The 50,953-nt window shown below is 52.7% G+C and overlaps 1 protein-coding gene and 1 long non-coding RNA gene across 2 annotated transcripts in view; one reads left to right on the top strand and one right to left on the bottom strand.

Annotated features, from left to right (window-relative positions):
- Positions 1-14,669: 14,669 nt before the first annotated feature.
- On the top strand, positions 14,670-43,110 carry LRRC38 (leucine rich repeat containing 38). Its single transcript, XM_082685406.1, has 2 exons — positions 14,670-16,146; positions 42,065-43,110. The coding sequence occupies exons 1-2, from the start codon at positions 15,489-15,491 to the stop codon at positions 42,316-42,318; spliced, it is 912 nt and encodes a 303-aa protein (XP_082541532.1). The 5' UTR covers positions 14,670-15,488; the 3' UTR covers positions 42,319-43,110.
- Positions 43,111-46,659: 3,549 nt separating this feature from the next.
- The window catches only part of LOC309841877, a 6,611-nt gene continuing 2,317 nt past the window's right edge, over positions 46,660-50,953 (bottom strand). The window contains exon 3 of the long non-coding RNA XR_014299374.1: positions 46,660-46,857. This is a non-coding gene — a long non-coding RNA (uncharacterized lncRNA). The remainder of the gene's footprint in view (positions 46,858-50,953) is intronic.

Below are 50,953 nucleotides of genomic sequence, written 5' to 3'. Positions count from 1 at the left end.
AGAAAGGAAGGAAGGGTCGCAGTGTGTCCTGGTCAAGGTTGGAGGAGGCATGAGCAGGAGATAATGGGGTTCGCAGAGGTCAGAAAAATACCTTCCTGCACCCCAACCAGGGTTCTGAATCACCTGAGGATAAGAGATCCATCAGTAGCCAGAGGAATGGAACATTCTTTCTCTTTATTGCTAAGAAAGCTGATTTAAGAGAAAGACGCTTAAATTGAGCGCACACCCTGTGATGGAAACAGGAAGGTGAGCGTGCCCCTTTCTAAACCAGTGCTGAATCTGTGTTTAACTCATAGCTTGTAATGTGCTCTCCGGGGAGCCAGAGTCCCTCCCCCACCACGGCCCCGTGAGCTAAGGAACACTCTGTCTTCCCCTGTTCACCTTCTCCCTCTTCTTCGCCTTCTTGGGAGCGAGCTGTCATTTCTCAGCTCTTGAGATACCAGACGGGGACGAGGAGTGGCGGAAACAGGCAACAGGACAGGGGAGGACAGAGGAGGGAAGTGGGCGAGGGGGTGTTCTGGAATAGCTGTGCAGATTCGAGAGAACTGGCCAGAAGGGAACCAGAGACGGAGTTGTCAAGGGTCGCCTTGGCTCGTTACCTGCATCCCCTGTAATGTTATTTGAGAAGGACCAGCAGAGGCTGAATGTGTCATACAATTACTGCAGTTTACAGGACGGCACTTCTTTGCCTCTGACACCACGGAACCCTTGACATGTAGTCCTGGCTTCTAACTGGGGCGCCCTACATAGCAAAACAATGGGCCTTTCCTGAGCGCCACGGTGATCACGGGGACCCAGGATCTCTCTCTGTACAGGTTTCAAGTGGGAGACAGACCGGCAAGCCAATACTCGTTACTCAGTGAGGCTTGAGTTGCATTCACAGAGCAGGCGAGGGAAAGGTTCGCTGTGGCCCCGGGGAGCCGTGGTGTGCGGGGAACCCCGGAAGGGGGCGACAGATCAGGGAGAGGAGGAGGTCCCAGCAGAGTCATATGTTGGAATCCTTATCCCCAAGCAGATGGCAGCTAAGAGGTGGGACCTTTGGGAGCGAATTAGGTCATGAGAGTGCAGCCCTCACGCATGGGGTTGGCGCCTTATCAAAGAGACCCCGCGCACACAGCAGGAAGATGGCCATTCACGAACCAGAAGGCAAGGGCTCACCAGATACCAACTGACCGCCGACTTCTCGCCTCCCAAACTGGGAGAAATAAACTTCTGTTTTCTGTAAAACATAAGCAATTTGTTTATAGCAGTTTGAATGGACGAAGACAATATTTCTGGTTGTGTTTTTGTCTTTGCTTTGCTTTTCCTTCCTTCCTTCCTTCCTTTCTCTCTCTTTTTTTTTTTTTTTTCAATTATAAATAACGTGGTGAACATCCTTGTGCACATTTCTGGTCATTAGAAGGCGTTAGGCAAAGATCAGATCTCTCCTTGGAAGATCATGGGGGTCAGAGCGCTGGGTGAGATTTAGGTGGAGGCAAAGACTGGAGACAGGAAACCGGCTAGAAGAAACGTCTTGTCACCGCCAGGACCATGAGGCACGTGCTCCCAGACCACGGCTGCGGTCAGCTGAGGAAGGCGATCGGGACACAAGAAACACGGCGAAGGAGCGCGGGGTCTCGGTGTCAGAGAATGTGGGACAAGCGGCAGCAGTCAGAGACGCAATGATGGTAATGGTGAAGAATGATTATAACATTAGAACTCAGACTTCCCAAGTGCGGTTCGAAGCTTGTATGATTTTTTTCTCATCCCCACACAACCCTTGGAGGGGGTACTACGGCTCCCAATTTATGGAGGAGGAGAATGAAGCCCAGACCCTTTAAATAATTTGCCTCAAGTTCATGTAACTGGCAGGTGACAGAGAGGGGAGAGAGCTGGGGGCTCACAGGCCCCGCCTGCCCTCGCAGCCTGGACCACAGCATGGGCGCTGATGGTCCTGCTTGCACGAGTGGGGAGACATGGGCAGAGCAGATCTATGACCATTTTATCTCTGAATGGAACACGAAGTCTCTGGGGCCCCAAAGAGCCCCGTGGGAGACCCGTTTGTGCTCGCAGAGCGCTGCTTAGCACCTGGAGGTTTGCACAATAGGTAGGAAGTAAAGATTTGCCCAATGAATACAGGGCCCTGTGATCCAGGAGAGGAGGCTCTGCCTGGAAGCTGGGCGCTGCTGGAGGTGACTGGGACCAACTGGGCTGCTTACTTGGTTTGTGGGGTCTGAACGCAGCTGCAGAGCCCCATCCGCTGAGTCCCGCTGGACCGGCAGCCCCCATTGGGCTGACCAGGGTCGTGGCTCTCACCCTAATGGCAGCCCGAATGGGACACCACAGGTAGAAAATGCCACCAACTGGCTGTTAACAAGTAACTTCAATGTCTCCTTGAATGTCTGCCTTCCTTTGCCATCCCTACCCTCTGCCAGGGAAGGCCTCAGCCATAGACAGGAGGGAGTAGGCAGTCATTGGAAGTGCAGGGACCTCGAGGGACACCCAGAAGCCCCCAGCCCCAAATCTGCCCTGCCAGCCCCATGGCTGCTCAGTCTCCATCCCCCACTGGCTTAAATCCTCCACTGTGTCCACGACCATGCTGCTTCCCACGCTCACGCTGCTCCTCGCCACCGTCAGGAGTGGCCATCCCCATAGACTTCTGCTTTGTGGTAAGCAGGAAGAGCTTACCACGCCGTGTGGCTGTCCTGCAGACCCCCGGGTTGGTTCTGCAGGGGATCAGCTGGTGCCAGGACACACCGTCTGGTCAGCATCTCCATAAACACATCTGTGGCAAAGGCATTTCCTGCTAAGGGAAGCTTATTAATTCAATTTTACCCAGTAGCAGGATTCAAAAATGAGTGGATCCTCCGAAAAAGCAGGGACTGGTATATTCCGTAGGTGGGAATGGAGGGTGGCCGTGGCGAGAAACTGGAGAACGGGAGCCACGCTGGGCACTCCCAGAGCTTCCACGGCTGCCAGCAGACCTAGGAAAGCCAGCACCTCTGAAGTCTCTGGTGACCCATGAAGACAGATGGCTGTGGGGGGGGATGGTGGCTGTTGCTAAGAGTAGCCGGAAAATGAGAAGTCCAAATGTGGCACCTCCTGAGAATTTAGTCCTTACAACAGTCCTATGAGGGAGGGATGTTGGCCCATTTCGTGGATGAGAAGACAAAGGCTCGCGGTCTCAGCTAGTCTGCAGCTAGTAAATGGCCCCAGGGTACAAACTCCAGTACCGTGTGGTCTCCTGGGAAGAGGTGGGGACTGTGGATGGTCCACATGACAGGGTCTCAGGGTCTCTTCTCAGCCCGGAGCTGCGCACTAGCCCAAAGTCCATTTGAGGTTAAGGCCAAGTCCCTAGAAATATACCTCCCTCTTCTCTACAGCCCTCTTGGCTGCATGACGTCCCCCAGCACTAACTCCTGCTCGTTTCATCCAAGGCTCCCATCTGAAGATGAGGCATTGAGCAGTGAGGATAAGAAAAGGCAGGACAGTGGGGTTTGGGGTCCCAAAGGCAGGTCAGTGGGACCCAGGGTGGGCAAGTCCTCCACTCCAACCCTGTCTCTCACATCGGCTCCTTGAGAGATTTCCAGCTTCTCATGCCCCACTGTCCAGACCCCACCATCACCGAACCCCGTCATCCGCCTTGTTTTAAATAATGTTATTCAAATATAATTCCCATGCCACAAAATTCATTCATGGTAAATGTACAACTCAGTGATTTCTAATGAATTTATAGAGCCGTGCCACCATCACCATGGTCCAGCTTCAGAACACTGCATCACAAAAAGCACCCTCCTGGCTGTGTGTTAGTCCCCACCATTGTTTTCTGTGGGCAGATGTTTTTTTTTGTTTCTGTAGATTTTCTTATTCTGGACATGTCATGTAGTCCTATAGTATAGATGGTCTTTCCTGTCTGGCTTCTTTCACTGAGCATAATGTTTCTAACATTGTTCATGTTATGCTATAGATCAGTAGTTCCTTCTTTTTTTTATTGCTAAGTAGTATTCATTTTTATTGCTAATTAGTTGAATGGACATGCCACCTTTGTTGATCAGTCTCCCGTTGGTGGACATTTGGGTTGTTTTCAGTTTAGGGCACTTGTGTATAATGCTGCTGGGACCATGAGGCTAGATGGTTTGGGGTGGACCTCCATTGTCTTGGGTAGATTATTAGGAGTGCTGGTGACATCACCTCCCCCTTGAATTTTTGTGACATTCTTCTAGAACCCTCTCTTCTGACTCCACACTTGCCTCCCTCCAATTCAAGCCCTACACTGTCCCCGTAGTCATGTCTCTGAAAGGCACACCCGGTTATGGCTTTCATCAGCATAAAACCTTGCAAGAGCTCAGAATTAAGTCCAGACTCCTGACCTCAGAATATGCAATGGTCTCCCTGGTGTAGCCTGCCAGCGCCTCTCCAGTCATCATCTCACACTGGGGATCAGGCCAGCCCAGGAATGTCATCGTATCCCCAGCGCCCAAGTCCATTTAGAAGACACTTGATTACTGTTATTGGATAAAAGCATGGGACTGGTAGCCCTGTGATCAGAGCTTTTCAAATACTTATTCAACCTCCAGGCATTGGACCACCAGACCCTGGGACATATGCTAGAAAAGGTGAAACAGTAGTGTAGGACTAGGAACCAGGAGCATTGCTTTCACAATTTCAGTGAGCCCTTTCCCAAACATTGATGGCTAAATTCTGAAGCATTTGGTAATAATTCTGTGCCTTTATTTATATGGTTCTTCTCTCTAGAACAACAGATTCACCATCTGCTTGAAGAACTCCTACTCATCCTTCAAAACTTTGTCAGCCATCACCTCTTCTATGATACCTTGCCCGATGCCTCCCATTGGTGCAGAATTATTTCCTCTTATCGTCATACCTATCTCTTTGATGTCACTGTATTTTGTACACACTTGGATCACAGCACGTTTTATATATTATTTGCTTACATGTCTTATACCACACCAAACCCCCTCCCTGGCATCTTGGGGGGGATTATACCCCACTTGCCTTCTTATCCCAGTTCTTGGCACACAGGAGCTGGATACAGTTTTTGTTTTGAAGGTTTTATTTATTTATTTGTGAGAGAGAATGAGAGAGAGAGAGAGAGGATGAGAAGTGGGAGGGTCAGAGGGAGAAGCAGACTCCCTGCCAAGCAGGGAGCCTGATGCAGAACTCGATCCCAGGACTCCAGGATCATGAACTGAGCTGAAGGCAGTCGCTTAACCCACTGAGCCACCCAGGCGCCCACAGTTTATTTTTATTTATTTATTTATTTATTTTCTCAAAGATTTTATTTATTTATTTGACAGAGAGAAATTACAAGTACACTGAGAGGCAGGCAGAGAGAGAGAGAGAAGGAAGCAGGCTCCCTGCTGAGCAGAGAGCCCTGATGCGGAACTCGATCCCAGGACCCTGAGATCATGACCTGAGCCGAAGGCAGCGGCTTAACCCACTGAGCCACCCAGGCGCCCCCCACAGTTTATCTTTTAACTGAACTAAACACGCTCAAGCTTCAAGTTCCCCCAACGTCAAGGGGAATGACAATACGTGCCTAGCCACCGTAAGCAATTTTTAAAAATGAGAATAACATGTCTAATAAACAAAAACACCTTGAAAAAAGGCACGAGAGACTCCATGAAGGTCAAGTCCAGTAACCTGTGGCTTGGCCAGAGTCTCTGGTTACTCAGCGGGACATGACTTGGCCCTATTTGGTTCAGGAAGTGCCTGGGGCTCTCCTAAGCTTGCACCAGGACTGTGAACCTGGTTGTGGTTGGAGGTCTGTTCAGCACCGTGATAAGGAGCCCGTGACTGTCGACAAATCCCGCCCCATCTCCCTCTGGTCCCTTCTCCTGTTTCATCTTTCCTCACTGCCCTTATCGCTATGTGATGTCATGCAATAGAGTTATCTGCGTGGTGATTGTCGTGCTGCTGGTTGCCTACCCGGGTCCACTCTCCAATCCTCCTTGGTCCCCCACGGGACCCCATTCCCCAGCCCCTCATGAAGTTGGAGGTGGCCATGGGGCTAAGTTTCACTCACAGCAAAGAAACAGAAATGATTGTTGCCTCTGCCCCCAGGCCTAGGCTTTAGCACACCGAGCTAGCCCCTCCGTGCCCCCCCCCATCTTCTTGCTAGCGACACAGTGTGACAGCGCCATGCTCCACCCAACCAGGTGGAAGGAGCCTGGGTTCTCCCCCAGGGACCAGGCGGAGCAGGGCAACCCACCGACCTGTGAAACACACCTTGAGTTACTACTCAAGAGAGAACTTCCCTTCTTTGTTCTTTGAGTTAATAAATTTTAGGGTCTCTTTGTTACAGCAACCCAACCTCGCCCTAACTAATGCACCCTAATGCTTTGTGACAGCTGGGACTTTCTTTTTTTGTTGTTCGCCGAAGTGTTTCCAGTGCCTGGAATTATGCCTGGCTCCTAGTAGGGGCTTGAGCTAGAATTTGCTGTATAAATGAATGAAGCTGGATGCCCGTGTTTGAATCAGTGACAAGCATGTCACCCTAACCCCGTGGACCTCAGTTTTCTCACCTGTAGCATAGGGACAGTGATGGGACTCACCATTTGGATTACTGAGAAGATTATAGTTACGAAACCAAAAAGATAATATAGTTACAACTCACAGAGCAATGCTTAACATGTAGCAAGAGCTCCCTGTTAGGAGCCATTATTATTAATTATTATTATTATATAAATGTCATGTTTTCTGCACCCTTGAGGTCTTCAGTAATACTGAAAATGATTTCTTTTCTTTTTTTTTTTAAGATTTTATTTATTTGAGAGGGGGAGATAGCTAGAGAGAGAAGAGGGGCAGGTGGGAGAGGCAGGGGGAGAGGGAGAAGCATGTTCCCCACCGGGCTGGGGGTCTGACATGGGGCTTGATCCCACGTGGGATCATGACCCAAGCCGAAGGCAGGTGCCCGATGGACTGAGCCACCCAGGCAACCCCTGAAAATGATTTCATGCTAAATTAAGAAATTTCAGGGGGGAAAAATAGCCAGGGCAGCTAAGACAGCGGACGAATCAACTTCTGCCATCGGCTGGCATGAATGAAGGGGATTCACCCCTTAACGGTTTGCTTCACGAGCTCAGTGTGCCCGTTTGGGGAGAGACATGCAGATTTATGCAAATCACATACAAATCCACATAAAAATAGCCTCCCCTGTGCCTCCGCATTTACTAGAAAGAATTCTGGAGGCTTTATACCATTTGTCTCAGAAAGACACACCTGGAAAGAGGGAAGTGCGCACAGGCACGCGGAGGTGGGCACGTGGGGCACGCTCAGGGCTGTGTGCGCCCTGGTGCGGGGAGGCCTGGGGAGGCTCGGGAAGGCTCACGCGGACGGCTTAAACACCGCTGTGCGATCAGAGATGTGGGGCTGGTCCAAAATAAACGTTGAAACGCCAGGCTCTGAGGGCCTGCATCCCATCAATGCCTCCACTCGACAGCCTCGGACTCGTGTCGCATTATTAGAGAACCACACTGGAGGACACAGGAGGCACAAAGGGAACCCGGGAAGCCTGTTCCTGGTTTGAAAGAGCTCACCGGCTGTGAACAGCGGAGTCACCGGAGTCTTGATTTCTGTAAAACGGACACAAGGACCCCCGGCCTGCGCACCTGACCGTTGCTTTAAGGGCCCACTAAGATCATGGGTGCAAGGGGCTGTTTTGCAGTCTTATAAATGGTTAATGTGTGTGCTTGGATTCTTGGATTGGCCGTGATTATGCTTGTGAGGAAGGGTGTGAGCAAGGAGCGGAAGCTATGGGGCCATGGGCACGCTGCAGGATTTGCGGGGTTCAACAAATAGTTTGGTAGCATGATTACAGAGACCCCTACCTCTTGAGCTTTCCAAAGCAGCTCAGGCTTCAGATACTTTGTCCGACGATCGTTCCATCCGGCAGAATCATCATTCATCCCCGTCTGCCCTCATTCACTCTTTCAGCAAAGACACTGAGCTGGGTGTAGTGTCCCAGGGAGGGTCCTACCCTATGCTGAGTCCCAAGATTTAAAAAAATGGAACAGACACGATCTTTGCTCACAAGGACCTTTTTCTGCTGTCCTTGCTCACAAGGACCTCTTTTCTTCTCACACCCGAGCTCACTAACCATCCGGCAGGAGAGACAAGCGTGTATCATCAATAAATGTCACATTGCATGCAAGGAACAATAACAGAAGCCCGGAGAGCAAGAGACGCAGAGAAGGAAATACTTGGCAGCACCTGGGAAGGTCAAGGCCACTTGGAAAAATGCATGGTGTCTTCAAGGGTGAGCAGGAGCCTGCCAGGTGGGCTGGCAGAGGGAAGGCTGTGTGCCTGGGTACAGAAGCATGAAGCCACATGGCCATGTGCTCCATGGTCTGATTTGGAAAATACGGCCAACAGTGTCCAGACGTACCTTTCCCCACTCATGCATCCCTGACTCCTCTGTGACATTTATGAACCCATGAGATTTTCTTGGCGGTTACCCTAGACAGCGAGTCCTTGAACTGTTTGCTGTCCGCTGTTGCTGCATCCCGACTCTTCAAGGAGATTGTGAGTCATCTGAGAACGGACACTGTCTACTCCTTCTTTGTCTCTCTGGGACCCAGGTCGGTGTCTTTCTTGTGAATATCAGGCAAGCGACAGACGTTTGTTACAGGAAGTGTCTGATGACAGTGTCGGAACACTGTCACTTTTGAGATGTTGTGTCCCGTGCTGATTTCTACACTATCTCATTTAATCTTCTCAATAACCCTGGTGGGGGGGATACCATGAATCCCCATTTTACAGATGAAGCCGTTGAGGTTTTGCGAGATCACTTGCAGAAGAGAAACAGTCTAGAAATGGTGAATGAGGATCTGAATGCAGCTGACCGGCCCAGGGGCCAATGCTTTTAGCTCTGATTCTACCCAACTTTACTGACCCCATGTGGTGTGCTTAATAAAACAGTATGACTTAGAGTTTTCTAGACTTACATGTCAGTATAAGTCCTGAGCTCTAACCAAACTGAGGTTATTTCTTCTCACGGCTGCTTCCTAAGCCATGGGCCCCTTAAGCATAAGGCTGTGCCTGCTCTGTCTTTGTATCCCCATACCCAGCACGGCACTGTTCTCCCAGGATGGAGAATAAGGACCAGGGAATTGTCCAGGGCAATCCTGGAAGGACTCCCGAGAGGAGGCCAAGTTTCTTTGAGCCAAACTTGAGATCCGAGGCAGAAAGAGGGTATTGTGAAGGCTAGAAAGTAGATGTGATAAATCCATAAATCCGTTTGTGGGTTGCTGCAGGCTTTGGATGGAGTGGAGAGGAACTAGTAATGCGGTTGGAGGAGTCCCAAACTCCCAGGCTACTGTAGAGGTGTCGCTGGAACTTTTGTGCCCCTGACACAGACGCCTTTCCCTCCATGAGACCAGAGTCGAGGCCAGCTTTGGAGGGATGAAGGCCCTTCCTGCCCAGAAGAGCTGCATGGACATCTTCAGGTGAGACGCCATCGGAAGCTATTGAGAAACTGGTAGGTTGGTTGAGAAGCGTCACTTGCATGTAGCAATTAACATAATTAAACATTTTTGAGTGCCTCCCATGTTCTGGGGCTGATTCTAGGAACTGGATGAACATTATGGCCCTCATAGGAGCTCCATTTGGTGGCAGAAGGTAGAGTGGATAAGTAAACTAACTATCAAGCTAGGTAGAAAAGAAAACAAAAGGGTAGCATAGAGAGCAACTGGGGAGAGAGGGACGTCAGTGAAGGCCAGTCTAAGTAGGTGACATTTGGACTGAGTAAATCTAATGACCAGGATGCCCGGGTGACTCAGTCCGTTCAGGGTCCAACTCTTGATTTGGGCTGTCATGATGTCAGGGTCATGGGATCAAGCCCCGAGTCTGGCTCCATGCTTGTGATTCTCTCTCTCCCTCTCCCTTGCCCCTCCCCAATGCTCAGGTTCATGCACATGAGCTCTCTCTCTCTCTAAAAAAAAAAACAGAAAAGAAAACCTGAGGACCACATGGCACCAACCATGCTAAGAACAGAGGGAAGAGTTCCAGCCAGAGTGCACAGAACGTGCAAAGTTCAGGGGTGGAAATGAACATGATGAATTAGAGGTACAAAGGACCAGAGTGGCTGGAGGGTGGTGAGCCAAGGTGAGAGAGGTCCCAAATGGGTCAGAAGAGGCACCTGGGACGAAGACTGCACAGGGTCTGGTAGGATTTTATTTTAAGCGCTATAGTGCATTAGCTAGATATTGCTGTGTAACAAATTACCGCAAAATGTAATGTTTTAAAACAGAACACATTTTTTTATCTCACCGTTTCCGTGGGTCAGGAATCTGGGTTTGCCTTCACTGTGTCCTCTACTTCAGGGCTCTCCTAGACTGCCATCAAGCTGTTGGCCGGGCTCAAGAGCTGGCTTGAAGCTCACGTGGTTATTGGGGAGATATGGTTCTTCACGGGCTACTGATCAGAGGTTATCCTCACTTCCCGACCATACGGGCCATTCCAGTGCAGCAGCTTGCTTCATCGGAGCGCCCAAGCCAAAGAAGGAACAGAGAGGGTCTGGTAGCAAGACAGAAGTCACTGTCTCTTGTAATAGAACCTTAGAAATGACCTCTATCACCTTGGCTGTATTCTATTCATTAGATGTAGGTCACAGGTCTTGTCCCAAGTCAAAAAATACCTAGGTGGGTGGGGGGAGGTCACAGACTAGGGGGTGTGTGTCATTTTAAAAGTCTGTTGAACACACACAGAAAGCCATCGAGGTGTCTAAACAGAGAGTGAGATGGTCTAAGGCATAACTTCAAAGGACCCCTTTGGCTTCCTCAAGTATTGGGAGTGTGGGTGGGGGTTGTGAAAGGAAAGCAGGAAGGCTGGTGGGGACTTCTGTACCAGATGATGCTGGTTTGGGCTAAGGAGGTAACATTGGAGAGGCAGAGGAGGACAGCCAAGGTGGCCTTGCCAATGGATAGGAGGGGGTGGGGACAAGTGAAGAGGAACCGGGGATGACTGCTCTGAGTCGGCTGTGACATCAGGGCATGAGGGTGCCTTTGACTCTTGGGACATGTGCTCTGCATTTTTTTCCTCCTGGCAAAGACCATCGCAACGTCCTCTGGCTCTACCCAAGGTCACCCATTTGCTGGATGGCTAGCTAGAATTAGGAGCGCCAGCCACGAGCAGAGAACAGATGTCTCCTTGCGCAGGACTGAGGGACTGTCCCCACATCCTTCCTCTTATTAAGCTGCCCACGCTCAGACCAATCAAGCCAGTGAACCGGGGGTGTGGTTGGGGAGCCACTCACCCATACCCATGCTCGCAAAGTCAGCCAGAGCTAGAGAGAGTGAAGGTAGGCATGCATGCGTGCATACGTGTATGCGCGTGTGCATACATGTTTCTCTGTCCCTCAGATGATCTACGGTTGGAGTGGAGAATATGGTTCAGGGAAGGAAGACTTCTGAAAACTGACCCTAGAATTTTAGGGCATTCTGAACAAATAAATTCCAGACAAACAAGCACTTTAGGACTTTGCCTGAAGAACACCTGGGTGAAAAGTAAAGAAGTTAGGTAACTATGGGGCTGCCGTTTGCTGTGACAGTCTCACCACCAAGCTCTTGATGGATGCCTCATTTAATCCTCCTAACAACCCCATGCACTAGGATTATCCCATTTCACAGATGGGAAAACTGAGGCTTTGAGAAGGTAAGCAACTTGCCCAAGGTGACAGAGCTCATGAATGGGAGAGCCAGGGTTTGATCCTGTTCTGTCTGACTCCAAACCCATGTTCCTAACCGTTACGCTCTCACTGCCTCTCATTTAAGCTGGTTGAAGATTCGTTTCCTGGCTCCAGGGATGAAGCTAGAAGCAGGAGCTTTTCTTCTAAGTGGGTCCAGGCTTGCCAGAGACCTAGTGGTTAGGAGAGATGGAGCTAGGTTTGGCTCTCCCCCGTGCAGGCGGCAGATAGTGCCCCTGGTGGTGAAGATGAGAAAGGGCCGTGGATGAGAACAGAGGAGCTTGGAGTTGGCCCGTTAATTGGGGGACAGACTCACAGCAGTGCCCACGGAGCAGAGAGCCGGCTCCATGAACTCAGGCTGTCCCAAGCAAAGGGCCGGAGCATGTCTCCTTTCCTAGGGCTCTTGGGTGTCCTCCTGCCTCCTACCCAACCAGTTTTGCTCATCAGAGGCAATACACACCCATAACCCAAATGACATCACCAACACCAGCCACGTTCATCATTCAAACCCAGCATCGGCTCCTAAGTGCAGACTTCTGCACAGCCCATACTGAAACAATCTTGTGTACAACGTAGGGCCTAGGATTTTGGCTAATTTAGTGGTCAGTCTGCCAACCAAAGGGGGAAAACCTCCTGACTAAGGACTATTTCTGCATGCAGGAAGCAGGGCCCACAGAGGGGATTTTCTGGGGGCCACTGTCCACGTAGCTTCCCAAAACCCAACTTCGCAGGGAGACAGACATGCCACTTATGAAACAAGACGAGAAGGGCCACGTAGTTGTAGCTCAGGGAACACTGGGGGAGTGGGGAGCTCTGCTTGGCCAGTTGGGGAAGGCGTGACCCTGGGTTTTGAAAACATCAGAATACCTTGGGTATTTGCCACTTTGGGTTCTGAGCCTCTTGAATAGGAATCACAAAGAAGGTGCTGACACACGATCTCTGAAAGTCTGTCCCTGTCACCTGCGACATTTTCCCATCCGGCTGTAAGAGGCCCCCTTCCTGGGGGGTGGGGGGGAGCAGGGTGATTGGAGCAGCTGGGGAGTCAGGATGCCTGTGTTCTATTTCCAGCAGCTATCACTGACTCATGGTGTGACCTTGCTGAGGTCAGAGCTATGTTTTCCTTGCCTGGGGAAAATCAGAGGTGACAAAGTTTGCATTTTCCCAAGGGCTAGGAGTCCTGGAACATGGGGGGGGGGCCCTCCCTGCTCGCCGTGAACCCCAACTGAGTCTTCTCCTGCTGATATTAATGAAAAATGCTTAAATTTGTATTTGAGGGACTTTGGGGGACACTCAAAGCAAGAAACAAGGCATTCTTGTCATAACAGGACGGAGAGCCACTTTTATAAGCAGTTTCTCTAAATTCTCTTCAGATCACCTTTCCTACCAGTATTTCCCCATGTGGGCCTTACGGAGTCTGTGGAAGAGAGGAGAGCCAGTATTTCCTCCCAAGTTTCAAGATGAGAAAGATCCAGGCCAGGAGTGGTATTTCTCAACAGTTTCATTAGCAGAAGCCCCTTTCCTTACTCTACCACCAAGCACCCCCGTTTTGAAAGCCCTTGCTAAATCTTTTGCATTTATTACGTAGAAACGCATCTCCGTTTTCATTAATCAAAGTCATCCGTGAATGCCAGCTTCTGCACAGCACAAAAGAATCAGGGCTACCATCAAGTCCATTACCAAAAATTGCAGCATTTACTCTGGGTGGCCTCCTTGCAGATCAAGGCCCGGTTTCACCTGATTTTTTTTTTTTTTTTTTTAAATTCAGAAAAGTGTTCATCGCCAAGGGGTCCAGGGACCCCAGGCTAAGAAATGTTTCCCAGGGGAGATCAGGTAGCCCGTGAACGTTTCTGTGACTAGCAGTGGGGCCAGGACCAGGTTCAGGAGCCCGACTCCCAGGCCAGGGCCACAGCCAGCCAGACTCCTTGGCAGGCACACAGGGGCACGGGTCCGCACGTGTGAGCTGGGAGCCCAGTCAAACACAGATGCCATGAAGCTGTGATCCGGAGGGCCCAAGCCAGGGATAAAGAGGCTCTCCTCAGTACCGGAGTGAGCAGCCGAAACCAAGCCTGAGACTGGAAAGGTGGAGAGTGTCACACATGGGTGCGGGGCACTCCTGGAGAGTTGCAACAGGGGGACCTTTTTATTCTGCCACCTGCTCGTGCTTTGTCTGAGACTGAAGTAACACATCATGTATGCAGCCTGGGGCATGCTCCCCCACTCTAGGAGGATTGAGATGATCCCCCCCACCCCCGCATCTGCCACTTCAAGGGGATGATGCCAGAGTCGGGGGGGGGGGATCCTCTGCACCTGGGGATGATAAAGGCAAGCGGAGGACCCTGGGAAAGTAGGGGCACAGACAGAGGATTCCGAAGGTCTGGCATGGTGGCTCAGAGTAGAAGCAGGAAATGGGCTGGAGGACCCCAGGAGCTGTTCCCTGGAACTCTCCACCTACCCTCCTCCCCACCCCCCACCCCGGTCTTCTGCAAACACCTGTCATCTATTGAGCGGTTGGCTCGGTCCCAGAGGCTCAGGTTTTTGATCCATCGGAAGGCATCGAGACTGCATGTACCTTTGGAAAAAGGCTGAGGCTTAGCTCTTATGGTTTTAGAATCTGAGCCTTTACCCATCTGTGTGGGGGCTAGGGACCAGGGCAGGGTCTCTGGGGGCCCGCTGCCCCAACAGCTGTTCCTTGGGTTATTTTGGTTCCGTGGGAGCTTATCAATTCCACGGTATTTGGACCAAAATAGCCAGCAGCAGGGCAAACTCTTGGTGGCTCTGTGGGGACCTCTCAACCATTTCTAAAGGAGCTGGGGGGTGGGGGGGGGGAGTTTGGCTTGAGAGTAGTGTTCCCTGGAGGGAAATCTCCTGCCAGTATCATACTTATTACCCTTTCCCATTCCACAGATGGGACACTGGAAGAGGCCTCACCACTGGGAGCCAGACCCCTGTGTCCCCCCCCCCCCCACCACCACCGCCGCAGTGCCTCTCCCTTGGGCCTCTGGTAGACCAGCAGCCAGGTCTAATCCTGCCAGGGGGGATTCCGGTTCCTGACAGGCTCCAGCCAGCATGGAAAGTGCTGACAAGCCCTGGCTTCCTTCAGGCCACAGCTGCCTGCCTCACTTGACCCCTAGTGCCTCCCTGAGATGGGTCAAGTGCGGGTGGGCGGAGTGAGGAGGGAAAAATGAGCCACTCAGGAGCTCCGCCCAACCCTAGGTCAGCGGCTCTAGAGCCCGCCGGGATTGCCCCGGGCACAGAGCCAGAGGGACCTAGGCTCCCTTTGGCAATGGGGTTGGCGCACGGGGGCGCTCTTTGGCACCAGGAGGGCGCTGGGGTGCGGGGCAAGGCCCCCAACACGCCCTCTGGGAAATCGCTGGCGTGGGGGGCGCTCGGTAACCGAACTTAGTCGTCGAGCCCTCCTGGCCAAGTCCACGCGACAGGTCTTATTACCCGGTCTCAGAAAAAAGCTGCCCGGGTGGGGCCGCTTTGGCGCTGGCCACTCGGCCACCTCTATCGCTCCCCGCCTCTCCCTGGGATTTTCCAGCGGGTTAATTTCCTGTCCCGGTAAGTCCTTCGCGAGTCCTCCCCCCTCCCTCCCCGACTCTCCCGTCTCGGTCCCTGCTGCCCCGGACTCCCCGAGTCCGTGCGCCTTGCGCTCGGTCGCCCCCGCGCGCCCGGGCGCACGCCGTCCCCGGCCGCCCTCCAGCTCCCAGCGCCTGGCAGCCGGGACCCCGCGCGCCGCCCCGCGCCAGGGTTCGCTCCGAGAGCCCGGTCCGAGTCGCCGCGGCTCGCTCAGGTTCCCCCGGCCATGCGCCCCCGCGCCGCCCCCCGCTCCCCCGCCGGCCGCGCCGCCGCCGCCGCCACGCTGGAGCTCTGCAGCCTCCTGCTGCTGCTGCTGCTCCGACCCGGACACGGGTGCCCCGCGGGCTGCGCCTGCACCGACCCGCACACCGTGGACTGCCGCGATCGCGGGCTGCCCAGCGTGCCCGACCCTTTCCCCCTGGACGTGCGCAAGCTGCTGGTGGCCGGCAACCGCATCCAGCACATCCCCGAGGATTTCTTCATTTTCTACGGCGACCTGGTGTACCTGGACTTCAGGAATAACTCGCTGCGCTCGCTGGAGGAGGGCACGTTCAGCGGCTCCGCCAAGCTGGCTTTCCTGGACCTCAGCTACAACAACCTGACCCAGCTGGGCGCTGGCGCCTTCCGCTCGGCGGGGAGGCTGGTCAAGCTGAGCCTGGCCAACAACAAGCTGGCGGGCGTGCACGAGGACGCCTTCGAGACCCTGGAGTCGCTGCAGGTGCTGGAACTCAACGACAACAATCTGCGCAGCCTCAACGTGGCCGCCCTGGCCGCGCTGCCCGCGCTGCGCACCCTGCGCCTAGACGGGAACCCCTGGCTCTGCGACTGCGACTTTGCCCACCTCTTCTCTTGGATCCAGGACAACGCGTCCAAGCTGCCGAAAGGTGAGCCTGCAGGCAGGCTGGGCTACACACCAGGCTGGGGATGGGAGGGTAGGGGGATCAGGGAGCATGGGGGGGGGGCAGGGGTCTTGGGTCAGGTCTGGAAGGCCAGCCCGGGTGCATGGGAGAAACTGCCCCAGGACGGTTGCTCAGGTATAAGCCTGGCAGATTTCCAGCCTGAACTTTGCCTGGGAGTCCTCCGGGGAAAGTGGGTGGGGAGGCTCACATCTGGATTCTCTGGAGTTTCTGAGCCCTGATGCCATGCTTCTCCACCTGTTTCTCCAGCAGCTCAGTTTCCGAAGTTAGGGACCTCCCTTTTCCTGTTACCCATGTCTGAGACCAACTCACTGGGCTTTGGGTCCCAGGACTGGTGGGTGCAGGTTATTTATGGGCCCCTCCTAAGTGGAAGACACCCTCCTGTGTTTGAAAGGCTGAGCGCTATTCTTGCTACATGGAACATCGAAAGATCCAGCCAATTCTAGGGGCTCTCCAGTAGCTTCCAGAGCGCGAGCAGGTCTGTTTCTGAGCTCCCAGGTTTGTTCTTCCATCCAAAAGTGATGAGAAATATTCCTGGTGAAGAATACTGGCAGCCCGCTAAAAGCCGGTGATGCAGTAAAGATTTGCAGCTCTGTGGTTTTTCAGCCCAGATGTGAAAAGCTGGAACGCGAAAACCTTAGCAGGCTGGTGCACCCTTGGCTTTCCTGGTTGCTTTTCCAGTGGTGACACGGATGGACATACACATCCCTTTGGCAGATGGAAACACAGAGGGCACATCTGTCAAGGGGCCGTGGAAAGCCCAGCGGAGGGAAGCAGAGGCAGAGCCGAGAAGAGGGTACCCCAGCATCCATAGAGATGAGCCCAGGACGGGGAGCAGGCAGAATGTCCGTACTGTCCCGTGGATCCCAGGCTTCCAGGGGGTAGGCATGTGGACCTCAGTCCCAAGTAATCTTGCCCCCAAGGGTTTGACAGAATAGGACCCAGAGCTGTAAGGCACATGTTATAAAAAGTGACATAGATGTGGACTAAACTTTGCTCTCTTTTTTTCACTTCCTGGATCTTGAGGATGCCCTGAATTCCTCTGGTCCCTTCTTCACTCCGCACTTTACTAAGCACGAACCCCAGGCATCGGGGCCATCACGCCCCCTGAACTGGTATCTTCAGCCCGGGCTGCCTCTGTCAGGGGAGCAAGTCCTAAAAAGGTCCGACCTGCCCTCATTCACCTTCCCTGCCCCAGTAGAAGACTGTTCTGGAGACAAGAATGTCCAGATAAACACCTCACCGTGGAAGGGAGTGTGCCTTGGTTCTGATCTCTCCTGTCTTTGCTTTTGGGTGGAATGGGCATCATTAACCTCTGTCGTGAGTTGACTGGGTCTCATTAGTTCCATGTGTTCTCGCTTGAGGGCAAGGTGCTATAGGGTTCAAAGCTGCAGACTTCATTCTCTGTTCTGCCACGGATGGATGGCTATGACCTTGAACAGGCCATATGTCCTGTCTGGGTTTCTGACTTCTCATTTCTAAAACGCTTTGGTTGACTTCTGAGATCCCTACACAGTCCTGGTCGTAGAGTCGGAAGACAGAGGTTTGTGTCCTGGTGGAAAGACTGGGTGAGTCTGGCCAGGACCCTTAACTTTTCTGAGCCCCATCTTCTTCCTGTATGAAAATAGGACATGGGTAACACCAGGTGGTCGGTCTGACCTGGTGGTTGTCAGGATCAAAACCAGCCAACCCGGGTGAATGCTAAGACCAGTGAGACTGTACGATGTTATTCCTCAGACGGCCGGCCCATGATACAGGGAAGAAGAGGGGGCACCAGGTGGGGATGTGTGGCTGGGGGAAAGAATGGACAGGCTCAGAGCAAGGACCAGTGTCCTGGCCCTGGTTGAGGGTTGGTCCGGTTCCGTGGGGAGAGACGGAGGCAGCAAGAAGGGAGCACGAGGACTTCAGGCACCTCGAGGGTGGTTGGAGTCTGTGTGTGCCAAGAGCAGCTTTGGCCTCACTGCGGGCGGCCACGTGTGCGGCCAGAGCAGTGTCCAGAGAACCATGAACCAGAGCCAGGTGGGCAGCGAGGGGACGAGCACGGGCCTTGACGCAAGACAGTTGAGTTCTGATTTCTGCTTACGTTTCTCTTGGAGCCTCAGTTTCCCTCCGACTTCAGCATGCCGGAACAGGATCCCACACCTTGTTTGCGGTGAGGTGTGAGTGAGATCAGCTCGGTCGGGGGCGCGGGATTGCTTAGCACAGCCTCGGTGCTTGCTGGACACCCGCCCCCGCCGCCCCTTCCCTCCTCCTCCTCCTGCCTTGCGCTCCTTCTATCTTCCGAGAGGCGCCGGGCAAAGTGGGTGAGGGCCCAGCCTTGGTTCAAATCCTGCCTCGGCCTCTTGCTAGCTGTGTGACCCTCTCCGCACCCCCATTTCCTCTTCTGTGAAATGGAGAGGATGCTGGTGCCCCCCTCCTAGGGTTGCTGGGAGGGTTAAAAAGGTATTCTTTATGAAGTTCTTAGAACAGTGCCTGACACGCCGCAGCACGGTCTAAGTGTTAGTGCTGCTCTTACTGTCCTCTAACCGGCAGGCACAGAGTTAACAACAGCTGGGGGACACAGGTTCCTCCCCCTACCATGTGGCCACCCGCTTCCTGCCAAGGAACATGGGGCTCCATGAGGCCTAAGCTCCGGGGTTTTCTAGGCAAGGGCCCTGCCTCTCCCAGGAGAGAGGGGACTCAAAGGCAGAAGCAAAGGGATCCCGTCCTGGTGGCCTTGTTCTCGCCTCCCCGTCCCCCCCCCCCCCCGAGAAGCAGAACGGAGCAGAGCAAGTGACCTTGACTGGCTCGGACAGTTACAGATATGCCTTCGTCTGCCAGGCGAGCCTCCTGTGCGGTCTCCACGCTGCTGGGAGCACTCCGTCCCGGAACACACCCCGGCGGGGAGGAGGGGATGCCTTGGAGGCAACAGACCCCCTCCATCCAGGCTCGTTCGGGGGTTAAGCAGGGCCGGGTCTGGGGACTCGGGAGCATCTGTCCCCCTGGCGCTGGGGCTGAAGGAAGAGGGCAAGGGGACGCCTGCCCAAATGCCCCTCGGCCGACTTAGCACCGAACAAAGCAGACAGACCTAGAATAAGAAAACAAACTAGAAACACCCCCCACCCCCCCAGGATGCCCAGTTAACTCTGAATTTCAGATAAACATCAAATCCTATTTTAGTATAAGTATGTCCCATGCAACATTTGGGATATACTTACCCACAAAATTATTTGCCGTTTTCTGAGATTCAGCATAAAATATGCCATCCTATATTTGACCTGGTGGCCTGACCTTGTGATGGATGTCACTTGGTAATGGACAGGTGCCATCCCCTCTCATTCAGCTGTGCCTGGCAGGTAACATAACCCACTGGCAGGCAACTTAACCCACCGTTTATCCACCAAGGTGCCAAGAAGGGAAGTGGTTTGCACAAGGTCACGGTGTCATGCAGTCCCTGGCTGAGACGAGTGCACTCAGCAGTGTCTGACCCTACACCTAATTCTTTCTGATAGATCAGGAGGGGGGGGGAGGCTGTCCCCAACCCTGCCCCCTCCCAATCTCCAATTGCCCCAGGTCACAGCTGGCCGACCTCCTCCCAGCCCCAGATCCTTCACCTGGGCTGGTGGTTCTCCCGTGAGATAGTGGATTCCAGGCAATTTGCAACAGCGACCATCTCTCTTTAAGTAGTTAGGACTCCAGACTTGGAAGCAAGGGTCCTTGGAAATCACTCAGGTGAGCCGTGGAGTAGAGGGGGAGAGGGTGGGGAGTGTTTGGGGGAGATGGGGAGCAGCTGGCTAACACCCTTGGGCTTTAAAGCTTTTCCCTGCAGGCCTAGTACCCAGTTTCCTTATAGGAGCCCCGGGGGGTGGGGGTTGGGGAATGAAGACACACAGGAACTAGGTTGAAATGCAGATTCTTGTGCTCCCCCCAGGACTACTGAATGGGTGCTTGGGGGTGAGGCCCAAGGTCTGCATATTTAATCCCGCCCCCGGTCCCCACCCCGGGCTTGCAGTATACCCTGAAGCTTGAGAACCGCTTGGAGGCGAGAGGGCCTTTTGGTTCATCTCTAGAAACCCAAGGTCTTGTCTTGGTTCAGAAGCTGAACCAAGAGAAACATCTCTGAGATTGTTTTATTTTGGCAAGCAAAGGAGTGTGGGTAGGAGGATTTCAAGGCTCCTTCTAACTCTAAAATTGTCTGGTTTCAAGGGAAGGGAATATTGTCATCATATTAAGGATTGGGAAGTTGAGGGCCTGGGGAGACCAGGTCCCCCTAGAGACCCCTCTGCAGGAATGTAGGGGACTGTGTCTCGGTACAGCAGAGTGAGGGCAGAGTGCCCAAACCATTCGGGACTCTGGGCTCACGGGACATCTCACCCATCCCCAGTGTCGCTCCGGGAGCTACAAGAAGGCATGGCTACTGGGTTTGAGAAACCATAGCAACAGGCAAGGTGGGGCTGCCTCTGTGATGGGCTTCAGAGGTGCACAGAGTGAGTAGATGACCCAGGTGACAGTCTGCACCACGCCCCAGAGTGGGTCACAGGGGAGGCGTGTGCCGGTCCCAGAGTGAGAGGCCCAACTGCCCAGGCACCTTCCTTCCCTTCTCTCTAGCCACGATGCACGTGGCCTGCACGTCATAGCCTGCGGTACCACCGAAGAGACCTGACCTCATCTTGCACCCCAAGATCTCGACACATGTAGCTATGGGGAGGGATGAGCTGGGGGCCAGGAAGGAGGGCCCGGAGGCCACAGCTCATGCTTTGGGTCTGTAGCCCTGGCCCCTTAGGAGACACCTCCTGGAGAAGGTCCCCTAGAGGGCCTGGAGCATTCAAGCATTTGAAGGCTCAACCCCTGTGAGTTCCTAAGCCCCTCAATAAGAAGGGGTGTCCTGGCAGCGAGGTCCTGAAAGGGTTCCATGATGAACCCCCGACTGACCGCTCCCTGGGGGAGCTGCCCCCCCCCCCGCCAGTAACCCCACTTCCTTTTCTCATGTCCATCACCATGAGAGCCTGGCTTAGTCAGACAAGTGGGGTCGTCTTGTCATACCGCCAAGTAACCAGTATTTCAGCCGAAGGGACCAGTGCTGATGCTTGCTGGAGGTAACATGGGTCCTTTCTCCCAGGTGACTCCAAGGTGACTCTATTTCTTTCCCTTTAGAAATCAAAGCAGTGGGTACCTGGGTGGCTCAGTGGGTAAGCCTCTGCATTCGGCTCAGGTCATGATCTCAGGGTCCTGGGATCGAGTCCCGCATCGGGCTCTTTGCTTGGCAGGGAGCCTGCTTCCTCCCCTCTTTCTCTCTCTCTGCCTGCCTCTCTGCCTGCTTGGTCTCTCTCTGTCAAATAAATAAATAAATCTTTAAAAAAAAAAAAAGAAATCAAAGCAGTTTTACTTCCCTAACTACAACATAACAGTCTCCTTGTATATGTGGGAAATGTAGAGAAGTATCGTGAAGGAAACAGAAGCCACCCCGAATCCCACCGCTATTAAACCTTTGCTGTATTTTATTCCGGTTTTATTCTTACGTGCATATACATTTTTAAACAAATTGCTGTGGTACTACAGATCTTATTACTGTTTTTTTTTTTTTTCTCTTATTGAGCCGCAAGAACTTCCTGCCATTACAGTTCTTTGAAAACGTAACCTTTCATGGCCACGTAATACGTCATTTTATGGGTCTCTTCGTTGAACCCCTCCTGTTGTCAGAAATGAGGCTTGTTTTCCTTTATTTATTTATTTTTGTACATAAACAACGCTACACCAAACCTCCCATATGCGTAAAGCTTGGGGGTGCCTCTTGGTATTTTATTTCCCGGGCAGCTGGTGCCGTTGGCGAATGGGGAAGACCTGTCTCGCCATCTCTTTCACGGTGTGGTGTGCTATTACTTGGAAACATGTTTTCTATTTGGGAGGCAAAGCAGCGACATCGTATTGCTTTAATCTGACCAGTCAGGTGGATGTTTAGGGTGTGTTTATACGCCTGAGAAAATCATGTTCGCAGCAGAGGCGGACAGGGGTCTTACACCCTCTTGCGCGTGACCTTTCTCGTGCCTTTGACAGGTCTGTACCTGTCCTGCGTGCACAAGCTAATGCGTTTTTAACACGTCTCTTAATTAGAGTGGAGTCACGGGTGTCACCTTTCCCATCATTACCGGTGTCCGGGTCGAGTGTCGGCTTTGGCGGGCCCCAGGCTCTGGAGTCCCGGTGGAAAGTCAGCCGTGAACGTGACCTAAGGCAACCTCGCCTTGTCTTGTTGGCTCCCGGGGAGCCCAGCCGAGTCCTGCGATTCCGCCCCAAACACTGGATCTCTCTGAAAATGTCACATGCTTGAGCCGTACTGTCAGTTAACCCAAAGGGCGGCCTCGTTGCTGGGTGACGGGGGCCAGTGGACTCACTTTCCTGCCCATCCAGGGCAGCCCCGGGGGGACGCAGCCGGGGACCTGTTTTGGAGAGGCCCGTGTCACTGCTGGCTGAGGTTGACGGGTGCCTGCGTGACTCAGCCCCAGAGCAGGAGGCCCCACAGCCAGGGGTCGACCAGTTTCCGTTCTCCCAGAATCCTGCGGTATTCCGTGTGGTGTGGAAGGCTGGGCTGGGCAGGCCTGGTCACCTCCAGGCTGGCAGTGTCGATGACCTGGCAGCAGGAGCCGTGGGTACATCTGTCGTGAGGACCTGGATCGGGTGCCTTTGCGGGGTACCGCGTCTGTCCCGGGGGCATGATGCGGTCCTGGGGCTCTGTCCTGGGCTCCTGCTCTCAGGCCTCTGCCCCGGCTGTCACAGGTGCCCGGATTCTTGCCTCCCGCTCTCCCTCCCCGTCCCTACTTTTACTTCTTTACCTTCCTGATTTCTACTTAGCCTTCCAGCCTCCAAACCTCTGGGCCTCCAAGGCCAGGTGGGGAGCCTATTCTGAGTGACCTTACTGGATCCCATAATATCGCTGTGACTGCGGCATGACGTGGCCAGGTCCCGGGTCTGTCAAGCCTGTGTGGAGGGCACAGAATGTGTCTTTTTCATCCTTCAATGCCCAGAGGCTGGTACGGTATATGGCAAGTTTGGAAACCTTCTGATGGCTTCCGCAGCTCCCGCTCATGCCCCACAAGCCCTCCCCCACTTCCCTGTCCATCCCTGCTCCACACCCTCCCCTGGCCACACGGACCCCCGTCTGTCCCTGCAACATGCCAAGGTCCAGTGTCCAAGCAGGACCTCCGAACCTGCAGCTCCCTCTCCCACTAGGACATTTCCTTCTCCAGTGGACAGCCACACAGTCTTCCTCAGGCCTCCACTCAGATGTCCCCACCTCCGAGAAGCCTTCCCTGACCACCCTGCCTGGGCCGTCCCACACCACCCCCAACACATCTTGGTGGAATGTATGTCACAGCAATCCCTGAGGGCCACATTCCCTTGTCCACAAGATATCTGTGTCCCTGCGGAAACACACGCTCCCAGAGATCAGTCTGCTCGCGGCTGTGTCCCCAGCCCCTGGGGCCACACCTAGTGTGGAAGGAGCTCGGTGAGGCTGCGGGCGCACCCCTCTCTCGTGCTTTCCTCTCTGCCTCTCACACCTCTTCGTTCTCTTCTCCACACGTTGATGGACTTTCTCTACGTTCTCACGCACATGCCAAACCACGCTGCTCCAACCGGGAGACCCACTGAGGCCCGGAGCTCTGTTGGTCCCAGGAGGAGGCTGCATCTGGCTCGGCTGCACCCCTCTTGGTGCCGGCAGGGGAGGGGATGGCTGCGGTGACACGTATACAGGGACCGGGTCATGGGGCAGAGTTTAGGGAGGGGGCTGGGCAGGCCACTGCGAGCCATCCGTGACCATGGCTTTGCTTCCAGTGCACTGTCTGATGGCAGATACGTCCCCTAACGTTCCCGGGCCCCTGGGAACATCCCAGCGATGCTCACAGCCTCACAGGTCCCACTGGGTTTCAGCACTGACGGTCAGACCCCAAGTGTCCGAAGATCCACATAGATGGGGACTGTGTGCTCGCTGTTGGCTCGCAGCCTGGTCTCTGTGCTTCAGAGGCTGCTGATCAGGGACTTCCTGGGGCCCCATCTCCCCCATCCTTGGGGCTGGTTATGGGATAAGTGCCCAGGGCATGAGTCAGGACCTTGAGGGAGCTGGGGGCCCCTTGAGATTAAAGGGAAGGTTCTCAGAGGTGAACCTAAACCAAAGAGGCAGGAATCGGGTTCCTCGTCCTGACTCTGTCCATAGCTAGCAGTGGGTCCTGCGGGTCTCGTCCCTCTGTCAGTTGCTCTAGATCACCCCAGATGCCCCTTGGGGCAACAGGTAGGAGTCATGGGAGAAAGGTGGGTGGGAACGGAACCGACAGCATGTTTTTATGCTCCTCTCTCTCGCTGTGTCACTCTCTGTTAAATCAATCAATCAATCAATCAATCAATCTTTTTTAAAAAGAAAAAAAAAAAAGAAAAATGGCTGGAAAGGGTAGGCAGTCAAGTGCCACTGATGATTTTCTCTGGCTGAAAAAGTGGTTTTATTTTATTAAAAAAAAAATAGGCTACTTTTTAGAGCAGTGTTAGGTTTCTGGAAAATAAAGCAGACAATGCAGAGAGTGCCCATAAGCCCCCTCACCCTCAGTTTCCCTGTTAGTGACCCTTGCCTTAGTGTGGTCCATTTGTTACAATTGAGGAGCTAGGATTGATAGTATTACGTTAGTATTAGTGGAAGCCCACAGTTTATGCAAGTGTTTCCTCTTGGTGATGTACAGATAGGTTTGGACAGGTGGTTAGTGTTGGGCATCCACCACCATGGTATCATACAGGTAATCTTACTGTTCTAAGAATGTCCTGCGCTCCACCTGTCTATTCCCCTCCCATCCCTCCTAAACCCCCTCTTTTGGAAAGTCTAACCTTTTTACTGTCTCCATGGTTGGCCTTTTCCAGAATGGCATAGAGTTTTTCACTTCTTCCTTTTCTTCCATGTGCTCTTCTGTGTTGGTACAATGCCCAAGTATTATGTTCCCCCTCCCTGATCTTACCTCTATTAATATGACCCGCGACAGACAAACAGGTGCACACATCTACATTAGCCACACCTCTGTCTTCCTGCTTCTCCAGGTTCGGATAACCACCCACTCCACTTATACCTTCAGGGAAGGCTGCCCCTCCCCAGTGGGAGAGCTCTGGGGACTGCACGGACTTTGTTGACTTCTGAAGGCCAGTCCACGCCTTTGTAAATAGCCCCTTTGTTGGATTCCCTTCAAATAACTGGGTTTGGGTGGGCTTGGGTGGGCCGTGCTCACCGGCTGGGATCCAGACTTGAGGAGTTCTTAAAGACTCTTGAGCAAGGAATGACGGCAGGGGGATGCTACGGGTTAAATGATGTCTCCCCAAAATCATATGTACTCAGATCTGATTACTTCATATCTCAAGCCCTCGTATTTCAGATTACGACCTTATTTGGCGATAGGGTTATTTTAAATGTAGCTGGGGCTTGTTTTAATCAGATGTGGTGAGACATGCAGACACAGAAATGACTGTATGAAGGAAGATGTTTAATACAGATCTCTAGAAACAGGAAGTGTGCAAGCCAAGCAGGGAGACACCAAGGACCGTCAGGGGACAGAGGGACCGACGGGAAAGTGCAATCAAGAATCTTTATTGTGGGTTTTGCAGGAGGAAGGGGCAGGGTTGGCTAGTTTGAATAATTTGGGCAGGCTGTGGGTTGGGGTGGGGGGTCCCCTAGTGTCTAGTCCCTGGCCCTGGTGAGAATTCCAGACTGCAAGAATCTGACAAAAAAATGTGGATGGGTGTGTGGACTGGGACTGGATGGATTGCTTAGCAAAAATGTGCTTTCAAGCTGGTTGATTACTGTCTCTAGGAAGTGGCGGACCCTGGGAAGGGCCCCAAGAGATCAATGCTAAATAAAACACAGAAACTCAAAAACATGATTCAGACAAAGGTCACTGCAGATGTAATTACTTAGGATACGGGCCCAAGGGTGGGCCCTAAACCAGTAGGACTGATGTCCTTATAAATAGGGCCAATTGGGGCACACGCCAACAGGGAGAAGGCGGAGGTCACGGCGATGTGTCCACAGGTCAAGGAACACCAAGGATGGCCAGCAAACCCCCAGGAGCTAGGGTTCAGTAGCCTCCAAAATGGTGTCCAGCCGTCAGTCAGATTTTATGATGTCAAAGCAAATCCCTCCGCTGCGTTTGATTAAAGGGGAATAAGCACTAAAGGTAAAATCAGGCTCTTGTTTATTTGATCGGGTGTTCTCTGCTCCCTGCCTCGAGCAGGCTATTCCCATAGCTCATTAACAGAGGGTCTGACCATGTTCCAGGCCCTGAGCTAAGCAGCCCAGGGCAGCCCCACCCATTGGAAAGACAAAGTGAGCCGCAAATGAACAGATGAAATCAATTTTAATATTTTATTGAACCAGCAGATCCGGAAGGTTAATTTTTTTCAACCTGTCGTCAGGGGAAAAGTCATTCATGAGATCTTTTCCCATTGTGTTTGCACACGGAGTTTTTACAGTCTGGGGTGTATTTGACACCTGCAGCACAACTCAGTCCGGACTGGACACATGTGACCTTGTCAGCATGTGACCAGGGGCTACCCCAGGGGACGGCAGAGCTCTAGGTATGTTGGTGTTGTCCAAGGAGTACATTTCCAGCCAATATCTCCCCTTCGGACAGGTGAGAAAGCCAAGGCACAGACAGGTTAATGTAGTTCTGCCCGGGTCACTGGCCAGAGTGGAGGTGTGACCCGGAGAGATTGGCTCCAGGATCTCCGTCCGTCATAGGCCCCTGTGCAGCTTCTCAACTGCGGTGAGCCCAACCTCTCGGGTCCAGAGCCTCTGCTTTGGGCTCAGAACCAGACTTGGTCATGGAGCTTTCCAGATTCGGAAGCTGGCCTGAATCACCTGATCACCCGAGTGTCTCCGCAGAAACCGGAACAGACGAAACACGTATGAAAACGAGTTCGGCTGCAAGCGGGAAGGCCGTGGCAGTGATCCGGACGAAAACTCCGCTCTCTTGGAGGGTGCGCTCCAGAAAACTCAAGCTCAGCTTATGGGGTGATCTAGTTTATCTTTCTTCATTTTCAGGTAGGAAACTGACTCAGAGATCGAGTGACTTGTCCAAAGTCACACAGTGAACTAGTGAAACGCAGACAAAGGTCTAGCCCAGCCCCCCTCCCCAGTTCCAGGCTGCCGTACCCTCATATTGTTCACCAGTCACCAGATGGGCATGTGGCACAGTGTCTGAGAACTCAGGCTTTGCATTTAGAGACCCCACTCCTTGAACCCTGCTCTTCTATATACTAGCTGTGTGAGCCAGGGCAGATAACTAACCTCTCTGTGCTTCAGTTGTCCTGTGTGTAAAATATGGACAATAATATTCATAGCTTGGCACAGCGTCTGGCACACCGAAAGCCCCTAATGAGCACCAGCTGTTATTATTATCAGCCGTAAATCTATGCCCGTGTCGCCTCCCCGAGGACCCCAGTTCCAGAGGCTCACGCTGAGCATCCAATATGTCTCAGTGTGATACTGCTGTGGGTCCTGGGAACTGAGGGTCCATTCCCAGGCGGGGCTCTGCCTCTGACAAGATTACTGTGTGATCTTGGGGGCTGTGTTATAGGAAACTATTCCTGTACCAGATTCCCACAAAATTAAGGCCTTAAGGTCATACAGATCTATGATCTTACAGTTCTGTGGGCCAGAAGTTCAAAACAAGTCTTGCAGGCTGAAATCGAGGTGTCTGGGTTCCTTTGGCCTTTCCTGGTTTCCTGTTTCCCCACATGTGAAAACAGAGCCTTAGGTAAAGGTGAGGACCTCTCTGCCTGCCCAGGTTGTTTCTAATGACACCCCTGTCCCTCCCTCCACCCCCTGACCTATGGTCACTTTCAAACATCCCACAACTCAGGGCAGGTGGAGGACATCATGATGAAGATGATGGAACCAGGACAGGTAGTGGACATCATGGTGGAGATGGTGGAACCAGGACAGGTTGGGGACATCATGGTGGAGAGGGTGGGCATGGGACAGGTGGGGGACATCATGGTGGAGACGGTGGAACCAGGACAGGTTGGGGACATCATGGTGGAAAGGGTGGACTGGGACAGGTGGGGGACATCATGGTGGAGATGGTGGAACCAGAACAGGTGGGGGACATTGTGGTGGAGATGGTACACATGGCAGAGATGGGGGATATCATGGTGGAGATGGTGGAACCTGGACAGATGGAAGACATTATGGTGGAGATGATGGAACTAGGATGGTTGGGGGACATCATGGTGGAGATGGTGGACATGGGACAGGTGGGGGACATCATGGTGGAGATGATGGAACCAGGACAGATGGAAGACATTTTGGTGGAGATGATGGAACTAGGATGGTTGGGGGACATCATGGTGGAGTTGATAGAACCAGGCCAGGTGGTGGACATCATGGTGGAGATGGTGCACATGGGACAGATGGTGGAAGTAATAATGGTGGTGATGGTCAAGGTGATGGCAGTGACAGTGATGCTGGTGGTGGTAGTGGAGATGCATGCATGCCTTTGCAGAGAAAGATTTTCAGCCCTCAGTGATCATCCCTGCTCATTTCTTACCAGGAGGAGGACAGGCTGGGGAAACGGCACTGTGAGTCTGTCGACGTTCTATCCTCGTGCAGTGACTAATGTGGGTGTCCTGAGGTCCGGGGCTGCCAGTCAGGCTGGAGGGTAGCATAGCAGAGTCCCAACCCTGGCATAGGACTGACTGCTCTCTGCTGCCCATTCTACAGAACCTGGTCTGTGGAGACAGTCCCAAGCAGGAGCCCTTGACCTGATGCTGCGATGTCCCTTCCTCTGGTGGACGCCAGCTGATTACTTAATCAGACAAAGTGTCTGCGGCTGAGACAGGGGGACCATTGGGAATTTCCCTGATGCCGCAGCCCATATTTAATGAAAGTTATGGTGGAGAACAAGGGCCAGCACTATAGAAAATTAGAGCTGGTGTTCCCAGCACCCCGCCCCCCCTGCAGTCCATGCAGGGGTGCCTCCCTGCAAAATCTTCTTCTGTGACACCAAGAGGCTGTAGCAAGGAGCCATGGGACCTGCACCTTCAGGTCCGATAAAAGGGAGATGTGGGGTGGGGTGACAGGTGCAGATACCTTTGGATCTAACCTTCTACAGGGCTGCGAAATCGGGAAGCCGTGTCTGGAAGTCTGACCCGGCCTGTGAAAGAACGCGCTGCTTCTTTCTGTCTCCTGCTTCTTTGGATTTGGAGTTCTGGAAGCCAGCCCCTGGCCCACAGGGAGCCCTCTGACCCCAGAGTGTTGGAGAGGAGAGTGCTAGGAGGGTGAGCTCTGGTCACAAGCAGTGGGACGAATGCCCAGGGGTCCCCAGAGGGCCTTCATGCTGGTCCTTTTTCCAGAGATGGGAGGGGAGGCTCCTTCCCTGGGAGCTGTTGCTCTGGCTAGTTTGGCTGGAGAGAATCAGCCACACTCTCTCCCCAACGCTCCTTGACACTGGGGCCTTCTCACACCTGGAAGCATTATTGTAGGTTTTGGGCAGGCCGTTTGCAGAAGAACCACTCCGAATGGCCCATGAGTCCATGATACAACATTGAGTTCTACTCGTCGTCAGGGAAATGCAGATTACATCAGCAGCTATGCTCTTTTATGGCTTACGAGATCAGCCAAGACGAACAAGTAACAAAATCCATTGTCACCACAAGGGCAGGGACAGTCCTCGGCTTGTGGGAATGCATCGTGGGGAGATAATTAAGAATGTGTATACAGATGCCCATAGCGGCCTTGCTTCTAGTAAGGAAAAAACGGGAAGGGCCCTGGGATTGCAGAAGGAAATCATGGCTCAGCTACACAGTACAGTGCCTGCAGCCATTTAAAATAATATTTGGGGGCGGGAGCGCCTGGGTGGCTCAGTTGGTTAAGCGTCTGACTCTTGATCTCAGCTCAGGTCTCGATCTCAGGGTCGTGAATTCAAGCCGTGCCTGGGGCTCTGCACTGGGTGTGGAGTCTGCTTAAAAATCAATCAATCAATCAATCAATCAGTAAGACATTTGGTAATGATCTTGGTTGGATGGAAAGATGTTCCCAGTGTGCTTACCTAACAGAGCGGCAGAGTATATTTCTACCTGGGTGATATCTGTACGCAGATGCTCAGAAGAAATTGAGAAAGGTATAAGCCAGCGTGTTAAATATGTATGTGTGGGTCCTTTCTGTTCTTCCAGTGAATTCGTAGGCTTTGCCTACGCGGAGTTGGGAAAACAAAACAATATATTTTTAATGACAAAAGTACTTGGAAGAGCTTGTCGTTGGTGTGGGTGAAGCAGGTCTGGGGTTGGGTGGGGAACGCTGGCTCAGCGGGGAGGGCCCCAGAGATCCTCTGGCTGCAGGCCTGTTGGTTGGCAAGGGGCAAGAGATTAATCTCAATCTACCATCCGCTGTGTCACCGTCTATTTCGGGAGAGTGGCAGCTCTTCACCCTCTCCAGCAAAGGTGTCAGCTGCGGGGGAGGAGTCATCAATCAAGGGGACAGAGCAGCAGCAGGCCGGGGGGGCCGAGCCATCCCGCAGAAGGAAGGAGGCCTGTCTCCAGGGGACAGTTCCCGCGGGGCAGGGCTGCCGGACGGAGCTCTCTGGCCCCCTTCGTGGTCAAGCCACTCAGGATTCAGTTTATCGAATCAGAGAGACTGGGGCCCAGTGTCAGTCATAGGCTGACCCCCGGGGCCAGGAAAGGGCCACACATTTTCATGAGGTCCCCAAGGAGTGGAAGGGGATCGCCCAAAATTGCGATCTGGGAGCAGCCTCCAGATAAGGAGACGGGGGATGAGAGGCCCAAGGGCAGCAGGTGACTTATGTGTCACACATAAGACACCCGGAGTGGGTTGAGTTGTGTCCCCCCAAGAGATATGGCCAAGTCCTGTGAAGGGGAACTTATTTGGAAAGGGTCTTTGCTGAGGTAACTAAAGATCTCGAGATGAGCTCATCCTGGATTTCGGATGGGCCCTAAATCCAACGGCAGGTGTGTTTTTACAAGAGAGAGACGTGACAGAGGCAGAGGGTGGGGACATGCTGTCATAACCCGAGGAATCTCTGGGGCCACGAGAGCTGGAGGGGGCCACGCCGCATTCCCCTGCCCTCGAGCCTTCGGAGGGAGCCCGGCCCTCCTGGCACTTCAGCTCCAGGCTCTGCCCCCCAGAACTGGGAGGGAATAAACTTGCTTGAAACCACCTAGTGTGTGACAATTAGTTAGGGCAGCCGTAGGAGAGGAAGACAACACCCAGACCCTTGAGCATGACCTTGAGTGTTCTTTCCACCAAGTACCCTGGGCAGGGGCTGCGGCTGGAGACAGCACGGGCTCCAGATCGGGTCTGCACATTCACTGTACAGCCTCGGCGTCCTGATATGAACCACTGGGGGCTTAATATCCCCTGAAGTAATTTGTGCAAGCCCCTTTAAGGCAATAAGGGTGGGTAACGGCCAACCGCCCAGGTCTGGAGTTAGACTGCCTGATCCCGAATTATGGTTCTACCATTTCTCCGCTGCAGAACCTTAAGCAAGTAACGCAGTGGTTCAGTTTCCTTACCTGCAAGCCAGAGTCACCATCGTACTTGTCCCAGTGTCTGCTTTGTGGGTTAAAGCAGTGTAGACAGTGCAGGATGCTTAGAAGGACACTTAGCCTGTGGTAAGACTCCAGGGGGGTTAGCTGATGTGCCCCCACTACTTGTGGGGGGCTTTTTGTTCCCACAACATCGTTCCTGAAGAGCACTGCAAGCTTCCACCTCTCAAGAGGGAAAAGCACGGGAAAAATACATAAAGGTTCTCTTTCCTTGGAGGGAGCAGAGAATTATCTGCTGATGAATTTGGGGAAAAGGACTTTGGTCCAGCATCATCAGCCATTAGGGGGAATGGCCTGTCTGTCAGGGGTGATGACTTAGGAAGCTCCTTGTGGTGCACCGCTCAGCCATTTTCCCATCCTATCTTTATTCATACATTCATTCAAAAATATATTTTGAAAGTTGCAGATACTGGGAATACAGCAGGGAACAAAACCAGAGAAGCCTGACCTCACAGAGCCGACACTGGAGTGGGGAGCATCAGAGAAGCAGAAAATAAACGAATACATATCTAGGCAATATGGCAGGTGTGGTTGGGTGTTTTTGGAGAAAAATAAAGCCAGGTGTGGGGGGTGGAGAATGATCGTGAGGGTGGTGAGAGCATCTCCAACAAAGTGACACCTGGGCAGGGGCCCTAAGAATGTGAAGGAGTGAGCTGGGTAGAGGGAGCAGGTGCAAAGGCCCTGAGGTAGGCCGGTGCTTGGGGTTGTTGAAGGAATGGCAAGAAAGGTAGAGTGAGGGGTTTGGAGGGAAGGCAGTGAGGATCTTGGGTTGCATTTTGAGAAGGATGAAGATGCTTGAGAGGGAGGGGTTCTGAGCTGAAGAGGGATGGGATGTAAGTTTTTCCGTAAAACACTTATGGCTAATGAAGGGAGGATTGGGGGTTATCTGTGGAACCCCACATCTGTAAGAAGTAGGAGGAGTTCACATCTTTGAATGCACTTCACTGAAGAAGGGTGAAAAGTCATCAAAATTGGTAGCGCCCAACATTTTTGCCACTAAGAACCTATTAAGTTACTGTTTCCAGACCCCGGCGTTGAAAGGTGTTGTCCACCACACACCTGCGTGTTTGACTAACAGCCCCTACGGCCTCATCACAAACAAGTCAGTGGCTTCTGATCGGTTTTCTGACAGATCCGCAGCCCGCCTTCCAGACCCTGGCTGGGCATCACACACTGGGACCCTTCCCACCTAGACATTTCTGACCTGTTCTGGATTTTCTTGGTTTTTGTGATATTTGTGCACCGTGTGCCAGGCTCTAAGCTGGGAACTGTGGGTGCAGATATGGTGGGCAGGGCTCCCCACCCTGTGGAGGATGTATGGAGTTTCAGAAAGGAGAAGCCTGACTCAGGGAAAGGGAGAACGTAGGTAGCATTCAGGGCAGACTTCCCGTAGGAGGAGTTTCCTGAGTTTTGAACAGGAATTGACAAACCTCCTCAAAAGGGCCAGAGGGCAAATCTTTTGGGATGTGTAACTACTTGAATCTGCCATTATAGTGGAAAAGGCCTGCAAGCACGTGGAAACCAATGGGCCTGGCCGTCTTCCGGTATGACTTGACTCCCAAAAATATATGGGGCGGGGGCATAGCAAGAGCGGTGTGGCCCCAGAGCTGTTGTTCGCAGACATCTACTCTTGAGGAATAAGGACATGACCTCCCCCCAGCAATGGCTCCAGGTGGAATGGGAAGTAGAGAGCACAGACAGCACCCCCCCCCCCCGAGGCAGCCGCAGACCCGGGGTGGTCTGTCCAGGCGTCCCCAGGCCCTTCCAAAGGGAGGACGGTGAGCGCGGCGCCCTGAGTGGTTCTTAACTTGAATGGCTTACAGAAGTTTCTCTTATAAAATGTTGACGAGGATATTGTGGTGATGATGATGCTGTATGTTTTGAATGTTCTTACGGGGCAAAGTTATAAGCTGTAGTCCTGCGTCAGTCTCTCTGTTTCTTTTCCTCCTCTCCCCTCCCCTCCCCTCCCTTCCCCTCCCCTCCCCTCCCCTTTCCTCCCCCTCCCACCGTCTCTCGCTTTCCCTTTCTCTCTTGTTTTTCTTTCTTTCTCTCTCTCTTTTTTCTTTACCAGCATATGACATCCCGAGGACCACAGCTCTAGACTGTAGGCTCTCACAAGATCTCTGTCACGGGTAGGGAGTCTTGGCCCCAACTCTGGCCATGCCCCTCACTCTGGGTTGCATCTGGGACACGGGACAGGCAGAAACCACCGCCCAGAGGCTGCACACTCCGACGGTTGCACAGGAGTCAGGGGGGGACGATGAGTGACGGGGCTCACGGCATGATGTGTCCTGTCTCATTACAGCTGCCGGACAGTTGTGTCCGTGTGAAAATGCTGCTTCAGCTCCTGATTTAAATGGGATTTTTTTTTTTTTTTTTAGATTTTATTTGTTTATTTGACAGACATCACAAGTAGGCAGAGAGGCAAGCAGAGAGAGAGGGGGAAGCAGGCTTCGTGCTGAGCAGAGAGCCTGATGTGGGGCTCAATCCCAGGACCCTGGGGTCATGATCCGAGCCGAAGGCAGAGGCTTTAACCCACTGAGCCAATGAGGTGCCCCTTAAATGGGATTTTAAAAGATTCTTTAAAGACTACCACATTGCACTGACCAAAAAAACAACAAAAAAATTTTTTTTAATGTCTTAATTCAAATTCTCAGTTCCTGGTCATGATTCTCCCGTGACCCCACACTCAGCCCACAGGAAATCTGACAGGGACCATCCTTTGGGATGATACCGTCGCTAGGGGGCGCTGTCCTATTCCTGGTGGCGCGTCTACCACCCACCCTCGCTTTTGGATTCCACCTGTGCCCCTCGCCTGCAAGGCCTTTCTCATTCCACTGGAATAATCCTTCAAACTCAGAGCTGTTCATTCGTTCCATAAATGTTGTTGAGAACGCACTAGACCTTCCAGACACCCTCTTGCTTCATTCTTTACATTTGTGAAGCCCTGTAGATCCCCAGCGGTGAATTATCTTCCTTTCCAGTGGCCTCATGTATTTTCGGTTTGGTTCCTCTGCTGGATTGTAAACGTCCTGGGGCCAGGGATGTCACTTCCTTCGGTGCTACAGACAACACGGGCAGACGGAGGAAGCACAGGCTTCAGAGTAAAACAGACTGAGTTCAGTGCAGCTTGAATTCCGGCTTTCCCATTGAATAGCATGTGAATTGCCAAAGATTTCTGAGGCCCGTTTCTTCAGCTAGGAGTTGAGCATCTCCCAGATGATGTAAGTGACAAATGGCGGGCACTAAGGGGCACACACTATATCGGAACACAGCAGGTGCTTGGTACACGGTCCCCACATGGGCGTGTCCACGTTTCCCACTTTAGGGCATGGGTTGAGGGCTCAGGACGTCGTAGGTGAATTATACTGAGTTGGGAGATTTGCATATTCATTCTTGTCAGAAATCTGCCCAGTGTGTCTCCCATGGGCTCTTCCAGCGCTGCTCTCCTTCCAAATGTTGAATCACCAGGGAGCAGCCCTTTGCAATGTGGCTGCAAATCCCTGAAGAAAGGTCACATGCCGGCTTTTTAGGAGATGATGGCTTTTATTTAAAAAGAAGGAGCAAGCCAGTAAACACATGAAAAAATGCTTGAGTCGCTATTCATTAGAGAAATGCACATCAAAATCACACCCACCAAAAAAATGAGATACTACTTTGCACCCCTTAGGATGGGTCTTATTATTCTCTTTTTAATATGACCTAACAAGCATGGGCAAAGATGTGGAGAGACCCGATCCCTTGTGTGGAGCTGACAGGAACGTAAAATGGGGCGCAGCCACTGCAGAACACAGTAGGGAGGTCCCTCCAAAAGTTAAACATAGAATCACCATATGACTGAGTAGTTCCGCCTCTGGGTATATATCCAGAACTGCAGGTGGAGAGTTCAACAGATACTTACATGCCAATGTTTGTAACAGAAGTATTCACAATAGCCATGGTGGAAACAACCCAAGGGTTGCATCAGCCAACAAAGGGAGATGTAAAATGTGGTGTATCCACTCCCTGGAGTATTATTCAGCTTAAAAAAAGAGGGAAATTTCAATACATGCTACAGCCATGGAGGGGCCTTCAAAACATCGTGCCTGGTGAAATAAGCCAGTCACAAAAGGATACAGAGCGTGTGGTTTCACCTCTATGAGTAGCCAAGTTCATAGAGACAGAAAGTGGGACAGTGGTTAGCAGAGGCTGGGGATGGGGGAAGGGAAGTTATTCTTTAATGGGTACAGAGTTTAGGGGATGAGAATGTTCTGGAAACGAGAGTGGTGATGTCTGTACCACGTTGTAACTATACTTCACGACACCAAATCGCACACTTAAAAACAAGTAAGGCAGTCCGCGCTATGTCCTGTATGTTTTACCACAACAGAAAGTACACGGAGGCGGGTCCTCTGGGTGGCTCAGTCGGTTGGGCAGCGGACTCGATTTCAGCTCTCGTCAGGGTCTCAGGGTCAAGAGACGAAGCCCCTGCATCAGGCTCTGTGCTCACGGGGGGAGTCTGTGGGAAGATTCTCTCTCCCTCTCCCTCAGCCCCTTCTTTGGCATGCTTCCTCTCTCTCTCTCTTTCTTTCCCTAAAATAAATAAATCTTAAAAAAAAAAAAAAAGGATGCAGAGGAAGAAAGAGAAGGAGAGAGAGGAGGAAGAAGAGGAGAATGGAGGGAAGATGGAGGAGAAGGGGGAGAAGCAGAAGCCGCCTCCTTTGCGGTCGGAGAATGGCTCTCAGCGTGCAGATCGTCCATTTTCCACACTGCTGGATCCTGCTTTGGTGCTGAGCTCTTTCTGCCTCTCTTCGGCATTCCAAATAAGTAGAGGAAAGAAGACCGTTTCTTTTGAGTTCTCGCGCTAGACCCATAGAATTAAAATATGCCCCTCTCGCTGCGGCAGAAAAGCACGAAGAGCATGGTGACGGTGGATTTTTGACTGCCTGGGCAGTTAGGCAGACATTGTCCGCCTCTGAGGGTGTCTTGGGATGAGATGAACATTTGAATCTGTAGGCTGGGTGGAGCAGAGTGCCCTCCCCAGTATGGGTGGGCCTCATCTAATCAGTTGATTAGAACGAACCAAAACTGACTTTCCTGTGAGTAAGGGAGAACTCCTCCTGCCTGAGGGCCTTGAGCTGGGATATGGGTTCTTGCCTTTAGACCCAAACTGGAACATTGGCTTCCTGGGTGTTGAGCCTGCCAGTATTCAGCCAGGAAGTACCCCACCAGCTCTTGGGATCTCCAGCTTACTGGGTGCAGACCTTACCCTCCATAATCGTGTGAGCCGATTCCTTATGATACATCTCTTTCCTTACACACACACACACACACACACACACACTCTCTCTCTCTCTCTATTGGTTGTGTCTCTGGAGAACCTTGACTAATACAGGGAGCCTCCTCAGATATCTGGAGTCAGGTGTGGGTATAATTTGAAACCTTAAAAATCTGAATAAAAATGAGCGCTGTCTTTAAGCGTGAATGGTGGCCAGGCGCCACGGTAAGTTTCCAGATGTCTCCTCATGTCATGTTCACAACACCATCACCAGGCCACTGGGGGGAGCGGGGGGGGGGGCATCCCTGCGCATCTGCATTGAGAGCTATGCTCCTGACAAGGGAGACCTCTGCGGTCCATCTAGGTCAGGGCTGGAGAAGACAGGAGAGTTTGGGGAAAGTTCTGAGCATCTCTTTAAAAGACAGTCTGCATGAAAGGAGCTTGTTGTGAGATTCTGGGTGAGGCTGGGCAGCCCTGGGAGTCCAGGTGGGCCGGGTGGTGGTCGGCGTATGGACTCGAGCCAGGCTGGCTGGGTTCAGTCTCAGCTTGGCCATTCCCCAGCTGTGTGGCCTTGGGCAAGTCACTTAATGTCTCTGTTCCTTGTTTGGATCATCTGCTAAATGGGGATAGTTGTAGCAGGCTTGTCATTGGGCTGGCGTGAGGATCAAACTACCTAATATATGTAAAGACCTAAGAGCAGTGCCCAGCACACTCAAAATGCTGTGTTAGTGTGGGCTTTTGTTCACTGATCTTAACTCAGACAGCTGAGGAGATGGGGGTCAGGAGGGGAGGGAGAACATTCCAAATCAAGCAGGGACATCCCAGGGACTCACTCCCTCCCCTCATGGGCCCATGCCCTATCCCCCCTTTCCACTGGCCCTGCCCTAGTGCCCCTGCCGTTAGACGGAAGGTTCTCAGGCCAGAACTGTGTCTTTCTCTTCTTCCTTCCTTCTCTCCCTCTTTCCGTCCTCTGCTTCCTTTTTTGCATCCATCACAGCCTCTAGCATAAAACTTTACCTGTTGTGTGTAATGCACAAATCAAAGAAAGCCATTGAATAGCTAAGCTCAGTCACCAAGAGTGGTCCTGGCATAGAAGGTAACTTCCTTTGCCGGGCACTTTCCCCTAAAGTTCTCAACCAGAAGGACTTTATTGCCCTTGCCCCCACGTGGCACTGTTGGGAGACATTTATGATGGTCCTACTGGGTGCAGGAATGCTGGTAAACCTTCTGCCCCACATCGGATCGCCCTCCCACAACACTTAACTGACGCAAGACGTCAGTACTGGCAAGGGTGAGAAACTCTAGTCTCGAGTAAGATTGTGGAGGAGAGAAGATACACCCAAGGTCAGATTGTCCTGGGACATGAGCAGCAGCGCCCTGCCCCCCTGCTGAGCCTTGTCTGCCGGGATGACACTCTTTGTCCGACTCTTCTTATTTCTGTGCCTTTTGTGAGCTAGGAAAACCCATTAAGACAGTGTATCTCATCGGGCTAGCTCCAGGTGTGGTTCTAGAGTCTCCCACGATGGGTGGGTTGGTGTGCAGTGGTTTGCAAACAAGCCTGTTTCTTCTAGGTACAGAGAAATGTGGAATGATATTCTCCAAAAGTGTCATTTTGTAAATGTGTTTAAAAAAATAAAAAAGACCATTGTGGAAATCGGAATGGACTCAAGGAGTCTTGGCGAGCAGAGGTTGGATTTAAAGGGCAGGCTCTGGGGGCTTGTGTTGTTGCGTTGTGGGTGTTTTCCAGTGACTACAGCTTATCAAAGGCAAGAACTGCTAGGAAGGTTCTCTGGGCAATAGTAGTGACTTGGTACAGATCTGAAGATTGCAAATATCTTGCAATTAGGAATGGCCTGTGCTCCATTGGAGTTCATCTTGTTTATGTTCATAACATCCCTGGCTGTGGGCAGGGGGTTGTTTAGAGGAGGCTGGCCAATTGATTTGTCCACTTTCCATTGAAGAAAACAGGGAAGCCCAAAGGAACCCCAATATGACTCTGTCTTCAAGTTCTCCTAATTCTGTTCAGATGCATTTAAAAGGCTCATAAGTAGTCAACGGAAGATTGGCTTCTTTAAGAAAAAGAAAGTCAAAAGCGAGCCCAGCATAAACTAGAGAACCATGCAGAGCTCTCGTCCAGCTCTTTCCCGGGGTATGTGAGGAGGGCGCGGGATCAGGGAGAGGAGGAACTCGGAGTCTGGTTGCCATGGCAACGGCTTCCACGGGGAGAACAGCATCAGTGGGTTTGGCTGTACATCACAGAAAAGACAGGCCAGGACAGAAGGAAGGAGGAAGCCTCTTCTTCTGAGCTGGAGGAGGAAAGAGATACAAACCAAGACCTGAAGGGTGGTTGCAGGTTTGCTGGGCAATTAGCGAGGCTGCTCTATGCTCCACGGAAGCCAACTCCCTTGTGAGGCGTGAAGAGATCATTCTGACTTTCATATAATTCTGGAGATGGATAGAGGGCCAGCTCTTTGAAATGGAAGCCCTGACAAAGAGAGCAATTGTGGGTTTTCCTAAAAGTTGAAAGGAAGCCAGGGGAAGCGGAGGTTGTAGACAGCTGAGCTACATGTCAAAATGGTGTCCTCAAGTTTCCGGGAAGCTGAAGGCAAGCTATGAAAACTCTCTGTGCTTCAGTTTTCTCATCCATAAAATGGGCATGCTCGTACTACCTACCTCGTGAAATTGTGGCAAGAATGAGGAGTTGGTATGTTTGTAGCACTTGGAATAGAGTTTGCACGTACTGAGTGCAATACGGATGCTAGTTTCTACTGCTTTGTCTTTCTCTCCTCTTCCAGATCAGAAACAGAAGACCTGATCTCTTTATGCATTTTAAAGTGACACATTTTCTTGTATGTGAAGTTTGTGAAATCATGGAAGCAACTTGACTTTGTATACAGTTCATATTGTGTATCAGTCAGGGTATGTAGATTACACTTGGTAACAAATAGCCTTTGAGGGCTGACTGCTCACACAAGTCTCTCTTTTGTTTGTGTCCTGGAGTCCTCACATGGCCTCACCTCTGTGCACATGCAGAGAGAGAGAGAGAGAGAGAGAGAGAGATATCTTTGGGCTGTTTCTTCCTCTTCTTAGAAGGACACCAGTCCTATGAGATTAGGGCCCCACTCTTCTGACTTTCTTTAACCTAATTATCCCATTATTATCTCTAATTACACCCACACTGGGGGCTAGATCTTCAACAAATGCAGGGGTGAGGGGGACACAATTCAGTCCATAACAGGCTAGGTGCTGGAGGTGGGGTCTCTGTTCAGGATATTCATTTGGAGACCCTGGCAAGTCTGGGCTTCATCTCAACCCACGTCCATGTGTCCCACCTCAGTTCATACTAAACACTCCTTTGCCCACGCTGCTGCCCCTGGCTACACAGTGTTGCTGAACACTGAGCTCTTTGCCAACTTCCTGCCTCCTCTGCCTCAATTGTTCTTCTGGGACTGGTTCTGTTTCATTCTCAGGATCTTTGCTGAAACGGTACCTCCCGAACACCCCATCTAAAGATGACCCTCTTTCCCAGACACCCCTCGTTTTACCCTAGTGTGTCATCTTCACATTTATGTATTTTTTTTAAGATTTATTTATTTGAGAGAGAGAGAGAGGAACACGTGTGCATGCATGCAATGGGAGAGGCAGAGAGAGAGGGAGAGAAGCAGAATCCCGCTGACCACGGAGCCCAAAGAGGGGTTCGATCTCCTGACCCCGAGATCACAAACTGAGCTGAAATCAAGAGTCAGATGTTTAATCAGATGTTTAACCGACTGGGGCACTCAGGCGCCCCAACATTTATGTATTTCTTGATCTACTCATCAGTTGTCTACACCTAAGCTGCATTAGGGCAAGGATTTTGTTGAGGTCACTGCTGTATTCCCAGGGCCTAATGTGTGGGAGATACTCAATAAACACGCGTTGAAGGCACGAATGTGTGTCTGTCTTCCAGGATTTATACTCTTTGAGATTAAGGGCCCCCCCTTTTTTTTTGCCACCAATTCCTTGGCACAAGATAAAGTGTCCACTAAATGTGTGTTGAATGAATAAAGGAGTGTGTGGAAAACCATTGGCATGGTGCTTGGATCTTCATGCCTCAGGCAAGTTTTCCTTTAGACTCCCTAGAAAGCAGGAGGGTGTGGACCCCTCCTCCCTGCAGTCCTCCGAGCTGTCCCTGTACTTCACTGGCTGGCAGATGAAATGCTTTATTGTACGTGAAGTGCTTAGACCAGTGTCTGGCCTCTGGTAAGCTCAAGTTAGTGTTTCTCATGACTGTTGTTTTAAAGCACTTTCTCACACGCACTCAGCAGTCAGATTTTCCTGGACTGGAGGGGGGAAACTTCTTTTCGGATCAGCCAGTCTCCAAGTGAAATCTTAAAGGGAACCTCAGTACATAAAACAGAGGTTACCAGGCTCCTCTGGGCATCGTGAGAGAGAGCGTCCCAGAAGCTTGCCAACTCTCCAGGGAACCTGCATTTTAAAGCTCTCTTCAGGTGATTCTGAAGCTCACAGAAGCTTCACAGCTTTGGTAACTGCTGTTGGAAGGCCACCTTCAGAGAGAGCCCATTTTCCCCCGCTCCCGTGGAGGGAAAACCCTTGTAGAGTAGTGGAGTTGTGTTCACTTTTGTCCTGAGGACAAGGGGAACGGCATATGGCCCAGAAGGTGGTACTCCAAAATGGAGTGAATTTCATCCGTGGGCACTTCCCCCCGCCCTTCCATTGACACCCCGCCCCCCACTTCCCGGGAGGCCAGGTGGTACCCAGGTCTGGATCAAGGTCTACAGATGCTCTGACCCTAAATCTCCTTTTGCGTGGCCACGGGGTGGTTCAAAACCCAGTTCCATATCTTAGAGCGGGGCGAGGGAGACCAAGGCCTTCTGTTTTTCCCATGGGGATTCCTCTGGGGCTTTTTAAAAAGTTAAATTCCATTTTAATCAACTGCCCCCTCCCCTTTTGCTCTTGGGGTGTGTGTGGGGGGACACTCTCACTCTGCGCTTGGCAAACCCTCGCCCTGCCAACTTTTAGGCTGGCCCGCAGATGTCTCTCTCACCCCGCCTGCTTTTTCCACAGGCCGCGAGGAAATCCAGTGCTCCCTGCCCCTGGGAAACAGGAGGATATTCCTGCATGAGCTGTCCGAGGCCAGCTTCAGCGAGTGCAGGTTCAGCCTGTCGCTCACGGACCTGTTCATCATCATCTTCTCCGGGGTGGCCGTGTCCATTGCTGCCATCATCTCCAGCTTCTTCTTGGCCACCGTGGTGCAGTGTTTCCAGAGATGCGCGCCCAACAAGGACACAGAAGACGAGGACGAGGATGAGGACGACTGAGGCGCCCCCTCCCTTCCTGGCTTGCCGGAGCCCAGGCCGGGCTCCTCTCCACTCGGAGGGGGAAGAGGGGAAGGGGGAAGCTAGAAGGAGTCAACCTTTGGCAGGGCCCAGAGAAGCCCCTGCCCCTGGCCATGCACCTGGCGTGCCCGTAGCCACGCCCCGGCCACGCCCCCGGCACGCCTAGGCCACGCCCCCGGCCGCCCTCTGGGACCTCCTATCTCAGAGTTTAGAACCTGCCCCGAGGAGCTCAGGAAAGATTTCAGGGGGGACCTGCCTCCCCGCCCCGCGGGAGATGCGAGAATGGGGGAGGAGACGGCCGGTCAGGCTTCCCCGCTGATGGCTGAACACCAAGTCAGGCGGTGTGGACGCTTGCCGTTCCCGCCGCCAAGCTGGTTTGTGCACCTGTTCTGGGCCTGGACTCGCAGACGGAGCAGCGGCCCCCTCCACCCCGCGGGATGCAGCGGCTCGGATGGGGACCCGTGTCCAGGGCCCTGTCACCGGGTTTCTCCTGCTGTAATGGGCTTCAGCAGCCTCGGGAGGTGCAGAGGACAAACCCCCATTTGGCTACAGGGGCACGGAGGGGAAAGCTCAGGCCAAGCGGTGTTCGTTGCCGTATTTGGGTAGACAGGTGAGGAAGACTGACCGGCAGGACTCACCCTCATCCTCGGCCTCAGGAAGCAACTCCTAGAGGAAGGACAGTGGGTCATACAGTCTGGAGGACCTCTACTCCCCGTCACTCTGCCCCCCGAAATACGACCAATCGTCCTCCTTCCTCGGCCCCCCAGTTCCAGTCCCTCCTCGGCCCATTAATGCCTGACCCCGTCTCTGTGCTGGCCTCGGTCTGGACTTGTCATCTCCAGAACTTGCAGCAAACTGTCTTCCAGGCCAGGATTCCAAAAAGCAGGTTGTACCCGACCAACAAAATGTTAAAAACAAAACCAAACCAAAAAAAGCAACGAAACCCGGGACTTGGCCTCTGAGAAACGTCCCTCCCTCCGTGGCCTTAGGGTGTGTGTGATATTTCTTGGGAGCACACGTTGTGACAGGCACGGCTTTGCTGGATGTGCAAGATGGCACTGTGGGACAGAGATAATACGAAACCATGTCACGAGCCCGACGGGTTGATACCAGGTGACAGCGTCTGCAGCCTCAGACCCTGCTGGAGACTGAGACGTAGCTGGGGCTCGAGAGAAGCCCCTGGGTGTTGCTGGGAAACACCTCTCCATTGTGTCTCACAATATATTCCTTCTGTGTCCTGTTCCCTTTGTCCCTGCCATCTCTGTGACCACATATACCGACTGAGCGCTTGCAAAGGGCCAAGCACTGGTCTGGGTGGTGTGTGTGTGTGTGGGGGGGGGTGTGTTGAGTGAGAAAACAGAGCCCCCAGCTCTCTTGGCCTCGATTCTTACCGTGGAAGAGTAGTGGTTAAACTCCAGAACGGAGAGTTGGGTGTATTAGCCAGGGCTCTGCAGAGAAACAGAACCCACAGGACATATGTATTCTATATATCTATTACTTATCTATTATTGTCTGTCCGTCTGTCCACCCATCCATCCGTCCATCTAGATTACAAAGGATTGGCTCACAGAAGTATGGAAGCCGAGAAGTCCCTCTACGTACAGGTGACCAGCTAGAGACCCAAGGCCAGCCGGTGGTGTAGCTCCAGTCTGAGTCCAAAGGCCTGAGAACCAAGACAGTTGCTAGTCTAGGTTCCAGACCGAGGGCAGGAAAAGACTCAGCTCAAGCACTCAGGCAGACAGTGAAAGGACAGTGGGGGGCAGGGGGTGGAGTAATTCTCCCTTCCTAAACCTTTTTATTCTGTTCAGAACCCCAAAACAGACTGGATGCTGCCCACCCACCCTGGGGACCACCCTCTGCTTCACTCAGTCTGCAGACGCAATCTGTTCCCATCGGGAGACACCCTTCTGGTTACAGCCGGAAATCATGTGTAACCACATTTCCGGGCACCCTGGACCCAGGCAAGTTGATGCATAAAATTAACCGTCCTATCAGGGAAGGTCTCGGCGGGTGGCTTCAAGCGGAGTCCTGCCTCTTTCTCTACCCTCCTTCCCTCTTCCCCCCTCTTGAGGAGACTTGCGGCCCTCAGCATTGTTGCCTCAAGGGGAGGAGACCCCTCGCCCAGGGAGCTGTCCTGTCACAGGTGGGCAGGTGAGGAGGGGGGCAGCATCTTTGTCACATGCCGTGGCCCTTCAGCCCCAGAGGGAGCCCCCTCTGGGGTCTACCCCTCAATGCAGGTACCACTTCCCTTGAGAAAATAGAATGAGCTGCCTGAAAGTTGTCGTCACCAACGTGAGGTGCTGTGTGAATGTCAGGCCTGAGGTTCCAGCCACAGTGTGCCCCTCACGGTGAATGAAGGCTCGTGCAGAAGGTTTTCAGTCAGGAGAGGGGTGCTCTGCTGATGGTGAGCTTCGGGAGGGACTGAGGAAAAGACTGTGGTGGAGGGTGTGCGTCAAGGGCTCAGAGGTTGAGAATTGGAGGCACAACACAATCTCCCATTGGCCCCTCCCCAACCTGGCCACAGACTCACTAGGACTTGTGTGGGGTCAGAATCTCTGCCCGTTGTCACAGTGTCTGATGCCCACCCCCAGGGGCACCGTCGGAGGGACACCATTAAAGACCCTCCATCCAACGGGGCCCCCGCCAAAGTTACAACTTGTTTCTCCCAGAATGCTAGGGAGATGGTGCCCCAAACTGGAATATTCCTACCCCAGCCTTGTTCTATGGGGCTCCAGGGGATGAGTTCCCACCTCCTGAGTCTATGCTATTCCTTATAATGTGACCCCTTAGAAACGCAAGCCCTGCACAGCGTGGAACTGTTCACTGAGGGAACAAGTGAGTGGGGGAGGGGTGACCCGGAGCTGGAGGTGGGCTCTTGAAGGGCGTCAATCAACCCCCACGTCTGCCAGCTGCACCCCAGAGTTTTCGAAGAACCATGACTCTGGGGAAGAAGGTTTAAATCATTGCCGGCTGAAACCGTCACTGTCTGGATATAAAACTTGCGAACCACTCGGGCGGTTGGGGACAGGAGGGACATCCACGCCCAAGAAAATACACTGACCAGGAGCCCCGGCTCAACTGAGGACATGCCCGTCGAGAAGTAGGGTGTCAGCAGGGGTTTAGTGATCCCTGACTTGCTCTGGGGTCTCAAGTTGTCACTGGCAACAAGGATGATGCAACACCACCTCTCAGCTCTCCACAAGTGTCCCTGAGTCTTCTGTGTCCCCTCCTCAGCGTCTCCCCATCACAGCACCCCGTACTGTGTGCTGCAAAGCCCCTGCCCAGGATGTGAAGTTATCCTACCCACTTGTCTACATGCTTCTGGTCTACCTCTCTGGCCTGGAACATGAGCTCCCCAAGCACCGGGACGTAGGTCACTGGTGTCCCCAGGTTTAGAGCCATGCTTGGCACACTGTGGTGGCACAACCAACATACATATTGGGTAAAGAAAAAATAAAAGAGGAAATGAATGAATTCTATGCACTATACCAGAATGTCTACAAACACAAGCTCTTTTCAAGCATTCTAATAACTCCAGGTGAAAGTCACTATTAAACCCATTTTATAGATAAGGAAACTGAGGCCCAGAGAAGGTGGGCAGGTGACAGGATATGGCAGAGCTAGAGCCCACTCATAGTTGAACTAAGAAGCCTGTGCTCCTGCTTATGGTAGTAGTTCATGCGCCTTGAGGACGCTGTCTGCGAAGTGCTGGACCACACCCATTATGCGGCTCCCAAGCCCTGGAAGGGGGTGTGTTGGTCCGGCTTCCCCCAAGAAAGAGAACCAAAAGGATGTCATAGAGAAAGAGATTTATTCTAAGTAGTTGGGTCATGTGACTATGGAGGCTCCCCGGTCCAGAATTGTCAGGGCTGGCCGGCTGGCCAGAGACCCAGGGAGGAGCCAGTCTCGGGCAATTCAAGTCCGGACACTGTCCCCAGCACAATTCTCTCCTGCTTGGTGGAGGTCAGTCTTTGTTCCATTAGAACCTTCTGCTGATTCCATGAGGCTGTATCACGACTAGTCTATCTGCTTTACCCAGAGTCCACCGATTTAAATAATCTCCTCTAAAAACACCCTTGTAGAGACACCCAGCTTGAGTGACCGCATGTCTGGGCGCTGTAGTCCAGCCGACTTGACCCATGAGGCAAACCATCACAGACAAGGTACCACGATCACCTCCCCTTTACAGATGCATCGCCTCCACGAGGCCATTGAGAGAACTGTTCGGTCCTGGGAGTACCTTGCTTGCCCGGACATAGCCAGTAGGGAGAGGGATTTGGCCACAGGTGCATATCTCTCCACCGGGCTGCGTTCCCCGCTCAGGCCAGCGGGGCGGGCTGGGCAGGGACGGTGTGGGGCGGCCCTTTTCTTGGATCTGTGTCCTGGGCTCCAGGAAAAGCAGGTGGGAGCTCCCGGGATGAATTTCTTTCGAGTCTCTCATCCAGTGTCTCAGACTTCTTCGGGACAATCAAAACCACCAAAATATTTCGCCTTGTCTCGCTCTCCTTAATGTCTGATGCCCTGTAAGGATGACAGAAGATTCTGGTAGCAACACAGATGAATTTGTCTTTTATTAGGCTGACAGTGGGTAAGACCCTATAGCCCATGAACCCAGACAAGGGGGCCTCTGGTTGGGTCTGGCACTTTAGAGGACCCTATCCTAGCCTTTGTCTAGCTGTGCTCTTCCCCCCTCGGATGAAGAATCTATGGGGCCCAGGGTGCATTACCGCTCAGAATGAGCATCCTCTTCTAGAACATTCTCTGGGTACTTAGGACTCCAGAACTCGCTGCACAAATGACATCAAAGGATATGGACCCACCATCCCTCCTCCAGGACGGAATAAGTGGTCAGGCAGTAGAGACTGGGGGCATGGGAATAGAAATCGGGTGTTACTTAAGTGTGCATAAGACCCCTAGAGGCGCGGGATGGAGGCAGAGCTGGGAAGAGAAACGGGGAGGTCTTAGAGGCTCAGATCTCCCCACGTGCACATTCTGGTGCAGAAGGTCTGGGAACGTAAGAATCATTTGAAGCTGGCCTTCCGTTCATTAGGAGGTAGTTTGTGAAGGTTGCTGGGTAGAATGTTTTCTTTAGCACTTTATCTTCATTGATGACTTACGACAGTTCGATGTGCGTATGCGAAGTGTATTTTTAACCCTTGTCCCGGCTTCATGGGCTGTCACCGGTGGGCCTGGGTACCACAGCTGGGGCCAACAGGCGGCCACAGACCCTGGCTCTGGCCTTAGGGCCCAACACTGCTTCTGCTCCACGGGGCTTTGTACAGAAAGCATGAAAAATGCACACACACGTCGCCAGCCACAGAGAAGGCTTCGCAGGGAACATCTATGTTTCAGCCTCCCCATTCTGCCCCTCCTTCGCCCCCTCCCCTCCTCCCTGCAAAGTCCCGCTTCACGCTCAGATGGCCAAAGTTACAGGCACAGATTCTACCTTCCGACAGTGGTGGGGTACGGGTGTTTTTTCTAAGCTATTAAATTTAACTGGACCCTGGAGCACATCAAGTCTCTAAGCCTCCGTCATGTACAATCCCACACCCACCAGCTGAGTCAGCGGCCAGCCCTGGCCTTGGCCATAAACTCCTTTTTAGTAGTCTGAGGGTTAAGGAACTCATTCATCACAAAAGTGGTCTGTTGAATCCTGTCTGGTAAAACCACCCCAAAGCAGACCCCTGCGGCTTTCATTTGCCTGCAGCCAACAAGGTAGCTTTGTTCTTTCAGACTCCAGGCTAATAAACACGCATCCCAACTCTAAATTGTTTTTTTCTGGGGAAGGATTTCTAAAAAAATGAACACGAACACTCTTCTATTTGCCAGTGGGATCTATTTTTTGGAAAACGCACATTTCCAGGGTGCGAGTTACTGTGTTATGGTCTTGGGAAAAATACAATGTGCTTTTTGGTAAGACCTCATACCCGTGTTCAGGACCATTCCTCAAGAGCGTATCTGCTGCCTGGAGCTTCGTTGGTATCTGAGCTAGGAGTGGGTTGACCAGGAATCGTTGTTCCCAGGTGTGTCACCCAGTACAATAGAGCGAAGCCACCATGCGTCCACCAGCCTCCAGCAGAGTCCTGGGTAGCGGACGGCTGGCCCTCCAACAGGGGGTCTGTCCACTCTGTCTTTACAGCCAGGTGCCCTTGGCCATGCCAAGGACCCTCTCGAGCCACGACCCCCCACAACGAATAGAGTAATACTTCTTGGCAGAGTCGATGAGAAAGGATGAAATAATGGCCCCTACAAACGTGGACCCTTCCCTCCCCACTCAGAATCCCAGTGGTGCCTCCCTGAACACTCACAGGTGCACAGAAGAGGGACTGTCTCAAGAGAACTGTGGAATCAGCAGCCAGATCCCAGGCTCCGATCACAGGAGCCAAGGGCCAGCCGCCCGAAGACCTCTGGAGCTTAATGAAGGAGCTCAGCTATCCTTTTCACCCTTTTGGGACCAGCCCCAGCCCACAGCTCACGAGTCTGCATAGATGTCAGAGGCCATGTTCACACGTGTAACCCGTACACCCCCGGGGTCCACTCTACAGAGGTACAGATGAGGCCACGTGAAGATTCGTTCATTGTTGTTGTCCTGGTGGCTCCCACCTGCCTGACTGCAAGTCAGGGACCGGGTCCCCCTGCCCACTCCCCTGCCCACAGACAAGAGGACGGAGAGTCTCTCTGAGGCTTAAGACCCATCCTGAACTCATGTCCACAAAGTGTCCTTCCTGTCTGCTGTGGGTTCACCCTCATCGTGGGGAGCGTGGCCTCCACCTGCCCTGCTGGGGCTCCTTGGGGGACCCCTCCCTCACTGTCAGTGCCCTGCCCGGATACGTATTCCCACATCACCCTCCCTGATCCCTGGATCAGCCCGCAGAGCCACAATGTGTTTCTCGAGGAAATAGGGACAATGTCCTCTCTACAGGGTCAGATGGGGGAGGCTGTGGGGATCTGCTGAGGCATGGAGAGCTGAGGGCTCTCTCCACCCTTGCAAGCTGCCTAAGAAGACAAGAAATGCAAGGCAAAACGTGCCCACCACCCGGCTCCACGCTGGCATACATGGACGTCTTCCTCTGCCCCGTGGGGTCCCCTGCCCCCAGAGATGCCCGTGAGATGGCCAGCTCCATGAGGTCAGACGCAGATGGTCCCCATCACTAAGCACTGACTCTTGAGCAGGCCTAGCAGATAGGAACATCACAGGAACATCACATGAACAGGGAATGCACACTTTTTCCCATCTGAAGAGGCCACACCAGGTGGCCTCCCTTAAGGAAGGAAGTGTGAGGGAGTGAGGGTGCAGATCAGGGTCCAGACTGGGTCCAAGCTAGCCTATTGCACTTGACCCATGGCCACTGAGACGGTCCTACCAGAATTTTCGGGGGTAGTATTCCTGGAGCATTGAAATAGAGTAATAAAGTATTCTGGTATAGGATTTGCATCCACCTGAGTATCTGAAAGGCCCTTGGTCTGTGTGATGCTGCCGTGGGTGGTCCTGGCCTTTGGCAGCCTTCTTCTACCCCTCTCCCCACTGCTCATGCCGGCGGCCCCTTGGCCTGCAGGCCTCGCTTGTTCCAGCCTGAGAGCCCTTGCAGCCAGCTGTCCTCTCTGCTTGCGATGTTCCTCCTCCAGATCTTTGCTCCTTCTCCTCATTCTGGTCTCAGGCCAAAGGTCACCTTCTCAGCGAGGTCTGCCCTTCCCATCCCAGCTAAAGGACCATCCCCCTGTCTGCTCTACTGCACGTCACTCTGTTTCATCCTCTTCAGAGCACTCCTCGCTGTGCGGGCTTCTTGGGTTTTGCCTGCCTCTCTGTTTGCTCTGTTTTCCTCCTCCCTTGATTGTAAACTGTGAGAGCAAGGTCCATGCTTACCGTGTTTATGCCCAGAGCCTAGACCTGTCGTGAGGTTGGCAGGAGCCTGATAAATATTTGTGAGGTGGATGGGTAGGTGGGTGGAAGGGGAGATGGATGATGGATAGGTGGATGGGTTGGTGGAGGGATGGGTAGGCAAGTGGATGGATGAGTGAGTGGACGGATGGATGGATAGATGGACGGGTGGATGGTTGGATGGATGGTTGGATGGATGGACGGATGGATGGATGGATGGATGGAGGGAGGGATGGATGAATGGATGGGTGCATGGGTAAGCAGGTGGATGGATGGGTGAGTAGGTGAGTGGGTGGATGGGTGGGTGGATGGATGGATGGATGGATGGAGGGATGGATGGATGGATGAATGGATGGATGGATGGAGGGAGGGAGGGATGGATGGATGGAGGGAGGGATGGATGAATGGATGGGTGCATGGGTAAGCAGGTGGATGGATGGGTGAGTAGGTGAGTGGGTGGATGGATGGTTGGATGGGTGGGTGGATGGATGGGTGCATGGGTAAGCAGGTGGATGGATGGGTGAGTAGGTGAGTGGGTGGATGGGTGGTTGAATGGATAGGCAGGTGGATTAGTGAGTGAGTAAGTGAATGGCTGGATGGTTGGGTCGATGGAGGGGTGGATGGATGGGTTGGTGGATGGATGGGTGAGTAGGTGAGTGGGTAGATGGGTGGATGGGTGGGTGAATGGATAGGTGAGTAAATGTATGGATAGGCAGGTGGATTAGTGAGTGAGTAAGT

The sequence above is a fragment of the Mustela nivalis genome, assembly GCF_964662115.1.
Source record: "Mustela nivalis genome assembly, chromosome: 10".
NCBI lineage: Eukaryota > Metazoa > Chordata > Mammalia > Carnivora > Mustelidae > Mustela > Mustela nivalis.
Note: the sequence above shows the minus strand (reverse complement) of the source record. Positions and strands in the feature narration are given on the sequence as shown.

Coding starts and splice junctions, on each gene's coding strand:
- LRRC38 (XM_082685406.1), top strand. CDS start 15,489: ATGCGCCCCCGCGCCGCCCCCCGCTCCCCCGCCGGCCGCGCCGCCGCC. Junction 16,147..42,064: donor CGCGTCCAAGCTGCCGAAAG/GTGAGCCTGCAG, acceptor CTTTTTCCACAG/GCCGCGAGGAAATCCAGTGC.